This window comes from Malania oleifera, chromosome 10 (genome assembly GCF_029873635.1).
Source record: "Malania oleifera isolate guangnan ecotype guangnan chromosome 10, ASM2987363v1, whole genome shotgun sequence".
NCBI classification, from domain to species: Eukaryota; Viridiplantae; Streptophyta; class Magnoliopsida; order Santalales; family Ximeniaceae; genus Malania; species Malania oleifera.
Window position 1 is genome coordinate 26,313,839 of NC_080426.1, and position 72,089 is coordinate 26,385,927.

Sequence of the window (72,089 nt, forward strand, 5' to 3'; positions counted from 1 at the left end):
GAATATTTTTTAGGTCCTTCGGGTAGCCAAAACTAGCATCCTAGCGTTCAGAAGCGGGGGTGTCGGTTAGTTGCGTTTAGTACGTGTGTGTAATAACCCAGGGAAAAAATATTTAAAAAATTAATAAATTAAATTTATTAATCAATCAATTAGTTAAACATTATTAAATTAATGTATTAATATTAAATTAATGTATTAAATAAACAAATAAAAAGAAATAGTAGGAAAAAAATTAAAAGTAATTATTAATTAATTAATTAGTTAATTAAATATTATTAAATTGAATTGATTAAAGTAAGTAAAATGGTGATTATATATATGTAAGTTAAGTTAAGTAAGTAAAGAAAAAAAAAAGGAAAAAGAAAAAAAATGATGAAAGCATCTTCAGGAACTGAAGCTTCCTAAACAACAGACGCTCTCCTTCTCTCCTACGCTCGTCATCCACTCTCCGTCTCCGCCTCTCTCTCTCTCCCCCCATTTCTCGATGAATATTCAACCAATCGAGAAACGGAAGGTGCCATTGGATTCCTAACTCTGCCACCGATAATTCTATTTGAGCGGATTTGCTGTGGGAGCGGCGTAGACACCATTCCTGAGGTAAGGCAACTTTCCCTCAATTTTTCAATTTCTTATTAAATCTACTATTGAATCGACGATCAGGCACCACCATGGGGTCCTAGTCATGATCGTTGTCATTTTGATATAAGTAAAGTTCCGATTAGGGTTTTCTAGGCCCCACTCCAAAGTGAGAGTGAAATTTGAAAAATTTGGTAATTTGATTATATTTAAGGGTATATTTATTTATTTAGAATTCATAGGCCTAGAAAATATTAAAATAATATTTTATTTAAGGTTGATTTAATGGAATTAAGATTTTTGATTTAGGGTTTGGGTGAGCACTGCAGGTATTTTTCGGGGTCCTTGTTGGCGTAATTCAAGAATCCAGGTAAGGGAAAATTATATATTAAATCAGATTTTATGAAATTAAAGGTAATAATTTATGTTATATTATATGTATGTTTTGGTATGAATTATTAAAATACCAACCATGTAAAATTATGATTTCTGAGCCTAGGACCACTTATTTAGTTATGTATTTGTGGAAATGAACTGAAAAAAGTGAAAGGAATTTTCTAGATAATTATGCAAGAAATGGAAATTATATTTTTAGTAATTAAATGTTAAATGTGAGTTGACCTATTTTACAGGAATATGTATGAATTTTTACTGTTAAATTATGTGACATGAGATTCTGTGCAAATATATGTTAAATGTATGAGATGCAGGCTAAGTAAGTAAGACATTATGAATAAAATGTGATATGGACAATGTTGCCTGTGTATGTTAAATGCAACCATGTAAATATAAGACAGCTGAAAGACAACCATGTTAGCAGATCTAGCTCATTTCTATGTGAACTAACTGATGACAGTTAAAAGGAGTTGTGTTAGCAGATTCTAGTGCATTTCTATGTGAACTAACTGATGACGGCTAAAGACCAACTGTAGTACGAAAGAATGAAATGAAATAATTATGCACTGAAATGACAATGCAATGAAATGAAATATGAAGCGTGAATGATACAAATGGGAAAGAGTCACTTAAAATGAAATGCAATGCAATGTTAAGCTATGAATATGAACAAATGTGTATGATTGAATAATAATAGAAAGAATGGTGTATTATGATATTAGAAGTATGTATGTACGTAGAACATCTTACGATTAGGTGAGGCGTACCTTTCGCTTGAGGGCTTGCTAAGTAAGGCAAGTGCACTAGTAATTACACATATGACAGTAGCCGTATAACGTACTAGGGCAGAAGGAACCTACTTGTATGAGCGGGTAGATTTCCCTATCCTTATGGCCTTTGCCGGTAAACTACTGTTGAACTGTGTGAGTACGAGATTAATCTTACACTTGAGGGCTTACTGAGTAAGGTGAGTGCTTTGGTATGTTTTAATTGTGACCTTAGGGTTACCTAAGTATCAGAGCAGAGAGGTGCTACTTTTATGGGCGGGTAATCACCCCTATCCTTGTGTAATCTTGTGAGTAAATCTTTGCATGCGATTGTTTAGGTTCAGAAAATGGTTTTAATGTTATGATAATGATTTGCAAATGTATTTAAAATGATATCTATATACCTCATGTTAGCCACACGCTGTGTTTATTATATGGTTTCTTCCCTTACTGAGATGTGTCTCACCCGAATATGAATTTATCTTTTTCAGGATTTCCTTGAGATCGAGCTTTGAGAGCTTGAGGTTTTTATAGCATTATTGGGAAATAGAAAAGAAAATGGTATATTTCTATGTTAATTTTAAGGAATGTAAATGTTTATGTCTTATGTCTTTATGTTTTAAGTCAGTTATAAAAGGAATGATTGTGAAAATACAAGAATGTTTGGAGAGGTATGTATTTATGGTAATGCAGGTGATGGATGATTTATTATGGATTATAGTTAGAATTAGTAAACTCTGGTATTATTGATTATGGTTTTTACATTATATGAAGATTATGTTTATGTTTTCCGCTGCATATATCATGGATTATGGATTATTAGGGATTTTATCAGGTATAACGCGCCGGACCCGAGTTTAAGGGTTCGGGGGGTTACATTATGGTATCAAAGCAGTGTCGAAGTGTGATTAGATTCACATCGCCTGGATATGGAAATATTAGAGTATTATGTTAGGAATGATTTATACTAGAGTATAGGATTGAGTTGTGATAAGGACAGAGATGTGTAGATTAAGATATCGTTAGGAATTCTAAATTGTGTTTTGTAAGCTTGGGGGTAGAAATCCCTTAATGATCTTCTGTGTTTTTCTGAAGAAGTAGCCAACTTCAGAAAATCATGGTAAATCCATCAATGGTGATGTTTCCGAGCAGAGAAATTAAAACTCAGGATTTGAACTCGATCATTAGGTTAGTTGATTTCAGAGGTTAAGGAAATGATTGATTAGTTAGCAAAATTTTGAGGACGAAATTTCTTAAAGGAGTGAAGAATGTAATAACCCGGGGAAAAAAATTAAAAAAATTAATAAATTAAATTTATTAGTCAATTAATTAGTTAAACATGATTAAATTAATGTATTAAATAAACCAAAAAAAAAATAGTGGGAAAAAAATTAAGAGTAATTATTAATTAATTAATTAGTTAATTAAATATTATTAAATTGAATTAATTAAAGTAAGTAAAATGGTGATTATATATATATAAGTTAAGTTAAGTAAGTAAAGAAAAAAAAAAGGAAAAATAAAAAAAATGATGAAAGCATCTTCAAGAACTGAAGCTTTCTAAACAACAGACGCTATCCTTCTCTCCTATGCTCGCTGTCCACTCTCCGTCTCCGCCTCTCTCTCTCCCCTCATTTCTCGACGAATATTCGACCGATCGGGAAACGGAAGGTACCGTTGGATTCCTAACTTTGCCACCAACATTTCTATAGGAACGGATTTGTCGTGGGAGCGGTGTAGGCACCATTTCTGGATTAAGACAACTTTCCCCTAATTTCTCAATTTCTCGTTAAATCTGCTGTTGAATCAATGATCAAGCACCACCATGGGGTCCTAGTCGTGATCGTCGTTATTTTGACATTAGTAAAGTTTCGATTGGGGTTTTCTAGGCCCCACTCCAAAGCGAGAGTGAGATTTAAAAATTTTGATAATTTGACTATATTTAAGTGTATATTTATTTAGTTAGAATTTATGGACCTATAAAATATCAAAATAATAATTTATTAATGGTTGATTTAATGGAATTAGGATTTTTGATTCAGAGTCCGGGTGAGCGTTGCAGGTATTTTTCGGGGGTCCTTGTTGGCGTAGTTCAAGAAATTAGGTAAGGGGAAATTATATATTAAATCAGATTTTATGAAATTAAAGGTAATAATTTATGTTATATTATATGTATGTTTTGGTGTGAATTATTAAAATGCCAACTATGTAAAATTATGATTTCTAAGTCTAGGACCACTTATTTAGTTATGTATTTGTGGAAATGAACTCAAGAAAGTAGAAAGAATTTTCTAGATAATTATATAAGAAATGGAAATTCTATTTTCAATAATTAAATGTTAAATGTAAGTTGACCTATTTTACAATAATATGTATGAATTTTTATTGTTAAATTGTGTGGAATGAGATTTTGTGCAAATATATGTTAAATGTATGAGATGCAGGCTAAGTAAGGAAAACATTATGAATAAAATGTTATATGGACAATGTTGCCTGTGCATGTTAAATGCAACCATGTAAATGTAAGATAGCTGAAAGACAACCATGTTAGCAAATCTAGCTCAGTTTTATGTGAACTAACTGATGACAGTTAAAAGGAACTGTGTTAGCAGATTCTAGCGCATTTTCATGTGGACTAACTGATGACGGCTAAAGACCAACTGTAGTACGAAAGAATGAAATGAAAACGTTATGCAATGAAATGACAATGGAATGACATGAAATGTGAAACGTAAATGATACAAGTGGGAAAGAGTCATTTAAAGTGAAATGCAATGCAATGTTAAGTTATGAATATGAACAGATGTGTATGATTGAATAATGATAGAAAGAATAATGTATTATGATATTAAAAGTATGTATGTATGTAGAACATGTTACAATTGGGTAAGACGTGCCTTTCGCCTGAGGACTTGCTGAGTAAGGCAAGTGCACTCGTAGCTACAAGTGTGGCAGTAGCCATATAATGTACTAGTGCAGAGGAAACCTACTTGTATGGGCGGGTAGATTTCCCTATCCTTAGGGCCTTCGCCGATAAACTATTGTTGAACTGTGTGAGTACGAGATTAATCTTACACTTGAGGGTTTACTGAGTAAGGTGAGTACTTTGGTATGTTTTAATTGTGACCTTAGGGTTACCTGAGTATCAGAGCAGAGGGGTGCTACTTGTATGGACGGGTAATCACCCCTATCCTTGGGTAATCTCGTGGGTAAATCTCTGCATGTGATTGTTTAGGTTCAGAAAATGGTTTTAATGTTAAGATAATAATTTGCAAATATATTTAAAATGATATTTATATACCTCATGTTAGCCACACGCTGTGTTTATTATATGGTTTATTCCCTTACTAAGATGTGTCTTACCCGAATATGAATTTATCTTTTTCAGGATTTTCTTGAGATCAAGTTTTGAGAGCTCAAGGTTTTTATAGCATTATTGGGAAATAGAAAAAGAAAAGGGTATATTTCTATGTTAATTTTAAGGAATGTAAATGTTTATGTCTTATGTCTTTATGTTTTAAGTCAGTTATGGAAGGAATGATTGTAAAAATACTAAAATATTTTGAGATGTATGTATTTATGGTAATGCAGGTGATGAATGATTTATTATGGATTATAGTTAGAATTAGTAAACTCTAGTATTATTGATTATGGTTTTTACATTATATGGAGACTATGTTTATGTTTTTCGCTGCATATATCATGGATTATGGATTATCAGGGATTTTATCAAATATAACGTGCTAGAATCGGGTTTAAGGGTTCGGGGTGTTACACTGTGTAAGTACGAGTTTTGTAACCGGGTTGTCATTGTTGGGTTTTGTAGACACCCAAAGTATATACTGTAATTTTGGGGACGTATATTCTAGTTCTATATAGATTCTGGTATGGTATGATATATGTATAGAAAGAACAATTTTTGCTACGTATTTGATGAGTATGGATATGTATGTGAATGTGTATAGAGTGTACGTGTACGCCACGGGGTCGGACCCTCATTCAGTGTATGTTTTTAATTGATATAGGGACAGATTAAGTTACTATATTCACACCTAGGACCCATGTGCGGGTTCGAGGCGTGATAGCTACCATAGGTTTGGGACCTATTGTAACGACCCAAAAAATAATATGTAAGTGTGATCCTAAAAATAATAATAATAATAATAAATTAATTAATTAATAACTATTAATAATTAAATAATATAATATAATTAAATATTATTATATATATATATAATATATATATATCAAGAAGCTTCAGGAATCAAAATTTCTTGAGAGTTACTGAGACCCCCCAAGCGTTTTCTTCCTCCATCTCTCTCTCTCTCTCTCCTTCGCCTAACTCTCTCTCTGTAGATTTTTTAGCTCATTCTCGTCCGAATCGAAAAACGAACATCACTACGGGGTCCTAGCGACAATCCTTAACAAGTTAATCAGAATGGAATCGTTATTTAGGGATCCTAAGCATCACTCCAAGACTAAGGTAAGGGGAATAGATTCTATCAGTTATTTTCAGAAAAATTAACCGATTAAATTGTAGTATTTGATTATTAAATTGTAATATTTGATTAAATTGGATTTTTGGAAATATTTTGGAATTAAGTTAAACTGCAAGGAATTGATTATATCCAAAATTTTGAGATATAGTGGAATTATTTTAATAAGTGAATAAAATATGTTTTTCCCAAACAGTTGTATATTATAGTTTATTACTCAAACTGTGTGGCATGAGTATGATTATTTTTATTATATAAATCAACATGTTAAATTATTTTATGAATAAACAAAATGGGTACGATTTGATGATAATTTTTAGGAAATGTGGTAAAAATTATGGAATTATGATATGATTATATATATGACTGTGTGCCGATGATAAATGGTTGTGTGCCGATTATGATATAATGGTTTTATGAAAATTCTGAAATGATAGATTTTATACAAATTTATGAAAAATGTGATAAAGTTACAGTTTGAATATATGAAATATACTATATGTTATTAGAACCTTGATGGACTAGATATGATTCAGATTGAGAGCACGGTACCGTTGCTAGTATGATGCATCGGTGCAACTACACTGCTTAGATAGGGTGTTGGTATGGAATGGTCGATTGGACCCGAGTAAAGCTCCTCCTGAAGGGCATTCTAGGAGACCCCTGCCGAAGGATTTTCCGGGATTAGGGTAGGCAAATCATATTGATAGATAGAACTATATTGACTTAGCACTAGTCGGCTTGATTGATGCTAAGTCCCACATTCGGGCCGCACAACCCGGTCATGTGAGATGATCACATGACGAGATGTATGGAAGTCAGAGGGGAAATTCTTATGCATGTATATATACATATATCATAGATGACTTTTAGATACAGAGTAATTTATTATGATAAGCATGTTATGATGAAAGTATGTATTTTCCATATATATATATATATATATATATATATATATTTGTGCTACACTAGAACTCATGTTGCCACACACTAATGATAATCTACTTCGTCTTACTGAGAGGTGTCTCACCCCATCATTATATATTATTTTTTACATGCCCTGTGCAGTATGACAGTAATTAGAGTAGCGTAGTGGAAGCGTGGATGGGACTCGATAGAGTGGTTTAGATTAATTGTTAATCTTGTTATTATGGTTTATCTTGAAATTTTGCTATTTTAATTATCCAAGAAACAAAATAGAACTAAACAAAATTAAGAGAATCGACATCTGTTTTCTAATTCCTCTAATCTTTAAGTTTGCTGCTTTGAATCTCCAATGTCAATTTCTCACTGCTTCTACAATTCAAGCTTCTTGATCTTATATCTTCCTTCACCTTCTCAAATTCAAGCACTCGAACTCTTAACAATTTTTTATCAAATTTGCAATAAGCAATTCATTTATTTACGCTGTATCCTTGTCTCTCTCCGTCTCTCTAACTCACCCTCAGAGGGCCACTATTTAGGGCTACTATTTATAGGTTTGGAGATTCATTTAATACTGATTAGATCAATTAGCACCTAATTTGCTTAATCAAATTTATTTCAAATTTACTCACATGTTTTTAATTCACATTTCCCATTTGTCTAATTGCTAGGTTTCCTTTTGTACTTGCAGATTTGAAGCTGAACATACTGACCCACTTATTTTTTTGTTTTCAATGTAAAAATTTAATTTTCTCTGTATTTTCTCACTTTATTGCGTTAATAAATTTCATCCATTTGTGTTATATAAGTCCCAGATAAAATGAGGTGTCTACAATTAAAACTTACTCTATATTACAACATAAATTTTAATATAATTAATTTATTATAATAAGTTTATTTATAAGAATAAGCATTTTGCGAAAAGAACATGAAATCTAGTAATTTTCAATTGATCCAGTAAAAATTATAAGAGATCCAGTCGGCAATTATTAGAACTTAAAAGCAAGACTTCCTAATTATACATCGCAATAAATTTTACTTTTTATATTATTATTTTTCTCATTAATTAACATGTGAGAGTTAAATTAAATTAAATTTACCTTAATGTGATTTGGAATTTGCATTGATTTTAAAAAACATAACTTTATTTTTTAGTGTTCTGTTTGAAAATATTTCAAGATATTATAAATATTTAATTAAATAGTTATTTTTCTGATCTGAAATTAACCCGTTGCTTAAGCCAAGGATCCGGTTGGTCCAGTACCTCTTCGGGTTGAACGGCCGGGCGGTCCGAATGTTCGAATCCCGAACGAATCGGGTCGGCTATGGCTTGAACCCATGGTTCATTTCCCGGATTCTGTGTGATGTCCTGAGGAACGAAACACTCGACTCGAGGACTGCCCCATAAAGTCGAAATCGGCACTGTCTTCCTTATCGCCGTCATCCGTCCATCTCCGGTTGGTTCTCTCTCTCTCTCTCTCTCTCTCTCTCTCTCTCTCTCTATTCGGTTGGCTCTCCGTCCATCTTCAGTTGGCTGTGTGTGTTTTGTCTGTGTGAGTTCGTGTGAACTTTTAGGTTTCTGAGCTGAAACCGCTCCGTGGGTGCTTTGATTGCCTTCGGATTTCAAGTTAAGTTTCGTTTTCCCCTTGAACTTCTTTTGCATAGTTCAGGTTCTTATCAGAAGGATAGTTAGTCTAGGGTGCCTGAAAAGAGAATTTGAATTCTTTGAATTCTGCAAAACAAGTTATATGCTTCCTGTGATATGTTGATTTCTAGTACACATTAATAAAGATTTCTAACATGTTTGTTACTGTTCTCTCTATTGTGTTTTTGCTGCATTTGTTGCTCATGGCTGAATCATCTCCTCTTCTGACCTCAATCAGTGTCACTTTTAATAAGTTCTAAACCGTTCACAGATATCATAAAATAGGTTTATATAATCGCATTATGCTTGGAAAGTGTTTCTTTTTTTGTCCATCCCACTCTTATTCAGTGGTTTACATTTATCCCTCCAATAATTGCTACTTCTAATTTTCCTGAAGTTGCATTCCAAGTATTCTTTGGATCCCAATTACATTACAACCTTCAAATTGAATTATATTCCTGTAGTTTCAGATTTTGCCTTAAAATCTATTTTTGGTGTATTTACAAGCTAAAATACTTAGCTGCACCTGTGTATAACTTGCCAATGTCGGAGCTCTCATCTGGATTATATACAATAATTTCATGCAAAGGTCTTTCCTCTTTTTGCACTTGGCGAAGTATAGAAAGAAAAATGGTTGTTCTCATTGAAGCTTATATTTGACAAGATGAATGCTTTTGCCTTTTTATTTTGATTTAGGTGATTGATCATTATAAATTAATAACTTTTCAATCCTGCATCTGTTATATTTCCCTTTTGTTTTGCTCAAAAACTAATAAGAAATAGAAATAAGGATGTTAAATTGATGCTTGTGGGTGATGATTTGGAGGTGATTCTTTTTGAGGGAGGACACTAGTTAGAGATAGAAGTCGAGGGTCAAATGGGTTAGAGATGAGGATTGTAATTCTATTTTGTTTCATCAAGTGGATCTTGGAAGTAGGAGAAAAAATATTATTATGGAGCTCATGTTAAACTCTTTTTGCTTGGGGAGAGAGAACTAGCAAATAGGAGAGGCTATTGCGGAATTCTATAGAAATTTATATTTTGATGGATTTGATTGGAGTTCCATGGACGAGGAAAGAGATCTTTGCCTAGAGACACTTTGAGATGGAAGAGGTTAAGGGGCAGTGTTTCAGATGATCAAAGATTTGGCTCATGGTCTTACTGTAGTCTTTTTTTCCCAGGATAATTGAGAGGTGATTCAAGACGGTATTATGGCCTTTCATTTTTTCATGAGTTTTATGGCAATGGGGTGGTGTTTGAAATGTGAACTATACTTCTATTGCTCTTAAGAAGGAACATTCCAAGAGGGTGAGAGACTTTATGCCTATTAGTTTGGTCTCTACTTACTAGTTTATAAGATTTTAACTAAGGTGCTATTCAAGAAGCTTTTAGAGGTTTTAGGAGAGATCCAACAACTTTGGGGCAGAGTGCTTTCATGAAGGATTTACAGATTTTAGCTGCTGTTTTGGCTGTTGATGAGGTGGTTAAGGATAATAAGAGGAGGGGTGGTAATTTTAAATTGGATTTTGAGAAAGTTCTTGATAAGTTTAGTTGGGATGTTTTGAATATGGTGATGGAAAAATGAGGATTTGAGTCGGTGTGGAGGAGCATGTCTGTTGTTGTGGATGGGCAACATACGGGTTAGTTTAGGGTTTCTTGGGGGTTTTAGGAAGGGGGACCCTCTTTCTCCTTTTTGTTTACTTTGGAGGTTGATGGGCTGACTAGAATAATTTCTCATCCTCAAGGTCTTGGAGTGATTTAAGGTATTACGATAGGTAAGGATGAGGTTGAAGTGTTGTCTTTAGTTCATAGATTCCATGTTCTTTCTTGAAGATAATGAAGAGTTGTTCTGAATGGTTCTTCTTTTGTTGAAAATTTTTGAGATATATTTGGGATTGAAGATCAGCATGTCCAATAGTGGTGTAGTAGGCATTACTTTGGATCGCTGCAAGTTAAACGAGTTTACATCTTTAGTTGGGTGCGTTACTCTATCTTGGTCTCTACTTTATTTGGGTATTCCTTTAGGAATTAATCCTATAGTTCTGTGACTTTCTGGGGTTCAACAATGTTTGTTTATCTAATGTTGTCAAAGACTTTGGAGAGGATTATGAGATATTTCTTATGGTTGGTATGGGTGATAGTAAAAGGGGATCATCTTGTTTGCCAGGGTGGTGTTGTGAGACCTAATTTAGAAGGAAGTTTGGGACTTGGTAATTTGATGTCTAAAAGGTAAAAGAATCTCTCTCTAGTTGGTAAATGATTGTGGAGTGGCTTAGAGGTTGGTTCCTTATAGCACAAGGTTATAAGAAATATGATATTCAACGGAATGGGTGGGATGCTGGAGGTAGTAGTAATGTTTCTTATGTGAGCCTGGAAATTTGTTTCTCAAGTTGTTCATTTGTCCTTTCTCTTACCTGTTTTTAGGTGGGTAGCGGTAATAAGAGTTGGTTTTGGGAAGATTCTAGGAAGCACCAACACTCCTAGAAGGGTTGAGTGCCAGTACGTGTTGGAAACAGACACCTCTCCAGCATGTGCTGGAAATTTATACCTTCTGACTCTTTATGGACACTGTTGGACACAGCAGGACACCTACTGGATACGGCCAGATTGATTCTGCTGAGATACGGCTGGGACACTTTTGGGACCAAGACGTTGTGTTTTTGTCCCCTTTAATTCTATCCTTGAATAGAACGTAACCAAAGATTTGAGAGATGCAGAGATGATGCAAGCCCTACCAACCTGTGAGGCTGTGACTGTGCCGTGATGCATACTCCAACTTGGACCCTTACACCGGCACTGCTGGACCTATGAAAATCAGAGGACTGAGAGGAGTCACTGGAACAGCGGCAGATCAGAGGGAGTGAGTCATCAGAGGAAGGCTTCTTTTCTTCTGGCTCTGGCACTTCTTAGACAGTGGTATCTCTTTTGTTCTCTCCCTCCCTGCCTCCCTCAAACCCCCTTCACACCTCCACCTCCAGCTCTCTGCCTGACTGCACTCTGCCTCCGTTTAATTATTATTATTTTTTTACTTTTTAAAGAACATTTGACAGGTGAACCTAATGGCCGATGCCTGGCAAGTGATACCTCACTTCCAGTCTGCCTCCAGGCTCTCTTAGTTTCATTATTGTGAAAAACTGACTATATTAAATTATTTTATGTTCCTTGTGTGTGTGTTTTTTTTTTAAAATTTTGGCCAATGTTTTTTTACGTTGATTATTCTCTTATACAAATGTGTCTACTGAATGCATAATTGTGCGTGGAATTTATTTGTAGAATGTGCATGAATGATGCCTATATTCCATTTAAAATTAAATTACCTCAATATTTATCATCTAGAAGGTAAAAAATGTCTAATTATATAATGAATTTTATATTAATTAACATGTTCTTGCAGTGTTATATTTTATTTTTTTCAAAATTACTGGATCATCCTTTCAGTATTATGTCATATCTGCATCACACGTTAGTGTGCATGCTTCTTAGATGAGATTTCTTTGGAAGTTTTGGTACCTCACCTTTTTAAGCTCTTCTTTGTTCATAATGCTCCAGTCACATCCTTTTATTCCTTGGAGGGGAGGGGGGGTGTTCTTTCTTGATATTCCACTTTTTCATAATATTAATGAAAGAGAGTTTGATGAGCGATCTATTTTGTTGAGAATCCTATGGATTTGGTTGGATATTTTTTTCATCTAAATCAATCTATCCTTATTGAAACTTTCAATTTCATGCCCTTTTGGTTTGAATAAGGTTATTTGAAAGGCTAAGGTTCCTTTTAATATTGAGGCATTTGCTTAAACTTTGATTCGTAACAGGATTAATATGAATGACTTAATGTAATAAAGGAGACCATAAGACTATTAGTCTAGATATTTGCACGATATTTTTAGAGTTTAATGAGATTAATGCATGTCTTTTTCTATACTTTTGGGGTGGCTAGACAGCTTTGGGCATTTCTTTTCCTTATTGGGGAAATGTAAGTGACACATGGTAAAACCACAAGATGCTGATGACTTCATATGTCATATAGGTGCAATTTTGGGGCTTCAGGAGGAGTAAAAGAGTCATAATTTTTTGGTGCTGCACCGTGTCTGCTACCTTGGACTTTGTGGCTTGAGAGAAACACAAGGATTTAAGACAACATCTTTTGATTTGTTGCAGTATAGGGTTGTTTTTCTCACTTCTTTCTTAGGTGCTTGCTTCAGGCGATTTTGGAAGATCGAAGGATTTCATGCACTTTTGTCGATTTGCTTTCACATTTTCATTTTGACTAGGCAATTGATCTTTATAAATTATTAGCTTTTGTTGATTACTTCTTTAATGCTATTTAGGATCTTACTGCTGGTCTACAATAGGAAAGTGCTGCTAGAGTGTGGCTTGTGGTATCCTTTGGTTCAAAAGGTTTGCCAATGAGAAGATCCAAAGCTCATAATTTGGCGGATGACAGCTTGATGGATAAGGAGGATACATCATATAAACAGGGTAGACGGAAAAAGGGCATTAGAAGGAATCAAATTGAGGAAAATCTTGGTTCTGATGGGGATCATTCTGCAAAATGTTCATCTGGGCATGTGTCTGACAAGGCTGTGAAAGCCCAAAAATCCTTAAAGCATCAAAATAAATCTGTGCCACAGATACTAGTGCGCAGGTTAGTTGACTTTAATATTCATATCCACTGTATAAAAAAATCCTTCTCTTGCACATCCATATATGTTGGATTGCAGTAGTTTTTATTCCCTTACAATTTCTTTGCTTCTGCATGCTTTTGTGTGCTCATTTCATGCGCTTTCAGTTATGGCTATTAACAATTTTCAATGATGACCAATATGAGCATGTTCTTGCTGTTTACATTGTAGGAAACAGGTTGACCCAGAAACTGCTAAATACTTCTTGGAGATTGCTAATGTTCTTGAAGGCGGGGAGGTTGAGTTAGAGGAACGATCAGTTATCTGTGGTAATGCTTTGGAAGAAACTAGAGGAAAAGAATTAGAACTTGCAACTGATTATATTATAAGCCACACTCTGCAAAGCCTCCTTGAGGGCTGCGACGCAGATCACCTTTGTGGTTTCCTGCTAAGCTGTGCAAATGATTTCCCCCGTATTGCAATGGATAGATCTGGTTCTCATGTTGCTGAGACAGCTCTCAAGTCGTTAGTAGTGCATCCTCAGGATGAAGATGCCCACTCTTTTATTGAAGAGACATTAACAACAATATGCAAGGTATTAGTTGTATAACCGTTTTAACAGATATTGGAGTTTTGAGTTCCATTAATCTGATAGTTTACTGTTGTTCTAATGGTAAATATGATAAGGTGGATTGGCATTTTTAAGGTCACTTTTATTTGTGGATTTTGCTGGTCTGTATAATCCTTTGCTAAACACTGGATGTTATTGAGCAGATAAAAAGGACAAAACAACTGCTGTAGTTCTGAGAATTTTTTTTTTAATATGACTTTTGTAATATGATTAATCAGTGTTATTTTATTTTCCTTTGCCAGGTGATTGCAGTCAATCCTGTTGATGTTATATGTAATTGCTATGGGTCACATGTTGTTCGAAGTCTTCTTTGTCTGTGTAAAGGAGCACCAGTAGACTCTACAGAGTTTCATTTCACAAACTCATCTACAGTTTTAGCACAGCGGTTGAATCTCAAGGCTTCTCAATTGGATGGGAACGAGTCATCTCATCTTCAGCTGGGATTTCCTGACCTACTTAAATTCCTTGTATTGGAGATGTTAAAACATGCTAGAAAGGACATTAGAACCTTGCAAGTTAATCAGTTCAGCAGTTTGGTACTGCAGGTAAATTTCATACAGTTTTATTATACCAATAAGATTGCTTTCTGTATTTTGGATGACTTCTTCATGACAAATGTCGTACTTGACTGACATGTGCCATGGTTGGATGAGGCTTTAGATATAAGGCTAGCCCAGTTCACATGGTTCCTGCTTGTTGAATTGTCTGGGGAATATTTGGATGGTTGGCAGCCTTACATCATTCCTGGAGAGGATGACTCCCTAAAACCATGGTTATGCATTGGGTGGGCAAGCACTTGCCATCAAGCCAAGTCCAACCTTGTGATTGACCCTTTAGGTGTGTTAATTATGAACGTAACATGTCAATTTCTCATTATGATAAGAAAATAAATCCAATTTATTGATGATGTTGAAGGGCGAAGCATCTGTTTGTTGGCAGCTGAATTCTTGAGGTTTAGAAGTTTTATGTTATGCTTGGGGTCCTTTTAGCTGTGTCTTCTTATAGATCTCAAGTGCTTGTCATATTTTTTGGATGTTTCATGGCAAGAGGTGGTTGTCAGTTATGGGATGGGTTGGTCATAAGGTCCTTTGATTTTTTGGTTCAGTCCCGTAAAACTCATTAGCATTTAGCAATTCATGATTTAGTTAGAGTTGGTGAAATATTAATTATTGAATCAAAATCATGCTGACATGTTTATTGTTTTTTAATTTTAATGTAATTGCAGACTGCTTTGAAGGTACTAGTGGGAGATGATGAGTTGTTGCAAATAATTCCTGTCCTTCTTGGCTGCAGCAAGGATTATTTTGCAGAAGGGAGCTCGATAGAAAATTCTGTAGTGCAAGACACTATTGATTTGATGAAAGAAACTGCATTTAGCCATTTAATGGAGGTGCATGACCTAGTCATTTGGTTGAATGCTTGTTCAATCCTTTAACAGTTAAAACAAACTTGATCTAATAAAATAACTATGAGCTTGGGAACTTGTCACTTTTATATGACAAATTCATTTGGAAAGCCAATTGATTCCTGGTCCTCATTCCTGCAATGACTCACGGAGCAGGCATAGAATAATATTAGCTGGACATTTATACCGCCAGGGTAAATGTTCAGATGATGGATCATATGATCATATGACAAGTTGCCATATGCTGATGCATTCTTAATAAATCACATCATCTGGATGGCGTTCTGCTAGTTTACTTTCTACTGGCTGTTTTCTGTTCAATATTTATTCGTTCGAAGTTTACTCAAAATTGCAGGTTATTTTGGAGGTGGCTCCAGAAACCTTGTATGATGAAATGTTCAGAAAGATTTTCAGGAATTCATTATTTGAGATTTCATCTCATCCTCGTGGTAACTTTGTTGTCCAAGCATTAGTTTCTCATGCAAAATGTCAAGGTCAGGTATGTGTTGTAACACTTCATTGTTTCTGAGCATTTTTCTTCCGTGTAATGTTTTACTACAACTATTTGCCAACTTGCATTTCATATTATTTCTTGTAATATAAATGAAATCTACTTAGATGAGTGCTGAAATTTATATTTGTGTAAATAGAGGTCAATAATGATTCCTTTTTGATGTTCCACTTTTTTCTGTAACCTTGCAGCCTTCAGCTCACTGTAGATATATGTGCTTAATTTATTCTTACAAATTATGGTGATTTGATATTTAAAAAAATTCTTCCTTTCATTTTGCCCATCAGATGGAGTTAATCTGGGAGGAACTTGGTACAAAATTTATGGATCTTCTTGAGATGGGAAGGTCTGGAGTTATTGCCTCTCTCATTGCAGCAAGTCAGAGGCTTCATACACATGAACATAAGGTTCACAAATTAAGCAGTATTCCTTTCTTATATTTTTATGTAGATATAAAAGCTGTATATCCCTCAAGATGGTACAGTGTCACAATGCTTTGTGCTTCAGTGAAGTTGTGTTCTTATGGTGGTTGTTTATAAATTTATGTAAATTAAAGTATCTGCTCCCATCTACCTAGGTTATTTATATTCTAATTATGGTTATTTTCCATTATTTTTTGGCAGTGTTGTCAAGCCCTTGCTGCTGCAGTTCAATCAGTGAATGAGTCTCCCAGATGCATAGTTCCTCGGATACTATTTCTTGAGAGCTACTTTGGCTGCGAAGATAAGTCCGATTGGAACTGGCCAAATGGTACTAAGATGCATGTCATGGGTTCTCTAATTTTGCAGGCAATTTTTAGATTTCGAAGTGTATGTAGCCTCTTCTATTGCCTTCATATTGCTTGTGTATTCCTTTATATGTATATACTCACCTGTTCCTCTTATCACAGTTAGTAGCTAGGATGAAATGATATGGCATATTTATTTTTGAGCATTATGAATTCAGAGGATTCTATACCTTGATGGTTCTGTTTGGAGTTCCATAATTTTCAATTTGTTGCTATAGCACAACTTTTTTATGTTTGCTCTTTTTTAGAGAGTCTTCTATCTTTTGCACTATAAATATTTGTTCTCCCTGTTGAAAATCATCTTTAGCTTCCAGTGCTGTTATTAGCGATGATTTGATCTTGGAAGAGTTGACAGTAGAAAAAATTTTCTTAAAAGTGAAAAGGCTATATTTTTTTTGGATAAGAGAAAAATATATTAATAAAAACAGAACCAGACAGAGACAGCCCATGAAGATGCCGAAAACACCACTCTATCCCAAACAAGCTAGTAGAGGTTGAAGTTCTTGCATTCCTCTTGAGCCAAAGGGTCCACAGGATTACAAAAACCACAAAGCACCGAAGAGCTCTTCCATCCCTGCTCTCTCCAAAACCTTAAAACCACTAGCAAGACATCCCCACAATCCTGAGTGCCACTGAGGCTTCATGATCAGCTAATTTTATTGACTTCCAAGCTCAGAAGCTGTCAAAGTAATATACAAGGGTGAGTCCCAGGATCGAATTCATGGGGACAATGGGAAATATGCAAGCATTAACGTTGCAATTATAACCCAAGAAATCAAATTATTATTTATGGTGACAGGGAATTCTAAACTAAATGGTTAGCTAACGGGTTAAAACAATAATCAGGAAAACGAAAGATAAAAATAATTAGGTTCACACACAAGTATGATTTGAAGATGATGATGAATCTAAGGATCTAAAATTACTAATAACTAAACAATTCAAAGGGAATGCGTAGAAATTAAATTGCACTTATAAAAGACAATTAATTAAACACCTAAGACGCAAGTTTCGCCCGTTTCCGATTTGGTAATGGATATTCCTCTAATTTCATCTTCTCTCAATCACTTGCCCATTCATGGAGATTATGACCGGATAATATAACATTCAAGCCCGCAATTTCAATATAATCCAAAATACTCAACAGATTGTATAACAATCTCAAACAATACTAGTTCAAGCATCTTTTGTGCCTTCACGTCTACAATTGATCAAAATCTAGAACAGAGAATTTGTAGGGAACTATTAAAATCTTGTTACCAGTTCAAGCATCATTTGTGCCTTTACGTCTACAATTGATCAAAACCCAGAACAGAGAATTTTAATATTTCCTAAATATAAAGCGAAATACAATCCATTAAGTTAAACATTAAAGTTCCAGGGAAAAGGAGAAAATCCAACCCAAAACATCCACGGGTTACTCCTTGAATCTCAAGATAAAATCTAGCCTAATATGTTTGCAATCCGAAATTTTGGGAACAAATTAAACCAACAATAAATCATTGCAACAAATAAATAAATGAACATTAAAAATAATGGAATAAAGGAAGAGAGGAAGAAAAGTGGGAAAAAATTCAGCTTGGCCGCAGCAAGTTGCTGTCCTGCTTGTGTGGCACTTGGCCGAAACTCTTTGTGGCCAAACCACACACTGCTGCGCTGCCTCCTGCCCCTCCTTTTATTCCAACCCTATTTTCCTCCTTTTATTTTGCAGCTAAAAGACCTTAATGCCCACCTTTTTGTTCAATTGCACGGCTGCCTTGCCACTTTATTTCAATCTGCTGCGCAAGGGCCTTATTTGCATGGCCCATACATTATTGAAAGCTTTCACGTGCTGCTGTCTTCCACAAAAAAGAAACCTATCCAATTCCTCACAAAGCTGGACGCATGCCTCTTTTATTCACGCTGCGCATGGCCCCTTTTGTTTTGCATGGGCCATGCATTTTCTTTAATTTCTGCGCATGGATTCCTTTGGCTGAACCAGCCCATCCTGCTCCTCACGGCCACTTTTAATTAAAACTCTATTCTCCTCAAAATTATCCATGCACGGCTGCTGTATTATTTGTGATGCTGCGCATGGGCCTTAATTGCATGGCCCATGCAATCTTTTGGGTTGCTCCCTAGCCTCACGCACAGTAAATTATCTCCTATTCAATTCCGCGTGTATGGCCCACGCAATTTTGCATTTTTATTTCACCTTTAATTCCCGAAAATTACCTGCAATAATTAAACACAAGTGTTTGTAAATTTACAGACAAAAATTGAATAAAGGTCCAAAATGTTATCAGTTGAGCTCAATTTAAAATAATGTGCATAACTAGGCATTTAATTCATTTTGCATTACCCAATTAACGCAATTTAAACACCTAATTATGCAACTTTGACACTTTATCACTTCACTAAAGCAAGAGAAAAGAGCATTCACATTCAAAAATAGTTCATTGTCTGACAGCGAAGGAAAAGGTGGGCGCGATAGTTTCATTGGACTTGCGTCGCATTGGCAGATAGTCAGACTGAGAGACTTATAAGGTCTCCTGATCCGTAACATATCGTGTGTGTTAATCCTATTGGGAGTCACAGTTCAGATGAAAGCCTGAATCTTGAAGGGAACATTTGCTTTCCAAATGATGTGGCTTCAAGTAAAAAAATGCAGGAGGAGTTTCTAAGAGGTGAAGGAAAAGAAATTTGGAAAAAAAGAGTCCTAAGGGAAGAGAGCTTGAAAAAAATGAGGTACTATTAGCTTCAACGAGCTCTCACCCACCCAAGCATCCTCCCAAAACTGAGCCATGAAATGGGTAAGAGGAAAGAAAAGACAAGCAACCTGGGAAGTGAACTTCTAGGGACTCGCATGAGAAATTATGCCATTTTCCCTTAGTACCCCATCTATTCCAATGAAGCCCATTCTTACTTCTTATCTCCTTGTGCCGTAGGTAGTTAACCTCCATGGAGAACCTCTGCAGCCATTTATCAATTAAAGAGGTGTTTTTAGAAATCACATTACCAATCTCACTCCCACTTTAGATTTAGATCGTCTACCTACCTCCTAGCTAACAAAGTGATCTCTCTTATTCTCCTGCAGCCTGACCAAAGAAAGTTGGCCTTTTGGAAAGAGTTGGGTGCTGAATTATCCTGCGGTTTCATCTTGTCGTTTTAGTTCCAATAATAAGAATTTCGGGTTTAACTCATACCAGCACCAGACATTGAAACATCTGTTGTTAGTCATTGTCATGCTGTGTTGAAAAATGAGTGTACTTTTCATGTGATTATAATTTAAGGCTCTAATGCTTGTTTATTTATGTTTGCTGATTTCAAAATTTAATGAATTAAGATTTAAATCCTGTTTTTGATGGTATGCCAAATAATGCATTTCTGCTTTGCAGGAGTTTGTTCATCCTTATATCACAAGTATTACATCCCTAGAAGTGGACCATGTACTTGAAACAGCACAAGATGCGAGTGGAGCGCGTGTTCTTGAAGCTTTTCTTAGCTCACATGCTTCTGAAAAGCAGAAGCACAAATTAGTTTCAAGGTGCATATCTGTCACTTATATTTTTCTTGGATACTGTTATTTGTATCAAGGTCCTTTGATTAGAACCTAACTACTGATTAGAATTAACATTTACAAGAAGGATCTATGATTATAATAGAAATGCTGGACTAGATGCTCTTTTTGCAATCTTAGGCCTGTGTCTGACATGTCTTAATTATGTTCAAGACATTCAATTTGAATATTTCGGTAACTGAATAATGTAGGACAAAAGAGATAGACAAGAGAGAGAGAGGTAAGAAAAGGAAACAGGATAAGAAATAGCATCCTTTTTGCAAACAAAGAAAACTTACTTGATTCAATTTCATAATTGGATTCTACCAATCAATTACATAAACCCGTTATAGAGCTAATATGCTTGTAGAACGGGAAAAGATAGACTGAATAATGTTGGGTACAAGTTCCCTAATTAGTAAAGTCCTAGAATTTTATAATTCAAGGCCTAATAAAATGCTACGAGAAAAATCTATACAATAGAAATTTCTGGAAAGAATTGAAATTACAGTAATGTCCTGAAATTGAGCCAATGATCCCAAATTCCTTAATATTTCTTGTGTGGGGCCTTTTCATGTTCTCCACAATATGAGGTACATGCCTTGCATGTGATGGTCGCAAAGGATCATAACAATTTTGTTTAAAGGATGGAGACATGCTACAAGTGTAAGAAAAAAAAGAAGCAAAATAAAGATTGAAAGGAATTGTATAATCCCTGCTCATGTGCACAGATGTTTGTGTCTCTACGCATATACTTGTGATTGTATATGTATATGCATGTGTATATTACATGTGTGAGTGTATTTCCATGCACAAGTGGTTTTGAAGTTTCACTTATGCTGCAGAGATTCATTTATTTTTAGTTTTCTTTAAAGGATATTTCATTAATAAAACAATGAAGTACAATGATGCAGAGCCATCATGCTCAAATGGTCTTGCATAAAGATAAAGCACAGGAGGATGAAAGACCATAATTAATAATCAATAACTAATGAAAGAATGTCCATCTTAACCAACTTATCTGCAACTGTACATGCTTCTCTGAAAACAAGTCAACACATACAAAATAAAATTGGAACAGAAGATTAATGATATCCTCAAGCCACGTCCAGAGCCTCCAAGGTGCCTTTTTTCCCCAAGCAAGCAGTCTATCACCAGCTTTGAATCACCTTCCACTTCCACAAGTAAATCCCCTTTTAGTTACATTTGAGCTGCTGAAGTAACAGCCTCTTTTCCAGACCCTGCTTGATAGCTTTGTGTTAATAGCAGTTGAGCAATAGAAGATTGAATGGAGTCATCAAAACTATACCTGATGCATAGTCTTTGTGGAGAGCATACAATGGAGAGCATAAAATGATGTTTCAAACTACAGAACATTGAACGGAGCCATCAAAATTATACCTGATGCATAGTCTCTGCGGAGAACATACAATGGCCTAGCTTTAAAAAAAAAATGATGTTTCAAACTGTTGCAATCTCTTGTTAAGAGAATCTTTTTCTCTGCTTTTTGTTTAAGACTATGGGGAGGCTGTTACATTCTGGAACTTAAGACTGTACTTTATCAGCTTTTGTCATCTCCCTTCTCCACGCTTTCTAGATTTTGGATTGACGGTGACCAATTTGTTTTGTTATTATTTACAAAGATTACAGAAGTAAATTTATTATTTGTTGTGAGCCGTGTTCCTTGCGCAATCCCAAAAGACTCTTGTTCATCAAAACAAATTTTAAAATGTCTGTTGTGTCTTAATTGCTCTACTTATTCTAAAATTTTCATTTCTTGTTGATTATTTTTAAGGTTACGAGGACGTTTTGGGGGGCTTTCAATGCGCTCATCAGGTTCGTTTACAGTTGAGAAGTGCTTCAGTGTCAGTAACATGTCACTGAGAGAGGTCATCGTAACTGAGTTGCTAGCTGTGCAAAATGAGCTTTCCAAGACAAAGCAGGGCCCTTATCTCTTGAGGAGACTAGATGTTGACGGGTAAGTTGTTGGCTGGCTGTTTTTATATTTTTATAGTGTATACTGTGGTTTCGTTGTGTCCTCTGTTGTGTGCTTTCTGCGCAATTAATTTAGGATCACATGACTCTTGCCGTGTTTGAATACTTGGTCATGTTGTTGATAAGTCTGCTGTCTCTTTATTGTAATTTCTGGTGCTGCTAAGGCAGGGATGTGGGGGAGGGTATCTGGGTGCGGAAGGCCTATTACCACTGTGACTACTGCCAAGAAAATCAGCCCCTGATTACTGTCTCTAATCTTTCTTGCGGCACAATGCATGCTCTTGTCACCATATCATTAGGGGCTCTGCCTCCTGCGAGGCTACTCCCCCCCCCCCCCCCCCAACTCCCCCCTCTGCCTCCCTCCCCTCTTCTGCAATAATCCACATCTAAACCTGAACCTGCCTGCCAAGTACAAAAAAAGTACAGAAAAAGACATACACAACACATTTTCTGTAGCAGAGAATTTGTAAACCATTTTGTAATTCATAGTAAAACAGAAGATCTTGGTTTTGATGCTGTAATTTCACAAAATAATGATTGAAACATTTTTTACATTACAAAGAGTTTCTGCCAATACAATTAAAACTATGTCACCGATTAGAAATTGATAAAACAGAAAAATGATTTCGAAAGAATCATATGAACTATTAGTCCTAACTCCCTGGTTTTAATGTTTTCAGATAACCCCCTCTTTTATTTTTGTTTTTAAATTCTAAAATCAGACAATCATATGGACTGTGTCTCAGGTGTTTTTCTTGAACAATAAAGGACATCATTTATGCGAAAATCAATGTCCCTTACTTCCTCACTTATAATATATTATCCCATTCACTGACATTGTGGTGTCACAATCCTTAGCTAAGGATGGTAAGAGAGAGAGACGGGGGTGCAGGGGTTAAGGTTACTTAGCTGTTAAAAGGCAGGAGAGGCAGACAAAAGCTACCCAGCTGCTGGGACAGGACATTGCTGGTGAGGGCCATGGCAGTAAACACCATAGCGTGGCTGGTGCAGCGGAACTTCAAGCTAGAAGAGGCACAGAACAGTCAACACCATAGATTTTGCAATTTGAACATGGAAGAATGCCACTGGCCACTTGGTAGGATTGAGCGTCTGACCATTAGGGAGCAGGAGAGGACTTGGCTCATGGTTGTTCAGAGTTGAGACTCGAGTAAATGTTCGGATTAGGTTCTTTTACCATAAAGGAAAAAGGGCTTTTGGTTCAAGTGGAAACTGTGTAGTGATTCATAAAAATCATGTTAAGTTATATTGTCTAGTGCAGATTGTGAAATGGTGTAGTATGCAGTGTGGGGCAGATATGGGGGAAAATGCAGTTCACACTTAATTGTCCTGAATGCACTTTGGAGTACAAAATTTATCCCACTTACCATCTCAAATCCGTTTAGGGGCTACCATTTCAATGCAATTGGCACTTATTGTCCTGAATCCACTTTGGAGTACAAAATTTATCCCACTTACTATCTCAAATCCATTTAGGGGCTACCGAAATTACTTCATAGGGGTGGATTGGAGCTGGATATCTACTGCCCACCACTAGTTTGCTCAAGTAGGCAACAAGTTAATAAGATCTTAAGGATTTATTGAGTTGAGTTGGTTTGGTAGTGTATTAGGTCATCTGTGTTATTGCAAAATTGGATCAATTGGCTGACAAAAAGTTCCCTTATACTAACAGGAGCTATAGGATTAAGATCTTGCCTTAGTGCCCAAGTGGACCAAGGGCTTACATTCTAGATCAACTCTTAAGATAATTAGTGGCTCATAAGTAGGATGCATTCTTCATTCCGTGCTGTCACACTTGGGGAGCTGTCACATGGGTGGAGACTGGAGAGAGAAAAAAAAAAAAAAATAAGGCTCATGAAAGAAGGAAAGGGATGGCCATCCACTCTCCAGCGCCGTATGGAGCAATGAACATCCTGAGTGCCTTGACACCACATGAGTGGGCACTATTCTTTGCTCCTGGCGGACCATTACGTGTGCTGTCTACTCTGCTCTTTATGGAAGAGCCGACTCAATGGGATAAGGCTTCCGCTAGGGGATATGAGGCTTTTGGGGTTTTGAGTCTGCCTTAAATTTGTGAGTTGGCCCAAATTTCTTTGTTTTTGAGACAGGGAGGTGTAATTTTGCTCAAATCTTGCCAATTTTCCTCTATTTTGGTCCCCAAAAATTTCTATCATATGATTAAATTAATCTCAAATGAGTTTTTATAACTAACAAAAGCGGCTCCTCATGGGTTCAAGTGTAACTGAGCCATTGCTTATGCGGACTGGGTATGGTCGTACAGGCTTTAATTCGAAGGATTGAAATGAATAATGAGCTTCAAAATGATGGGCCAAAATGGGGTGTCTTTATTATTAACTTAATTAAATCACCAGATGCTTTACTATTGTTTAAATGTAACAACCATTGTTTAAAGATAAAAGGACCTTATTTTTATTAAAAGTTGTTTATTGAGTTATAAAACCTTTTCTCTGTAAATGAGCAGAGGGTCAGTTGAGCACCCTTTGATGTGGACCGGTTAATTTATTTTGGGTGGGGAGAACTGCTTTGTTGAATGGTTGATGACTTTCTACCTGAGCAATCACAATCAATTAGATGCAGTAAAAGTATCTGCAACTACTCTGGCTAGTATAATGCTTAGAGTAGGTCAGATTCAATCATATATTTAAAACATTTGTATGCATACTCTAGTCCTGTGTTGGAATGCACACATTTAGCGACGCACAATATAGTTTGCCATTGGCTTGCGATTATAGCTCAACTATTTGGCAGATGCAGTATTGGCCCACAATAGGTTCACTTTTCAGCCAATACCACACATGCCCATGCATGGAAATGAGGAGTGGTTGATTTTTATGATAAAAAATTTCAGTATTGTTGGTTTAAAATTATTTGGCAGTTCGTTGATCTTTGCATTGCCTTACTCTGTTACAACAGGTTTGCTGCACGGCCTGATCAGTGGAGGTCAAAACAAGTATCCAAACAATCTGTTTACAAAAAATTTTGTGCTGCATTTGGGTCTAACGAGAGGAAATCATCCAAAAATGACAAATTTCTTGCTTATACTTCGAACCACATAGCACAAGCAGATACGATAAAGAAAATGAGGAAAGAGATTGACCAATGCCTGGCTTCTGGTACCCCTCTTTTGGGTTCCCAATCTGCAGTTCATGAGGTTTCACTGTCTAAGTTGGGCAAATCAGGCTTCAAGCGTCATCAAGAAAGAATGGAAAAGGGCAGTATAAAATTAGCAAAACATGCTGTTGATGATGACGTCTTGAGAAGTAAAGCGAAGAAAAGGAAGAACAAAAAGAAAGAATGATGGGAATGATGACATGGCCTGTAGCAAGTATGTCGACAGAAACTGTTCACAAGTGGAAATCATCACAATCTGTCTCTGGAGAAGAAATGGCATTGCAAGGATGGCCTATCTGAACCTCATAAGAAGAAATTTGAGGGAGAAGGTGCGATCATCTAGCTTTTGTTTTAATTTCTACCTTTGTTTTTAGGTTTGTATTGTGCTATTGTAGCAGTAAAAGCCAAATTGTAGGACAATTTTGTTTCTCGGTGGCGAAAGAAAATTCTGCCTGTTTTGTTTTGTTTTGTTTGTTTTTTTCCCCCCATAATGTTCAGTTGGGAATCAGAATGCATCTTTTATTCTGTTGATTTTGGAAGGAAGCAATGTGGCCTTGCTAACACAAACAACTAATTCTCCATATCCTAAAACTATGAATTTACAACTTCCTGGTGCAATGGTTGTTAGGTGCTACAAAATTGTGAATGCATTAAAGATTTCAGTACAAAACTAGAAATGGAAATGGTCCTAGCAGGAAACCAGAGAAATAAAAACTACTCTAACGCAGTATTGAAGTTCATTCAACTATTAAACATGTAGATATCTTCTTCTGTTGATTAGGCCTTTCTCTTGCCATCTGATGGAGGCTTGGACCTGGCAAAGAGAACCAAAAAAACAAAAAAACAAAAGAAAGACATCCAAGTCACCCCCAGGGAAGCTGCCAGTGATGGAAAGGCTTGAAAGTAAACTGTTGGTATTTAGAAGTGTTACTTGTTCTGGATGGGATTTGAGGTACTTGGAGGTATTCTTCGGACGCTGGTGCCGAGCTGCTTGAAAACATTCTTTGTGGCTGCCTGCACATCTTTGAGAGCTTGAGAGGATGGGACTTGTGCCAGCAATGGACGAAGACCTGTTACTCGGGTCTTCACGGGCCTCAAAGCTGGTAGAACTAGCAGAAGAAGAGAAAGCACAGTTAATGCTCTGAGGCAAGCTTTCATGGCTGTCTTGTGTGGGAGAGCTCCTCTGGTTGCTGAGTGGGAAGTGGTGGAGTGAAGATGGGGTTTCAATTCTAGTTCTAAAATGTGAAGGAGATCTGAAGCAGGTGGGATCATGTGATGCATCTTTGACTGTTCCATGCTTCTAACTGTGACCTGCGGATTTTGGTGGTATAGATATATTATCAGAGGGTCATGTGATGGGGGCACGTGATTATAATTTTAATTCCCTTTTCAGGGTTGGCTTAGCATGTACTTGGTCCACCTGGCTCTTGTCTGTCATCATGTCATGGTAATTAATTTTAAAATAGATCCAATTCGTCTGTTCCTGTTCTACTTCTTCACTGAAAGGGAAAAGGGGGCTCTGTTTAAAGGGCGCCCTTCAGCCTTTAACAGGTGACACCACGTATAGATTTGCCATTGCCAGGCTATGGCCAACCCATTTGTAAAACAGATGACGAGGAGTACAAATTTGCTATAGCTCAGTCCAATTTCATGGAATACAAAATATTGTCAATGTCTAATCTATATTTCACAACGTCAATACTATACCAGCACTTTGTTTTGTTTCTTAATTAGAATCAATGGGCGGTGAATTGATAGGACTTGCTAAATTTGATTAGTGTCGTATTGGATAAGTACTAAAAGCTATCAGTACATTGTGCTATAAAATAAATACTGAACACAAGAACAGTAAAATGAATAGTATTTAACTATATGTGTTATAGTAAGTTGTGAATATCTATATAAATTTTCACATATTTTATCCTTTAATTAACTATGACAGTCTCATAAATAATTGAAATTGCAAGATACTACAATTAATTGCAGATTGTCTTAATTCATAAATTATTTATATTAAAAAAATTATTAATAATATGAATTGTATTTAAATCATTAAAATACGACTAATGATTCTTATGATTTAGTAAATATATTTATCTATAATTTTTAATTATATAATTTGTAAAACTAAATATTAGATATAATTATACACCAACATTATTATTAAATTATACTGTACAGTTATTTGAATATTTTATAATTTCTATAAAACAAAACATATGCAATTTATTAAAATAATTTTATATATTCTAATAATATTTGAATCACAATAAATTAATTGTAAAATTTATAAATTATATTTACACTACTTAACATTGCTAGCAAAAATTACACCTTTGCTGCTTCTACATGCAGTAACAATAGCAATGAGCGCAGAATAGGTAGCTTAGTGTTAGAGCAGAATCTCAAGGCCAAATGAAGACCCTTAATCTGCCAAGTGCATGATGGAGTCACATATGTACAATGGCAAGACTACACCATATCTCATCCCGTCATAGTCATGCAAATGTATGAGAACACTCTATCCTTTTGGTGGTTAAGTATCATTGGCATGAGAGCCTTTGTCCTAACGAAGATTTTTTCTGAGGGAACATGACTTGAACCATGAGGGTGTTGTACTAACATCCCATTAAAATTGACTGGAACTCTTTTCACCATAGACACTATATCAGTGTAAGTGTATATATAATTAAGCATCCATAAGCCATAGCCAAGAGAACTGATATCCTACATATACTTGAGACAGACATACAAAATTGTCAATATCCCTTGATAGTATAGTTTTAGTTGGTATATGATAACAACACTAAAGGGTTTACTCAATGATCAATGCAGATGTTGATCCCAACCTTGGGTTAAGAGTAATGCTCTCACCATTCTCTAATGGTCATCCATAGGGCTTCCTAGCTCATATGGAAACCCATTCCTCTTGAGGATATCAAAAGCCACACAAAATGCTCATTGATTTGTTTATTGCCCCAAAGGGCATTGGGAGCTTTCTATACTATCTTCACTTTAGCATATGTAACCATTTGCAGGTTCAGGTTTGAAGAATCATAATCTTCTTACTTGAGAATGCCACTTTGATAACTATTCGAATATAGCATGAAGTCATAATAATACTTGAAGTATATCTATGATATCTCCATAATTGAATCTATGTTTACAATAATTACTTCTAAGACACAATCATAGGCTCCTTATCCGGGTGCGATCATACCAGCACTAATGCACTAGATCCCATCAGAACTTCGCAATCAAGCGTGCATGGGCGAGAGTAATATTAGGATATGGGTGATCTCCTGGGAAGTCCTCCTATTGCACCACTCTTTAATTTTTTATTTTTTTTATTTTTATAAAAAAAATAGGCTCCTTATCCCCCTCCAAGATTGACCATACAACACTTTTGCACATGTTAGGTATGCAAGAACATGAGATTGTGCATTTTCCCCCACTCCATTTTATCAACATCCTCACTAATTAAAATAAACATTTGCCCTTTGCTACAACTTAAAACAAACCCAAAGTGAACATCACCCAAACAATAGGACTCTCCAAGCCAATTCCCACCATCTATAATCTATCGCCCAAAATCTACATTACCATTTCTGAAGTAGACCCAAAATTGACTTTCTACAAGACCTTATAGAAAATATTTTCTAACAGAAAATCATCTTCAAAACAAGTCCCAAATTGATATTCAATTCCCTTTGAAAATAATGAGTAGATCTCCAATCCCTTAATATATTTGCTTTTCTACACTCCCAAACACTTATCCAACTAGTTCATCATCAACAATCTTTAATACAGATATGTATTTCCTCATATCTTAGTAGCAAAACTCACAATTGTTGGTAATTGAACAAACCTTTCCACAAAGCAAACACCTTCCCAAAGTTGTCCTTGAGTTAAAGCAACCAAGATTCAAAATTTCTACAAATGAAACTTAATTTTGCATATCATTTGAGTAATGTCTCCCTTCTTATAATCTCTATGATACCCATACATGACATAATTACTTGGAGGTTGCCAACAAATCTTTTCATCTGCAAAGAAATCCATTTTGGATCCTCTCATTGCTTCATTCCACACTTTTGTCTTTGGTAGATGAAGCTTCCACACTAGGTAAAAATCAAGGCTAGTCCATAATGTTTAACCCCCAATGGTGAATTTAACATCCCCAAATTTCCCTAAGTGTAACTAGTCCTCTTTTGAATCTCAATTCAAAAGTTAATCACCCATTCTACAAATCCACCATTTTGTTAATGAAACATATCACTGGCAAGATCTTTGCTTAAATTACAAATTCGTACTCTAAGGATCATTGTTTAATTCCAATCTCAAGTACAAGCAGTCACTATTGATTCATGCTTTAATTGCCCTTTGACGTTTCAACCTCAAGCCCAATCCTATGTGAATGGCTTTTAATTTGATCGTCCTCTAGCTTTCAAGTCTCAAACTCTTTCTCTAAACTCTGATGGTCTACCTTTTGGTTGAGTTGCATGAGTTACCTGTATAAATCATGTTAGGCAACATAGATGCCATTTGGTTGCATTGATCATATGCCCTCTTACAAAGGTGTGCAATTAAAAGGCCCTCATGACCGCCAAGCACACAAGCACTACATCGTCAATTCCTCAATGTTATAGCCTTACAATTGTATGACCACAAGAACTCAAATGATAAGGACCTTTTAGGGTTCCAACGAAGTCCTTTGAGAAATATTAATGATCTCCTTTAAGACCACACTTATTAAGGTTTCTGTCAAGAAAGTGACAAGCTCAAGCTTGCACTCAAGTGGCTTAGGAATTTGATACATAGAAGCTTTCATCATTTTTTTTCCATCCAAGAATCTTATTGTTTGTGGAATATAGATGTTCTAAGTTTAGTGAAAGAGGTCTTTGGCAAAAGCTCTCACAAATGTCCATTTCCATAGATCCAAGAATATCGTCTCTAACTTAGAGTCAAGACACCATATGAATATATGTTGATCACAATCCAAACTCAAGTGCCAACAGAATAGGAGAAATCCTATAGTGTGGCATCAATACACACCTTAAAGGTGTAAGGTATTCTTAACCATCTTAATTCCCATAAAATAACCCTTATTCTCAAACTAGGCAAATTTGAAACTCAAGCATCATGATTTTCACAAGATAGAATATTGAAGGCCAACCTCATTCGATCTACATGTGTAAAACAATAGAAGTAGATAGAGTTACCAATATATGCCCAGTGGTATATTGATTGTTCCCCACTCAATGTCATATCTTGAGTTCTGACAAAAGAATTGATGCCAACAATGTTAATTTGATTCCACTCCACAAAGGATTGACCCACTTTACTACTTGTCATGGGGCGGCATAATCCCAAGACTAGAATAATCACATTTGCATTGATTTGTTGAATATGTGACTGAATCATGCCTCTGCAGTGTCAAGACTATGCCAAATCCCTATTGTTGTACTTATCCAAATGTATGAAAAAACTCTTGAATTCATTCAGTTCTTAAGTATCATTGTCATAACTCATAAATGAGATGGTCTTAGAGGAACCATGACTTGAATGGCAATGATATTGTATTCACATCCCACAAGCAACATAACTCTCATCTTAAAAGCACCATCCTTGTGTAAGCATACATGCAACTAAAAACACAAGCTGAAGCAAGGGGAAGTGACATCCTACACTAGTCGATAATCATATTGGTGTAAGACTTCTATGCTCAATGGCGACTTCAAATGCCCATCTTAACCTTTAGGCCGAGAGTGGTGCGTGACACCATTTTTTAGTAGGTTGTCCTTGGAGCTTTCCAATCCCACATGGAAGCCCAAGATTTCCCTAAAGGATGTAAATAGTCCATCCTCAAGTGCTTTTTGAGGTGTTCACTTAGTATCTGAAAGGACGTTTGTGTTAGGACACTTATCTAGTGTTTTTTCCTAAAGAATTCTACTTTAGCATTTTCACTCTATAATAAGTAATGATATGTGAGCCTAAAAAATCATACTGTTTAACCTAGAGCTCTACTTCAACAACTATTCGGATATGCTATAAGACCATAGCAACACTCAAAGTACATGTGTGACATCTCTATAATCAAATCCACATTTACAATAGTTACTTCCAAGACACAACCACATGCTCTCGCGGCCATCCAATGCTACTCATACAACCCTCTTACATGCTACATGTTGTCCCCTGCATTTGTGCATATCTCTTTGTTAATCGTCCCTCGTGGGAGTATATAGAGTCAAAGGAGGGGTCAATGGACTCTTTTCGTATATTTTGATTTTCTATACAAAATAAAATACTTGGCAAGATTTAAACAATTATATCACAATATAGGTAAAGTAAATCAAGCACAAGACAAATAATAAAGAGTAGGGAGAGAGAAGCTTAACACTGGTATTTAACGTGGTTCGACACCAAGCCTACATCCACGCCTTAGTACCAAACCAAGGATTCCATAATCCACTAAGATTTTCCTTCACCAGCGGAGAAACCTTACAACTCGAGAACAAATCCCTATCGCACTCACCAAGAGCCTTCACTTTGGTTCACAAAGAATCTGTTGGGAATAAAGAACAAATTCTCGAAACGTGTGAGAAACAAAAAAGAAGAAAAATAACGCCAAAGAAAAATCAATCACACGCACAAGACAATATTTACGTGGTTCGGCAATTTTGCCTACGTCCACGGAGTTGTAGGGATTTCAATATTATCAGGAAGAAAACACAGAGAGTGCGGTGATACAATGCCCTCCCTCTTGCTCTCTCGCAGGTACAACCACACCAACCCCAATCACCCGAAAGCAATCCTTTTTATATGTTGCACCTAGGGTTCTGTTCCGAATGGGCTCCAAAATTTTTCCCAGGGGCGTTGCCCCCAGACCCCCACGAGTACAGCTTGTGCCTTACAGCCCAAGCCTTCGCTCCATGGACTAAGCCTTAGAATAAAAATCTCTAATTAAATAGAGGTCGAATCATCATCCAAATTAAAACACAACTAGGCTCCACAAAAACCCAATAGAACCTTCACCAAATGGTTCACAAAGAACCTTATAACAAGAAGATGATTACAATAAAATGCTCCTTATAGAGCTAATGTCAAATACAATGTGTAGCAACCCGAAAAATAATGGTATTTAAATAATAAAGAGAGAGGGAAATAAAAACAAAAACAAAAGGAGACAATAGACTTCGTCGACGAACAGAAGCGTTTGTCGATGACATTACACTTCGGAGATAATAGCCCAAAATTATTACATAGGGTCTCGTTGACGAACACATGGAATTTGTCGACAAGCACATAAGGGGACCTTATTGACAAAGCCACGCCTCGTCGACGAGAAGATACTGAGAAGAGTTTTTGGACAGTCTAAAATTCGTCGACGAGAGGGGGGGGGGGAATTCATCGACAAAATTATTAAATGACTCATCAACAAATTCGACTCTATAAATAGTGAAAACCCGAATTTTCCAGCATTATTTGGCGCAAATCCTTTCTTCTTTCTCTCTCTACGCCCCTTCCTCCTTCTCTCTTCAATCCCGGCCCCATTTTACGCCGGATTGACGATCTGAAGCCACCACGACGCTCTTGGCGAAGTTCTCTGCAAGTTTGCTGGAGCTGATTGTTGGTAAAGTTGGTTTGAATTTCGTCCCAATCTCAGGGCAAGACATTTTATTCAGTATTTGTCTTTCCCTTAGTTATAAGAAATACAATACACGAAAAAATACTGATGTTTTGTTCTGAGGGATTTGATTTTCAGGGTGTTGAGTGGAGAACCCTGCAGATATAGGGCTAAAGTACAGTAGGGACTTTTTAAAGATAAGGTAAGGGAAATATGTTATGCTAGGAGATTTACTTACATTATCAGGAATTTTATATATGTATGCATGTATACCATATATTATATAGGATATGAATTTTTAAAGCATGTGCGGCCTGAGTATATGATATTGATATGGAGTTTTATGTAGTTTTTCAGTATTTCTAGTTATACAGATATAGTAAGATAATTGCAGATTTTCTACAGACAAAATTTGTATACATATACAGTTTATTTCAGATGATTATATAGACAATTATATATATACATATATATATACATATACATATGTATATATATATATGTATATATATATATATATATATATATATTATATATCAGTATACAAATATTTATTCACAACAGTATATAAAGTGTATATAGAAAATTATGTTTTCCTAAATGCCATAACACTTAGATTATACAGAAAGGAAGTACAGACAGATTATATAGAAAGAAAGTACAAACAAATTACACAGTTATAGCATCAAGATGCTACAGATATTACAGTATTTACAGTACAGTAATATAGTGTTATGGTTATTTTGGAAATATAATGAAAATAATATAAAGAGTATAGTATGTATATATATAGTATCAGATCCCTGTGGAAAGATTACAGACAGATACAGTATTGATATAGAATATAGAGTACGGTACCGTTGCTAGATATAGATAGAGTGCAACCACATATCTCAAATAGTGTGTGGGTATCGTCGACTGTACTCGGAGAGTATGTAGCTCCCCAGTTCGCTGGGTGGAGGAGGTCGGTTTGACGAGGTAGCAGCCAATCCCGAGCTTAGGAGTGTATGCAGTTTGGCCGGATTGGAGTAGTGTAGAGTATAGTGACTTACCTGAAGGGCCGACCAGGTTAAGTCCCGCCTACGGGCCGCACAACCCTATCATGAGGGGTCAAACCATGACATATAGAGTTCCAGGGAAAGAGCACAATTACTTATATGTATACAGTTTTACAACTTTTGTTGTATATAGTATGATATAGTAATATGAATGATAGAAAGTTTAGAGGATATAAATGTTTTAAGCTATTATACATGTGTTTTATAGAATTGCTAGATCATGCAGTTATATATATATATATATATATATATATATATATATATATATATATATATATTAATGTTATAGTTTTATGACTCGGTTGCCATACACTAGTAATAACATATTTCCACTTACTGAACGTCAACTCACCCCATTACTTTAACATTTTTCAGGTGAGCCAGCTAAGCGAGCAGATCAGGCTTGCAGATAGAGATCACTTGGTTACCCTAGTTATAGGGTAAGTTTTTGTGTAGGATTTTGTATTTTTGGGGTAGTTGACACTGGAGAGAGACATGTATTATGTAGCTATGGTTGCAAATACTGAATTTTGGTATTGTATATACATGTATATGTGGTTCTGTGATTTATATTTTCCGCTGCTTAGGGGTGCCCATTATATTCAAATATTGAAGTAATCTGTTATTATTAAAAAAAAAATGATGAGAATTTTGAGGATGTTACACAATGCAAACCTCATACTACTTTCTCGAGCAATATTGATTCAAACAAAATAAATGAGCAAGAGAGATTGAGCACTAGCGAATGAATAACAAAGATGCAAAGTGTCTAGGCTTTATATAAAATGAAAATTTTCACTATGAACTTGTATAAATCACCAAAACCATAATAAACAAGTCTAAGGACTTGTATTTATAGCCAAAAACCCTTGCTAGCCTTTATTAGACCATTGGGAGCAATTCTTAAAAGAAACTAGCTGTTTTTTAGCTGTTGGTGCACTGTTCACGATGCGCATCGTCGACTATTGACCCCCACTCATTGACTAGTGGCCCCCATTCGTCGACTAGTAGCACTCTGCCAGCAATCGTTAACATCCTGCTTGGAATCGTCGACGAATTGCACCCAATCGTCGATGAGTGCCTGAATTAGATAAAATCATCAATATGAAAGTTGTGAGATTTGTCTTAATTTTCCATAGACACCAAGATCGTTCTTTTTGGACTTTTTTAGTAAAAGGAGTGCCCCAAATATCGAAGGCTATTTAGGAAATTTGATAGGTGCATAATTGAGGTTTTAAACCCAACTAAGACCAAGTTTGTAAAAGATTATAATACTAATATAATTTAAAATTTGTCCTTATGAAATTTCTTTTGAATATAAGATATCTTATTTATGAAAACACATTTGAAAGTTCATTTTGATATCTTATATGCTAGTAAGTCCTTTATAAAAATATACTTGACTTTCTTGAAACTGTAAGACATAAAACATGTTTTGTCAAAGTGGAGACCAAGTATGAAAAAGTTTATAAAATCAAGATATTGAAATTTTGTCCCTTTGGAAAATATATTTTGAGTTTAGGATTCTTTTGACAAACTCCTTAATTTAACTTTGAAAACAATGTATGTTAAGTTTGTGACTTAGGTGAAATCTTATAAACTCACGTGTTCTAATATACATGTGCAATTGCTCAACTCTTGCTAAGGATTCATGCAAGAAACAAAACCACAAGAGTTACAACATGTTTCTATCTCACACAACCCTTATTACAAATAATACAATCATTAAGCTTTGGTTGTGATTGAGTCCTTCCGAGTGAGTGCTCATATAATCTTTCCTTCTTGACGTCTACTCGGTTCGATCTTTGCTTTTGATCTAATACTTCATGTATTTGTCACTTGTGTCTGTACTAAACATGATCTACAAAAATAGGAAAACACTACGAACCATAAATAAGTTAATATCATCAAAACATATTAATTTTGATTATGTAGCCCCCAAGGCTAACACTCTTTTTCCATTTCATTTCTTTCTTCATGATTTTTTCCTTATTCCTTTTTCCTCTTTATATTCCTCACTTGACAAGTTCTTCTTCTTCTTCTTCTTCTTCTTCTTCTTCTTCTTCTCCTCCATTTCTCTTTGTTATTGTTGCATTTAAAGTGGGTGACTTGAGTCTTAGTTCCTAATTTTAATTTTCAAATTCAAAATACCCCTCACTATCCATAATCACTAGCTGTCGACTCTGCATTTTTTTTTTCTATATTTTTCTAGTTTTAGGAGATAATGAGAAGGTAACATTATTTTTTCAAATTTCTTATTTAATCATGATTTATAAATTTTGCAACTAAAAAATAATTTCTGAGATTGAGGATATTTTTAGAACAAGAAGAGAAAAAAAGAAGATTAAAAATTATTCTATTCTCTTAATTAATAGTAGGAGTCACGAGCATGAGTCCACAAGCAATGCACATGTTTCTCAACTTAGCTACAAATAATTTATATGGTGTGCACAAAAAATTAAGAGAGCCATGTTGATTATTTGTAATCACGTATTATATTTAGTTTTACTAAATTGCTTGATAAATAAAATATATATTTTTAACAAAATTTATAAAATAAGAGAACATTTTTGAAATATTAAAAATAATCATGCTTTCTTTAGCTAATAGTAAAGATAAATAAAAAAACCCCTCATAAATAGCTGATAATGTAACCCCCCTTTTTTCTCCTATGTTTCCTTAGAGGGTAGTGTATATTCTAAGTGTATTTGTGAAGATAAAGTTTATAATTTGAATTTTAAATTACATAAAGTTAAGCCCTTATTTGGAGTTGCACAGATTTGAATAAAATGTTTATATAAAATTGTATTAAAAAATTTTCAAATTCACCCAAATTCAAATCCAAATCCAAATCCAAATCCAACGTTCGAAATTCACACTTCCAAATACAACAAAAATCTAATTGAATACCCCCAGGGCTGAGCTCAGTTGGCAGAGCGGACTTCGGGCGTTTCCTTTCACGAGGTGAGCCTAATCCTGGCACCCCGGGTTCGAGTCTGCTGCTGGGCGCCTGAAATTTGCATCTCTGTGGTGTGTGGGGCTGCACTGCAGGGCGTGGGATTAGTCGCTGGCCGGTGCGACGGACCGTAAAACGGACGTCGTTGACGGTAGGTGGATACCCGGGACGAACCCAAAAAAAAAATCTAATTGAATAAATATGATATTTATCAATTATCACAAGCCCCCAAAATGATTTATATATTTAGATGTGCTTTGGATTTTATTCACGAGGTTAAAAACTTGACAGGTGGAACTTGGAAAAACGAGTTTCTTTTAGGTCCCGCTTTGAAACTCAGAAAATATTAAAAAAGGGGAAGAAAAATATCAAAAAATCCTTATTTTCATGCTTTGTTATAATAAAAAAGAAAAAAAAGGAAAATATATTAAATTTATAAACAAAATTTTAATTTCACACATCAGTAATATTTATTTTTTAATAAATTTTAATTATATTAAAATAAATTTTTATTTTTAATAATATCTCCTAAAGAAGAAAAATATAAAAAAAAAATAAATTTCTCCTTTAATTTTCTTTCCTTTTCTTTTCCTCCCTAAAATCTTTAATCCAAACCCTAAGAAACGTAACGTAAGTAGCGGAGTCGATTCGAGTCCGAAATTCCGGGTACGGGTTAGACCATTACGTGGCACAGTGGGTGTGGCCCGGAGGACCCGACTAAAACACATCGGAGAAGGCGTGGGGCGCTCCTCTCTGCCTGCCGGTCTCTTGAGAACTCTAGACGCACCAGTGGGAAGTGTCTATCGAGGCGCGCTTAATCGCCAGAGCTCATTTGCCTCGGTCGAAGGCCTCAAATCTAAAGCCCAAATCTCGAATTCAAACCCATCTTTTGAATTTGTGCTCTTGTTGGAATCGTTTCCTCGATCAATTCATCTCTTCTTTGGTCAACAGTTGAAGATCATCGTCGCTGAGAACGGAAAAGCGATCTCAGGTGACTCTGTTTTGTGAAAAATTCATTTTATTTTGCCCTTCGTTTTTGTATTTTCGTGGTTTTAATTGTGAGAAATTTGATTTCTTTCCTCCATTTTTGGAGCTTATGTGGATGTATTTTTGTTTGGCTTGGTGGGCTTTTCGTTTGTGTTGTTGGTGATTGATCTGGGGTCGTCTGATGAGTTCTCTTGTGGACCTTCCCGTTTGATATTTATCTGTCTGAGTCGTGCTTGAATACCCTGTAATTTTGGTTACGGTAATCGTGAGATTGGAACAAAATTTTTTTGGTTGGGGGGGGGGGGTGGGTGGTGGTGCAATGAAAATCAACTCTATATGTTGGGATCGTCTTGGTGTGATTTGGAAACAATGTTACTTTGCTGGACATAGCCCTAGGTTTTGATGTTCCTAATTGGATTGCTTGCGGATCCAGTGAATGTAGGGCTTGTTCCTCCAGTAAAGTTGACGTCCTATTTCGTGCTTCTCAGTCCCAATTCATACCTGGATTGGTTGGAAAGACCTTCATGGGTTTGATTAAAGGAGTTAGCCCACCTGCAGTAGCCTTCTTCATTTATTCATACCTAATTGTGATGTAATGGGCTGTGCTCTGTGCTTCGGCTGAGGGGCTGTTGGAAATTTTTTTTCTAGTTGACATATTTGTCTGGTGGTGTCATTGGACGTAATCATGTGTTTCCTCTTTTTTTTTTAAGAAAACATTGAAGATATTGTATTTTACAGGATTTTTTTTGCCCGGGGGGGGGGGGGGGGGGTTTAAAATTCTGACGATAACATATGAAGTTCTCAGCCTGGGGAAGAGGCAGGTTGACAAGATTCCACCACTTGTCCAAAAGCAAGCTAATCGGTGGTTGCGGCATGAGGCAAATGATGGTCCATATTGTGACATAAAATTTGGGGAAAAATAAACAATGTTAATTCACACCGACAAACTATTTCACTGATTACGTCTGTGGGGCAGCAAATTTGTAAATTTTTATGAGTGATTTAGTAGAACCAATTTTTGATTTATGGTATTTATTTGCTATGGATAGATATAAATAATTGATGAACTTTATGTGTATATACAAGTGATGAACTTTATATGTCAAGTAGAAGATTGGAAATCAAAATCTAAATGATGGTTTCTAGGTTTTCATCCAACATTTGTTCGTGACTATTGTATTGATTTGAGAGGAAAGCCAATTCTTTTGTTTCTATTTTGTTGGCTGCAAAGTCATTCTTGTTAGTTGTTAGCTAAAAAATGCTTGGGCAGGTAAGAGTATGAGGCAAGGGTGGATTTGATATCTTTGCAATAGAGTTCCTCATGCCATCATGGGGGCCTATTTGGTGAGAGAGGTATTGGAGAACTTTTTGAAGGGTTAAGAGCCTTCAATTGAGAAATTTAAAAGAAGGGTGTTCTTTTTTGTTTGCAACGGGGCCCCCCCCCCCCCCCCCCCCCCCTGCGCGATGGAAGGGAAATATGCTTTCTTACTTGAGTGTGTGTTTTTTTTTAAAAAAATAATTTTTAAAATTTTTCAATTTTTAAATTTTTTGATTTATGATTTTTGACTTTTGATTTTTGATTTTTTTTTCATATTTTGGATACTTTGCCTCTGTTAGGCTGTTGTTGTTTTTGATATTTCTTTTCTCTGTAGTTTTATTTGTGTACAATTGATTGTACCTCTTGATGCTTTTAATGGCATACACTTGCGTATCAAAAGATTTATTTCTTTTCTTGTTATTGTGCCAATTGAAGTCCCTAATATGTTGTGGGAGCTTTCTGTACTGCATATTTCATTTTTTTAATCACTTAAACTGCTGGGGCTTTAATGGGGATAATGGATCATTGATAAAGGGGACCTTTTCTCTTTGATTAGAATCATATAAAATTTATAATATGCATGAACCTTAAGACATATTTGACCATAATTTTACCATGTCCCGCTCAAAATTTGTTCAAATATTCCAACTTAGGCTTCCGAATTGAGGTCTGCATCTTCTCTTTCATTAAGGTTTATGTCTGTTGGGTGGATCTTCACCCTGATTTTCTTTCTTGTTTCCCTTTTCTGGGTTTGCCAGGTCGATGTTAATTGTTAATTGGAAGCTCTGTGCCAATGACTTGTTACAAGCATGTGCATGTCTTCTCTGAGTCCAGTCTTTATCAAATTGATATGGAGCTATTTGACTAAGACACTGATTTTTAAAAAATAATTCCTGTCTACTTGTGTGATTGGATGGCTTCGTTGCCTTAATTTTTTGATTGTGTTTTGTTTTTGTTTTTTTTTTCTCTGTTCTTTTTTTTGTTATTCTGGCCCTGTTCAATTCTACTTTTATCTCTGTAAAGGTTTTTCTGTAAAGATTTTTTTTTCCCATCTCTCTCTCTCTTCTCCCCAACAGACGGCAAAACATATGCATATGAATTTGGCCTTTGCACAAATTTTGTTCTCTTTTGAAATCAGTTTTCTTGTATCCATGTCATAATAAAAGGTTTTCATATATATAGTTGTCAAGTTGGATACTTGATATAATGTCTGTTATGTGATGCATTTTATAAGCAAAACTATTTGCACTGCCAGGTGCCAATGCATATTGCATATTAATTGTGTAGTATGATAAACGTGCTATAAATGATGTGGAACATTTAGTGTATGGTCAATATGAGGGGTAAGTACAGTATGCATGTTTGTTTGTGTTTTGCAATTTTAGAGTGAAGTTAATGTTATTGTTTGAAAGATTTTCAAAATTTTTTTCTTTTGCTTCTTTCGCCTCGTGTAAAAAAATATTTTTATACTATTATAATCTAATGCCATTGACTCATTTATCTAAGTAATCCTAACCGTTTGCCTTTTTTCTTTTTTTTAAATATGAAAATTTTTAAAGGGCACATCGAGGATATCTCATCTAAGGCAAAACTTTGGAACTTGGATCTTTGTGTGTTGGAAGTTGGAACTTAACCATACATGATGTGATCCATAATTATAAGACAAGTAAATAACTGATGTTATTCTGTGTCTTTTCATTCCTCAAATAAAGGATTTCCAATCCATGATATATGGGATATGGCCAACTTCATAAAAATGTCGATTAGCTTTTCATCATTCTTCTACCTGCTAAATTTTCCTCACGAAAAAAGCTTTTGTTTCTTTTTTGCAACAGATGGGCAAGATTAGTTTTCATATTGTCAAGTATTCTTTTGAATAGAGGGTGGGCCTTGGATCCACGGTAAGGTTGCTGCTTTGTTACTGGTTGGTCTTGGGTTTGAGTCCAAGGAAACAGCCTTTCTGCATAAAGGCTGGGGTAGGGCTGCGCACAGTGTGATGACCCCCCCACCTCTTGGCAGAGCAGGGAGCTTTGTGGCCTGACGGCACCCCGTTTTTAAGTATTATTTTGAATGATAAATGTTATGACACTGAAATTTTATTTGTTGAACAGTTTCTAACCTAATTTATAGTCATCTTACCATTTCTTTTGTTTATCAGCCTAAAAAATCGTAGTTTTGGTGGTCAAAGAAATAAAAAGGCATATTCTCAACTTTGTTTTAGTTCCATTTGGACGCTGTGAGATGGCGGACAAATCCTGTATTAAGCGCCTTCAGAAGGAATACAGAGCACTTTGTAAAGTATATTTTCTACTTAACTGTTTCCTTTATTGCGTCAAAAGCAATAAGTTCATAATATTGTATGATATATTTCCTTAATGTTCACAGTAAATATCTTCCTATTTTATCTATTTACCATTGTCTTGCTAATTATACTGGAGTTTTTGCAATATTTTGATGCTGCTTGAGATTTTTAAATATTTTTTGGTTTTGTTTTTTCTTATGCTGGATCTTCTTTCCTCTTGTGTTACCAGTGACATTAACTCTGCCTTTTGTAATCTTGTAGGAACCAGTTCCACATGTAGTTGCCCGCCCTTCCCCGAATGACATTCTAGAGTGGCGTAAGTTGCATTTCTATATTCATTTCTTCAATGAATTTCTTGCTTACAATGTCTACTCTAGAATCTAGATGTGTAGCATGAGAAAGGGAAGAAAAGACCTCTTTGTTCTTGTAAGATTTCACGTTGTTGAACAAATGTATAATGTCTAGTATATCATGTTTGTCTATCAAATAAGTGGTATTTAGACTTTAAATCTAATGATTAACAGGTGGGGACTGTAGAATATTGTATATTGCTTATCTTTTCGTTTTTAACTTCCGGCAGAGAAGCAGGAATTTTGGGATGATCATCGGAATGGTAGGACCTTAAATAATATATTTTTGGTTTATGCATAATCGTGAATTCCAAAGCAAGCTATCAAATTAAATCTTTTGGCATCATGCAAACAATGTTGTGGGATGGATCATGTGAACTCGTAAAGACTGGCAAAAGGACACCCTTGATGTGTACAAATTTTAATTCATCATGTTAATAAAAATATTCATGCATAAAAAGAAACAGTTTGTATGGTAGAAATATAATTTGTGCATCATGAGATTAATGAACATACTTCTAAAGTCATTTGTAGAACTTTTGCATATTTACAAACATTAGGTTTGTTTGGTATAATTGTAAAAAAATTATGGAAATGAAAACAAACAAAAATTGAAAGCCAAAAACTAAAACTAAAAACTGAAGCTAGCAGCCTATTTGCGTATTATTTTCAAAACTAAAAAAAATTGAAATGATTTATGTTTATTTATCCTTTAACCATTTAAAAATTAAAAATTTGATTAAAAAAATAAAAATGCAAAAGTATACAATTTAGAATAGATTATAAAAAGAATAGAATGAATTGCAATTATTTTTATTTAATTATTATATTTATAAACTCACTTTTCAGTGCTCCAAGAACAATCCTTACACACGACAATTGAACATTGGTTAAAATGATTTTTGGAATGATTTTCCCCAAATTTGTAGTAATTTTATGGATACTTTTATTTAATAATGTTTAAAATTTACATGGTCATTTTGTTTTATTTTTAATTAAAAATTATGTATAGAATGAATGATTTAATCACAAAATTCAATTTTGGATATTAAAACACTAGCAACAGGTTGCCACAATAACTGGGTTCGGTTTTTGTGAAGACTGACAATAAAAAAAGAAAACTAAAAACATAAACAAAAGCTCATAACCTGTTTCTTTGCTTTAGAAGAAAGAAAACAAAAACAGAAAACAGAAATGATACCAAACAGCCCCTAAACTCTTACTTTTTTTTTTTAAATACATAAAATAGTGAAAAAGAAAGAAAGAACAATTGTAAGATATCTGGGGGCAGTGCTCCATTGTTTTGAAAATTGTAATATAATTATTTGTATAGGTTTCTAGCAGATACTTTTGGAAATATTGAAGGGAACATCAAAAAAGGGTTTCCCATTATATATTACTATAAATTTTAACTTGTTAGTTGCCACTTAATTGCTGGCTTATTTGATCAGTTCACATTCATGGTTTTGTCATTGTGGGCTGATTGATTGACTGTTGCTTGGTTGGGGATGTTTCTTGGGATGGCCTCAAATGGAATGAAAAAATGGTATATTCTCATCCCTTTTATTCTAAAAGACTAAAACGTGATGTATGCAGTAGGGCGTGCTATAGTTATCTTATGAATTGAACCAATGTTAGCTAGAGTTTGGTGCATTCCTAGTGTGCAGCATGGGTATGGATACATAAAGAACTTTGCAGCCAATTATATTTGTCTATATCTTTAAAATTAATGCAATCAAACATTTGGCCATTTCATTTTTTGATTTAGGCAGGAGGAAAAATAGGTCAGCCTTTTGGAGATGTGGGTTATATGATGTGTTGGTATTTGGATGGATGGGAACACTCGCATTTTGAAGAGGAAGATTTCTTGGTTTTGGTTTGGGATAAGATTCAGTATTTGGCTTCTTTTTTGTTGCTGCAGGTTGTTCGAAGGAATGTGTTTTGAGGATATCTAATGTGATTGGTTGGCTGTTTTGTATTGACTGTTATTTACCTGTTATTTTCTATTTTAGTTCTCTCCATATTTTTAGGAGGATTCCTTATTCTCCTTTTTTTTTGTACATCCTTACTTAGCGATACTTCTGTTTTTCGGTCAAAAGATGTTTTTTGTTATTTAATTAAATCAGTGATGGTAATTGACTGAATTTTTAAATTTGGTATACCTTTTAGAAATAAAAATCAAATTTGGAAAGTGAAGGATCACAAGGGATTAATATCCAAGTTAAATATAGAAATTAAAGCAGTTATATTGATGTTTCACACCATAAGGCACTTAAAAATATTTTATCTTGCAAGCTTGATTTGAGATGTCTTTTATCTATTGCTTTCAAGGCCTGTAAAGAGAGTGCCTAATCATTATTCAATGTATAAGATCACAACAAAACAACCTCCATAAATGATCCTGAAGGCGAAGCTACATGCCTCTTTTTCTGTCCTCACCTCTTTCCAATTTCTCTCTTGCACTCACTTTCTCTTTGGGCTATGGCACTGTTGATTGCATGATTAGGTGAAGTCTCGTAGATGAAGGTGATATTAATGACCGAATGAGTCTCTATCTCATTTTATTTGATATCTTTGCTGTCAATTGGTCTTGATAAACTCTGTGGTCTTCAGAATTGGAAATCCTGGTTGCAAAGACACCTTGAATGGAGTTGCATGATCTGGATGAGTGTTTTAAGGGTATGGAGGCCTTAGAAACATTTGAGTCAAACAACCTGCCGTTATCTGAAGAAAATATTTATATTGCAAGGAAGCTGCAGTGTTTCTGAATGAGCTAGTTACTATTTGCAGATTTGTATCAGCGTATTTGAATGATTTTCTATATTGACGAAATGGTCCCATCTGCTACTTACATCTTTTTGAAGCACGAGCTAAGGAAAGGATATTTGTGCTGTTGTTGATCTTATACTTGTAGAGTTTCTGACTAACACAAAATTCCAATTTCTACCTAAGGGAGTCTTGTTTTGATAACATAGCTTCATTTATTTTTGCTGCAAAATATATGATGAGTAAATATCCTATTTGGTCTAGTTTAACTATAGCTAACTTGGGGTGATCATTGCAGTGGAGTTATTTTTATCCTTGTTAATTATGGCATCCAATAATCATATTTTCACTTGCTAATCAACTTATTGTTATGTCATTTATATGATCGTTCCTAACCTTTGTTTATACACCTAATTTGATGTTCTAGATTATGTGTTGGAGGGCAGTGAAGGAACTCCTTTTGCAGGTTTTTTCAATTTGTGTTTTCATTTGCTGGTTCATTCCCATCATTGATTCCGAATTTTTTTTTTTTTTAAACTGTGTTCATAAAAAATTCTTTTATTCATTATGATAAGGTGGATATTACTATGGAAAGATCAAGTTTCCTCCAGAGTATCCATTTAAACCTCCTGGGATCAGGTAGTGTGCATTTTGGCTACTTAATATTTTAGGATAAACTTCTCTTGTACTTTCAGTGGCAGTTGCTCCTAACTTCTGATTGTTTTATGCTTCCTTGTAGCATGACTACTCCCAATGGACGATTTATGACACAAAAGAAAATATGCCTTTCTATGAGCGATTGTAAGTTTTTTGGAGTTTCATCAGTAGACGGGGGTGAAGCCACTAAGCCAGGGCTAGGGTGCAATATAATCTGAATTGAAAGATAAGAGGATCACACCATCAAATAGGAAGACAATTTTTATTTTAAAATTTTTTTGTAGTCTTCCATATATATATATATATATATATATATATATATATATATATTTTTAACTATATTCTCCTTAAAAAAATTGAAAATAAAGGTTAAAATTGCTCCCCGTATACTGTATGTGGCTTCACCCATGTCGGTAGAAAATCTGTCCTATCTTTGATAGATGATGTTATTTTTGCCTCGTCTCTTTTCTCCAGTTCATCCAGAAAGTTGGAACCCAATGTGGTCAGTTTCAAGGTGAAGCAAATCTAAACTAATAGTCATTGCTATTGATAAAAAGTGTAGAATTGCCATTCCTTGCAAAGTTTTTTGTGTCCTGCACTAACTTGTTCGTTGCATAAATGCAGCATTCTAACTGGGCTTCTGTCATTCATGGTGAGTTCTTCTTGGTGTTATGTGTGCGTGCCTATATATATAAATATGTATTATATTATATAATTCATGAGACTATACATTGCCTATTTTGTTTTTTTTTCTTCCCTCCTTTTTGAGTTTTCCTATTTTTTATTGTTAGATAACACGCAATTCTTGAATTTGTAGCTGAACATGTTGTTTTGTGGACTTCTTGATATTGTTATATGGCTTGTTAGCATGTTAAAATCTGGACTTTCAAGCACTGGGACCAGACATCCAATTACATTATTGCATTTGGGTCATGGAACAGAATGAGCTGGGAATGGAATAGAATTTGATGACTTACAGATCTTCTTTTGGATTGAAAAAGAAGACAATTTTATTAAACCTGAGAAATGGATTACATGATTGGAGGGCTGAGTCCTCCTCAACCTACTAGAAAAGCTGAAAAGAAACCAAAAAGCGGTGCGGAAAAAACCAAAGAAGGAAAAAGCAGAATACAATCCAGAACTCCACTGGGGGAGTGCTGCCTTCCAATCTCTAGTAAGGCCTGACAGTGGAAGAACCTTAAAGAAACCCAAAGAGTGCACCCACAAGGAGGCTAGGAAAGTTGCCCTATCCTGCAAAAGCCGTGAGCAGGTAGATCAACTTCTGAAAATCCTGTATTCCTTTTAATCCACACGGTCCAAAGGATAGAAAAAATAGCCGCCCGCCTTTGAGCTCTGCCATTTATCTTCTTTCCAAAACCCCTGAAATTAACCAAAAGCAAATCTTTCACCTTTCTGGAGCCACCTGCTCTTTCCCTGCCAAACAGAAAGGGCATTCCAAAGCTGTGATGCGACCTTACAATGCACAAAGAGATGAACAATTGACTCACTATTTTCATAACACATGAAGCACATATTAGGACTAAGAGCCATATAGGGTCTTCTCCTTTGAAGCATATAATGCGTGTTGATCTTTTCCAAGATCATGGTCCAAACAAAAGCCCGAATCGTCCCTGACACTTTAGCCCACCAAAGCAAGCAGTTCCAAGGAAAAGGGTTAGGGCTATGGGTTTTCAAAAGGTGAAATAAAAAAGATTCACTAGTAAATATGCTTGAGGAATCCCCCTCCCACACTCTCTCATCCTCACTAGAAGAATGAATGTGTTGGTCCAACAAGGAAATAAGGTTAGTGAGGTCAACAACCTCTCTTTCATTAAGATTCCTAGAAAAATGGAAATCTCAAGAAGAAAGTCCCTCAGAAGAAAGTGAAAGAACTAATAGAAGCATTATGAAGAGAACCAGATTAGAAAGACGAGGAACTTTAACATCGACGAAGTCTCCCCCTCCCATGCATTTCCCCAGAAACGGACTCTTTTGCCATTACCCACTTTGAACCGAATAAGAGGAAAGAATTGATTAGCTACTTGAGAGAAAAATTTCCAAGGACAAGTGTGAGGAGTAATGCTGCTGCTTCTCGTCTCGCACTCATTCTGTTTGATCCTATACTGACTCTTTATCACCTTATGCCAAAGGGAATGTAGTTTCTAGAGGGAGCCAAGCTATTTATCTATAGGATAGATGTTCTTAGATACCACATTCCCGAAATTACGCATCAGTCTCTCTAAGGACTTGGCAACTCTAGAGGGAACTCTAAACAAAGAAAAATGATTAACTAAAATATTTGAGAGAGAAGCACTTATGAGAGTGGCACAAACCCCTAGGGGAAAAAAAGCCCATAAGCCCTCTTCCAACCCTCCAACCTCCGCCATTTTTCCAGTATGGATCTCAAAAGCTTTTGGAGTTCAGATTACCTCCAAGGGTAAGGCCGAGATAATTAAGGGGCCATTGAATGGATTCACAGCTAGCACTCAATTTGAAATTCTGAAGAAGTCCTCTCACCCATGTTAATGCCAGCTACACCAAAAATGTTGGACAAGTTGATATTAAGACCCGAGATCTTTCCAAAGATTTTGAGCAACAGAATAGCTTTCCTGAACTTTACTAAATTGTCCTCGAGGAGTAGCAGGGAGTCATTAGCAAACTTGAGATGCGAAATCTCCACATTCTCCCTCCCCACACAAAGGCCTCTGATCAGCCCTCAAGCTTGAGCATGAAAGAACAACTTACTAAGTGTATCAACAGCTAAGGTGAACAAGAAAGGGGATAGTGGGTCCCTTGTCTAAGACCCCTAGAGGCCTTGAACCAATCTCTTGGTTGACCTTTGACAATAACAGACAAATAAGACAAAGTCAAACAACCCTTGATCCACTTTCTCCGCAGATCCACAAAGCCTTTTTTGTCCGTCATCTTATCTAAAAAGCCCTAGTTGACACTATCATAGGCTCTCTCGAAATATACTTTTGAAACAATACCCTTTCTGCCCCTCCTCAATCACGTCGTTGGCCACCAACACTGCATCTAAGATATGTCTGTCATGGATAAAGGTGGATTGAGCCAAGATGATAGTTTCCCCTAAGACAATTTTGAGTCTATTAGCAAGGACTTTAAATAGGATTTTTTTAAAGACTAGTGACAAGGCTAATTGGTCTAAAGTGGCCAACTCTTTGAGCTCCCTCCTTCTTAGGGACAAGGGTGATAAAAATTGAATTAGTGCTAATATTCACCACACCCTTATGATGAAACTCTTCAAAAAAACTTCAGGATATTTGCTTCCAACACATCCCAATTTTCTTTAAAGAAAGCCATTGAAAAACCATCTGCGCCAGGGGCCTTGTCTCCACTCTTTTCAAAAGCTGTTCTTTTAATTTCCTCAACCTCAAAAGGCTTTTCCAACCACCGAGCAGAGTTCTCCTTGATGGGATTCCAATCAAGGCCTTCCACCATCGGCCTATTTGGGATTTCCTCCGAAAAAGGGATTTATAGAAATTAGTGATCTCCCATTTGGTTTTACCCCTCACCACTTGACACAGTTCAAACTCAACTACTTGATGTAACTTTTTCTCCTCCCATTTGCAACCTTATGGAAAAAACCTGAATTGCAACCCCCCTCCTTCACCCATTTCACCCTAGAATTTTGAAACCAACTCATGTCTTCTCTCAAGAGGAGGATCCCTTACTCATTTCTAAGCTTGACCTTCCTTTCCTGCACCTACCCTCTTCCTCAAGAAGACCACACTCATCTAACCTATCTGAAGCTGCAATCTCGGAGGGAAACCCATTTTTTGCGGTTGTGACATTCCCAAAAGTCTCTGTATTCCTAGCTTTTAGCTTCAATTTTAGGAATTTCAGTTTCTTCAAGAAATTAAAACCCTCTCAACCCTCCACCAGATACTCAATACACCAACTTCTAACATTTTCATGGAGGGAAGGATGAGTTAACCGCATGTTCTTAAAATTGGAAAGAGTGGGCCCCTACTGCATAGGATTGGATTTTAAAAGTATAGGAAAGTGATCAAAGGTATGCTTGGAGAGGATTTTTTGGACAAGATGAGGGAATGCATCCTCCCATTCATTGTTGAGCAAAAGTCTGTCAATACGGGAGCAGGTCCCGCTTTTCCCAGAAGTTTCCTTGGTGAAACAACCATTATCAATAGGGATATCTCGAAGCCCGCACTCCTGAATGGAACAATCTGACTTCCTCATGGACGAAGAAGTCCTAAAACTCCCTAGGACTTCTTTAGCATTGCGAACCACATTGAAATCCTCACCTACCACCCAATGAGGGTTGCACAGACAAAAAATGTCCCTCAAATCCTCAAAGAAATGGGCCCTCAAAGAAGCAACATTCAGCCCATACACCGAAGTAAACCACAACTCCCGTACACCTCTAATATTAAGGAGAACAGAGAAGGAAAAGGACTCATCAAGGGCTTCTTACGGACGTTACTCTAGAATCCCAGTATCCCACATAATAATCTGACCCCCAGATGCCCCAACGAAGGAAGACATGCCCAGCCTCTATTTCTAATGTCTCGAAGACTTCTGATCAGGAATGAATCTACATTCTTCAGTTGAGTTTCTCGAAGGAAAAACTTCAGGACTGGATTTTGAGATGAGTTCCTTAACCACTCTTCTTTTACCCCTTCTATCTAGACCTTTCACATTCCAAGAAAGGATCTTCATTTTGTATGTAAGAAAGCCCTGGCTGGAATTCTGCCTTTATCATACTCAACTGGGGATGCCAACCTACCCAGCTCCCTCAGTTTCTTAAGCTTCATTCTATCCCCCAAATACCCTTCCCTAAGCCTAATTCTTTCTCCCTTCAAATTAACCAAAGCTCGGTACATCTCATCCTGGAGATCCTGGGGGTCAAGGTTATCCTTCTCATCCTCTAATAGGTCCAAAGAAAAAAACCCTCTTCTAGATAATTCCTAGTGCACTGAGGTGCATTTAAATTATTTTGGGATACAAAGGGAATGGGTGGACTAACCTAAATAGAGGTAATTCTATCTTGCTTGTCCTCCACAACTTTGTGACTCAGACTGCACAAGCTCAAGTTAGGAAAAATATTTGGTTCGGCTCAGGACTCCAAATTTTAAACAGAAAGAACATGGTTTAAGGGCGCCCTTGGGCTATGGTTCTCAGGGTTGAGGGCTCTGTCTGGACTCGCCCGCAAGATGGGATCTCTAATGTGAGACTCTCCTGTCCATTGCACCTATCAAGAACTCTGAGCTCGCTGTTCCTGCAGGGACGGTCAATAAGGAGCCCTTCATTGCCTAAAATAAAAATCTCTGACAGCATTTGTTTCGTCCTCTGAAGCTTCACCCCTGATGAGACTATATGTTTGCCCTTAATACTTATGCAAAAGTTTGAGTTACTCCATCCAACACAGAATTGAATGAATAGGCACATTTGGGATCATTCCTTTTTATTCATGTTATGGATTACTAAAAAAATTGTGTGGTCATTTTCTTTATGGTGATTACTACACATTTTTTTTTTTTTCAGCTAACACATCCCTATATTAAGATCATTCCGTTCGTAGTTTACTCCATTCTGCAAACCAAACATAACCTTTGACTGGGAACAAAGAAGTTATACTTTCCTCTGAATTTCTCTGATTAGTTTTTTCCGACTTTGAAACATGAATTGCTTGTGTTGAAACTGTATTCAAATACTGAAAAACAGTGGCTGTGTCCTGATGGACTTTGCAGCTGAGGTTAAATTAGAATATTTATGAAGTTAGATATGTTATTTTTTCCCAGCGCATGCGGAGTGTTAGATAAGAATGAGATGCTCGGTTGTTTTTCTTTAAAAGAAAATATTGATTCTGGAATGTTCTCCCTTTATATCTCTGGCACACAAACACACATTCACTCGCTCACTCACACACATGCGCACACACAAATCCTTGCCTTCTGCCAAGTATTTGTGATGGATGTTAATGCTTAAGATGTATCTGAATACAATTGTAAAATTTTCTCTGCCTTTTTCTCCTATTATCTTGCATAAGTGCACAAGTTGCGTGGACTTCTTAACTCAATGTGCCTGTATCCATGTATGCATTTTAAGATCCTATAATTTTTCTTGTTTCATTGTAAAATATTGTTGAAATTTTTTTTCTATTAATGTGGGGTTTACCAATAAAGTGTAGTATTTGTCAGTTATTCTGATACAATAAAAAAAAAAACCTCCAGACATGACGCTAATAGATATGCACAGGTTACAGGAAATTAAATGAAAGTTTTTGGTAAACTCACTTCAGTTTATTTTGAAATTCGGTCTGGTTTTTGTTAAGATTTTCGAAATTGTGGTTGTATTTGGTTCGTTTTAAATTTTTTAACTTACTTATCTGAACTTCCATTTTTATTTATTATTTTTATATAATATGTAAAAGAATTGGAGTTTTGCTCTCGCTATGTCTTTCCTCTCTTGTGCGAAACGATTCCAGGCAAGAGATGTCAAAGTTCATGATTCAGATCGAAGGGAAGACCTTTGATTTGAGATTGGACAAGGTGAGATATCCATTTTCTGTTTGTGCTTGAGAAAAGTCCTGCTTGGAATAGATGGATTAAACTTCTAAAAAAGAGGCAGTTCTTTGGTCTGTCAATGGTCTTCCAGATTTTGTTCGGTTGGTTAGGGGTTCTTGAAAGGTCCGAATGGGGAAGATGCTGTATTGAGTGTCGATTAAGCTCATGTTTGGAACGTCTTTAAAAATAAGCTTTTTTTCAGAAAAATACTTTTTTGAAAGTACTTGTGTCAATAAGTAGTGTTTAGTTTAGAAAAATACTTTTTTGGAAGTACTTGTGTCAATAAGTAGTGTTTTGTTACACTTAAATAAGTACTTATTTCAAAAAGCACTTTTTCAAATTACTTTTTTTAGAAAAATAATATATTCTGAAAAAATATTTTTCTAAGTACTTATAATAAGTAATCCCATACAACTTTTAGATAAGTACTTTTTTCAGAAAAGTACCTTTCAATAAGTGGTTCCAAATGATCCTAAGTAGACTTGGGCGGGGAAGTTTTTGGAGTTAGGGCTGGGATGGAATGGTAAGGTTTTCTCTGTGTTTGTTCTTGGTCGAGCAAAAGGGGTTGGCTGGTCCAACTTTGTGAGCCGCTTTGGGGAGCCCTTCTTTGCCCAGATTGTGGATTCAAGTGTTGTTGAAAGGGAAGGTAGGTGAAGAAGAAGGCAGTGAAAGCAAGTTCCAACAAGGAAAGCAGGTTACTGCGAATGGGTTAGATAAGATGTGCTATCCGGTGTGGAGCTGAGCTCATGTCGATGATACTAGGGAGCCGATGTTGGAAGATCTCCAGCAAAAGATGCACGTTCGTATTGCCCAGGCAGTTGGGTTTGCTGAAACTGCAATGGCAGCTAGGGTTTTGGATGATGGTGTAACTCAGTTGAGGCGGCTAGGGTTACGGCAGGGGAAGAGGAGGATAAAAATTCTGGGCTGGTCCCTCTAGATATTGTACTGGATATGGGCAAGTTAATGGAAAAAGGAGGAGCCTCATTTTTATATAAAATGGGCTTATTAATTGAACAGGCCCATAGTTTTTAGGGCCCTATTTTTTATGGCCAGCCCAAGGGAAAGGGTGATTGGGTCAATCATAATGGGCAGGCCCAAGATGCAGAAATGAAAAAATTGTCCGAAGAAAAGAGAAAGCACTGTAGTGAGATAGTGCCAATGATTTTAAAGAAGAATTTAGAAGGAGAGCAAGTTATTGTGAAAGACATAAATGCTAAAAGGACGGGCAATTCTTGTGATGGGGTTAGCAAAGGAAAGGAGCTAATGAAATGGGGGGAATTTGTCAGATGGTGAAAGCAATGGCCTTAAGTGAGTTTGATTGTGTGGAAGTCCGCTCATTATTGTTGGATAAAATTAAGGAACAATATGCATATGTTTCTAATTATATTGACGTTCTAGGGGACTTATCATATGTATATCCATCTCTTTTGGAATGATTGAAGGGGGTCTGTATATTTGAAAATGAGGATTTGGTTAATGAGCTGCTGCGCGAGGATGGTATTTTACCAACATCAATGGAGGAGATTTCAAGGAAGGATTTAGAAGTTCAAGATCTCATGGATAAATTGGATTTAAAGTTTTGTGATCCTAGGGGAAACTAAGTTTGTTTTTGATGGGTGTAAAAATAGAGATAAAAAAGGTCGAAGGAAGTTAGCTAACTTGAAGAGTTCAGTAAATTATGAAGGAAACGATTGAAGAGGGGGTTCCTTGTTTATTTGTTAATTTTGAATTTAAAATTTTTCATTTTATTTTATTTACGGTGTGGACTTCTTGTCCTTTTTCATTGTGACTTGTCTTTCTCTATCTAATATACTTTCTTTTATTATAAAAAAAAAAAACTTACGTAACATGTTATAGTATAATTCTTTAATAAATATTTTTTATGTCAAATTTAATATTTTAAATTTAAAAATAAGTTTAATTAATTTTTGCAGCCAGATTTTAACAGAATTCACCAACTGAACCAATTATATACGTGTTGGTTAATTCTGTTTGGTGTGATTTTTGTTGGTGATATTTTCATTAGGCTAAAATGAAATTTTGACCAATTTAGATGAAACTGCAAATGCACACCCTAGGTGCAGCATCTCTTTGATATCCACATTTCTTTTTATTGTTAGGGTGTGTGTTAAGACTCATTTTGTGTGTATATAACTGCATATTGGTAGGGGTAGAGACTGATTTGTTCTTGCCAAGTGTTTTGAGTGTCTTCCTCTACTTGGTTTTTTCCATTGCTTTAAATGTTGTGACTTTGCTGTTTGTGAACCTACAGCTGGAGATGCCCCATTGGTATTTCTTAGCCATATGTGGAAAATGTACCACAATTAATTTTTTTTTTAAATTGTGAAATAAAAAATTCTTTAATTCTTCCTCCTGCAAAACAGAATCTTAGCTGACTTTATTATGGATCTTTTGCTCAAGCCTTTTCAAATAGATCGAAAAAGTTCAACCATCCAATTTCTTTGAGATTCTGAAATTGACCCCGATAACTTTATTTATACCTAAAGATTTTGAAATTGACCTTGATAACTTTATTTATACCTTAATGTTGCATTTGGATTTTGGAAGTATGAAGTTCGGGCCTTGATTTGGATTTGGGTGGATTTGGACAAATTCAGCATATGTTTGTGTAATATTTTGTCTAAGTTCACATCAATCCAAATCCAGGCCTCTTCCAAACATAGGGTAAAAGAATATTTTAGCATTTCCAGAGTCCCTTTACCTGATTACACCTTTTGTCTTGCAGATGGACAACAGTCCTACCACTGGTAGTGTTACAACTACTGTTGCCGAGAAGCAACGCCTGGCCAAAACCTCTCTTGCTTTCAATTGTAAGAAGTACGTCCGCTACAGTGGCTTTACAGTGTTGCTAGAATTTTTGTATGCACTGGTCTATGCTTTCTGATTGTCACGAGGTTCTTTGTGAGCAGGATTCGTGACACTTTTTATGTGCATCTGACATGGGTTTCTATGCACAGCACTACATTCAGGAAAATGTTCCCGGAGTATGTAGAGAAGTACAACCAGCAGCAGCAGCAGCAGCTGATTTCTGAGCAGCTCGCCTCGGAGCAGGTATCTCCAGCACCACGCCAGGAAGGTTCCCAGCCCTTGTTGGAGAAGCTTGGAAAATCTATGCAAGAGGAACACCCAAAAAGAGTAGAAACTGTGAGGGACAAAGTAAACAAGAGGCAGCCAATCCCAACCTGGATGCTGTTGCTGCTGTTATCTATCTTTGGCGTTGTGATGGCACTCCCCCTGCTTCAACTTTGATATCTGGATCACAAAAGTGGAGAACCTCACAAAGTACTATAGGAAATACAGGCCTTTGCAATGTGGGAGAGTTTTATTTTATCTTAAAAATGGTGTTTTAGGGTTTTTCATGTATCTAACAGAACTTTGTATAGCAGGCGACACAGGAGGGTCAATTGGATAATCAACTGTTTCTTTTTTATTTGATGTTTGCAGTCAGTTTGGCAACTTTCAGACATGACATGCATGTTATGTCCATCTTTAGTCGCTGAGGGTTTCTATTTGGTAAAATGTCAGATGGTTTTCTTTGCAGAAATTCCAGGTTGCAGGCCGTGCTGGCCCAGCCCGGCCAGGCCATCGGCCATGCTAGCACTGGCCCTTGAATCAACTTATGAGCAATCGGCTTAAGAGCGTGTGAAATATCAGTTTGAACTTGTATGATGGCTTCTTGTGAACTTAACCTCACCATGAACAATGCTGTTTTGAGCAAGGGATATTTGCAAATCCAGTCATGGTTTTTGTGTAATGGACCAACTTTCTTGGACATTGTTTTATTCTGCTTATTCTAACCCAAGGAGTGAGCCTTCGGCTCATTTAAAATACCGACAAGCCCTATTTATCATGGGTGCGATGCCATCTCCTATGACAAAGCCCACAACTTCCCCAGATGAGTAGTGAGGCTCTTCAAGGATAATTTGGTTTGCGAGATATTTTAGCATTTTCAAGAACATGATTTTCACAGTTTTCGCTCCTATGCTACTTGATGTTTTTATTAGAAATTTCATTCTCATGGATATCTTCTCCAAGATTAAATTCTTTCCCATATGGTTCGTTGGATATTCATGTTCCAGAGTATTACTGACCCATTATTATGTTTATTAGAACAATATTTTATATTGTTAAACACAAGAGAGAAGGCAGTAAAAAGTTAAATAGCAATATATGTATGTTGGGGTTTTTCTTTTCCCTCATGGTTGAATTTTAAGGTTGTGAACTTAGTAAGGTACATATTGTAAGTAATTCTTTGCACTGAAAAAATATGGTTATTCTTCGTATAGTATTTTATGGTATGATACTTTTTGAATTACTCATCAAGATTTTATGTTGATCTGAAAAAAAAAAAAAACTTCCAAGGTGAGAGTATCTCATTTTTTAAGAAGTAAATGTTAGGCTTGTCTAATCAAAACATATTTTTGATAGCTATTCATATACTTGAATTCTGTGTAATTTTGAGGAAATTTGACTTGAACTAATAATCTTAAGCTGCAAATCATAAGTAATTATATAAAATATTGTATAGTTGGACAATTTAATCTAATAAAAATGAACTTTAAAAGCTATTATTTAAAAAATATATTTTTATATTGCAAATCAAATCATTCCATAAACTTTCAAGCTGCTCAATAAATCATTAATGTTCAATTTTTTATTCTTCAAAGTTCATATTTACCTTGCTTATATATATATATATATATATATATATATATATATATATATGTAACAAAAATATTAAAGAATAAATATTATTAAAAGAATGATGAAGCATTTTTTTTTTAGAGAAATGAGATGGGTAATTAATTGCATCTTTTTAAGAAAAATAGAGGCGACCAACCCAAAGAAAGTGCTGGAGAAAGAGAGTTGGATCACGTGAGAACTTTATCATATGCCAACAAAAGTCATACCACATTAAAAGCATAAACTTAAGATGCCCCTATGGCCTTGCCACGTGCTGTCCTTAGTTCTTTGTTAATATCTATCTTCGCAAATAATTATGAGAAAATAAAATAAATTCCATTGTTTTTTTTAAACTATTTTTAAGATTTAAATTTAAAGCATTAAAATAGGAGCTCAACTTCGATTATTAAGATGTTCCTCAAAAAAATTATGATAATAGATCGTAACAATAAAGTATTTTTTTTTCTAACAAACTAGCTATGAAAAAATTGAACTCTACTCATTTGTGATACTAATGTGTTGGAATGAGTTCTAAGTTGGATTAATCTTTGATTATTGGAAGCATACATAACACACATGTATAAAGGTAAATAATCTTTTATATTTCGATAATTTAATTAACAATATTTATGTGATTATCGTTTACTCTCTAAATCATTATAAATTATTATAAGTCATTTTTATGTGATCCTATAACAGTAATTGATGAGCATAAAATAGTTTCTAGAGCTAAGGAGGCAAAAAAAAAACACTTGGTATTAAAAATGTAACCTAAGATCTAACTAAGGGACAAAAGGATATAACCCTTTAAGGCTCCTACTATTGAGTACCCTCCTAGATGTCTTCCATTAGAACTCCAAGGGGAAGGTATGGGAGGGCACAAAAACTTATGTTGCATTGTTATCGTATTACTTACTCCCTCCTTCTGTCTTGACTTAAACATAAAAAAGAATGTAAGAATTAAATAGAGAAAATGTTATAGAACAGAATATACTTTAAGGTACGTTACAATGTCGTTTTCCTTAAAACATTATTTGTCTCCACTAGATTGGTGTGTATTGAGTCAACAAATACGTTTTCAGGATACAGTGAAGTCCAAAATATAATTCTCATATAAGTTTGCGTTATACACAAACGAAATCTAATTACAAACACACTTAAAAGAATTTGAAATAAATTTATGGTATTCTATTTCTGCAGAAAACAGAACCCATATTTGAAGAAGATATAAGTTGTGGAAATTTGATGTGAGAAAGGGAAGGAGAGAATGATGAAATTTCTATTAAATTCTTAGAGTGAATTCCATCTTTAAATAGACATAATTATACCTTTTCCGAAAGGTTACATCTGTTCATTTGCGAAGTAAATTTCTGAAATCGCACCAGGCATCGATCTGGTCGCGCCCTAGTCGAACCTTGGCCAACACATTCTAGAAAACTAATTTTTGTTCACGGTCAGAAGACCTTGTCACACTTCCAAGGTCTCGTGGTTGCGTCTTGGTCAAGATATTCTCGAAAGTCATTTATTCTGACTATTAGATTATTTATACGGTTCAAATCACACCACTTGATGTTATAAGATTAATTTTAAGTCATCTGATCATGATCAACGATCACGATCTTGCAACAATAAAAGCATGCAAAGTGCTAAGTGCTTGTGTGCCATCAAATTGTGCCACTAGCGCTCTACAGCCCACGCTGCGCGTGTGCTTGCGTGTGCGGGTACACACTAGCATTATCTCTTCATCAATTTTAAAAGAATATTCCACTTTTATAATTTATTAATGACTTTTCCTTTTTCACTCTTTCCAATGTGGGACAAACCCACATAACTTTAAATATATTTTAGAAAATATTTCAATATTCCCCCACTATTGATGTAGTAACCCGACCCCGAAAAAAAAAAAAAAAATATTTTGGAGAAGATATTTTGAAAAGAGATATTTTAAGATATTTATATATAAATATCTTGGAGGAGATATTTATTTAGATTACTTAAGGGCTAAGTAAGGACTTATTCTATAAATTCTCTTATCCTCTCTCATTCTCTCATTCTCTCTCTCTCTCTCTCTCTCTCTCTCTCTCTCTCTCTCATTTTCTCCCTCTCAAGGATTTATTCTATAAATTCTCTTATCCTCTCTCTCTCTCTCTCTCTCTCTCTCTCTCTCATTTTCTCTCTCTCTTTAAGATCCTTCGCCGTTCATCATCCGTTTCCAAAAACGGAGGGTACTGCGTGGATCAGAAGAGGAAACTCTACACTTTTAGTGGATCGGATCGTCGTTTCGGAGAGTTTCGAGTTTTCCCAAGAATCGAGGTAGGAATCTGATCCTAATTTTGATTGGATATTTGGATAGCAGTAGAAAACATAGTAAGGTTATGTTCTGTGGTTTTAGGTTTTCAGGATCTCGAGTTGTCATTTTGGACCGTTTTCGTACGAAATTTCATTTCGAATATAAGGTAAGGGGAATTTGATTACAACAGCATTTTTGGAAAACTAAACCGCTAAAAAGTTAGTTTATGTTATTATCTATGATTTAACTACTTATTTGTGAAATTCTACCGAGTAGAAATGCCGGTTTGACGATTTTATGGTTTTTGATAAAAACGAGGATTTCGACGTATGATCTCCAAATTTTACAAACATCTTTATTTGTGTTTATACTATAGTAGGAGAGACTCGATTCCTTTATTTATTTAGTTAAACTATGTATATTGAATTTCTATCATTTAGCGGGTTTTTGTATTAAACTTGTGTGATATATGTTGAAATGAAAATGAATGTATTTTCTATACTACTGATATAGAATATGGGAATGAAATTTCAATTTGTTATACTGACAATGTGATAAACAGAGGCTGGTGATACACCGAGCCGCATCAGTAAACAAAGAGGGGTAAACCAGGTGCAAAGACGCCGATTTGAACCCGCTGGAATTATTTCTATACTATTGATATAGATTATGGGAGATAAAATCATATTTGTATAAATTGAATTTATGATACACGAAACCACAGCTTGAGAGTCCCGGGAGGGTTGAAAAATACTTTCTTTGCAGAGTTGAAATAAACTACTGTTATATGATACGGCACGATATCGTAGCTAGATGTACACGTGCAACCACACGTACTAAACGATGTGGGTACCAAGATGGTCGGCTAGCAGGGTGAAACCATTGGCTGATATTGGGCCAATGGAGGCAGTCGGATCGTATGTAGGTACTCGGCAGTGTCTGCACGAACAGGGCATTGGACGAGTACCAGTGCACAACCCGAGCCACGGGGTAACACTGGTTATAGGGATTTTTTGCTGTTGGTCATCTGATAAATCATTAAATGGTCGAAAGACAGATGTGGGAATTTTGTAATATGAATAATGATATACCTGATGCATTACTGTATTGAAAATATTTGATTTATATTCCAGATGTTGAATGAAAATATGCATGTATGCAGTCACACACTGTTGTAACTCCTTCTTCCTTACTGAGAGGTGTCTCACCCTATCTTACAACCTTTGTTTTCAGGTCCATCCGTGCGTCGGTCCTAGTAGATAAAAGGACTAGGGAGGTTATTTTGGTTAGCTTACGTAAGCATCTAAATTTTTGTACTAAACTTGATGAAAGTCCTTTTTGGAGGGTTGTAATATGACGATTACTCTAAGTCCGAATGTATGTAAATTATGGATGTATTAGTGAACTCTGGTATAAGGCTAGTAGTAATCCCAATGGATGTTTATGTTTTTCTGCGACATTTACATCATGATTATGTATGTTTTACACCTGTATGTCCCTGTTTAGGGCGGGTTGTTTCCATATCTTGAACAGGTATAAGTATTTGATGTATGTGAGTGACACCTGAGTCCGTGTAAAGGGCCGGGTCGTTACAATTGACCTTATAGGTCATTCCCGATTTTGATAATGACAAATACTCTTTGTATTTGATGACTTTCAAGTTTGTGTGCAGGATCATACTAACTGGATCACATTGATAATATGCAGTAACTTGAAGAATTATGAAGACCCGACACACACACACACACACACACACACACACACACACACACACACACACACACACACACACACACACATATATATATATATATATATATATCATTTGTGACAACCCGAATAAAAATGGAATTTAAATAATAAATAGGAAGGAAAATGGAAAACAATAACAGAAGGGGGAAGTCGACTTCGTCGACGACATTGCACTTTGGAAGAATAACCGAGGGGAATCAGCAGCAGGGCTTCGTCGACGAATACAGGGAATTTGTCGATAAGGGCTTAAGAAAATTCGTTGACGAAGATAGGATTTGTTGATGAAGAAATACCGAGAGAGGTTTTGAGCCGACTGAATTTCATCGACGAAGACTGAATTTCGTCGACGAAATTATTAAAGGATTCGTCGACGAATGACGTGGCTCGTCGACGAATCCCCTGCTCTATAAATATCAAAATCCATATTTTTGACTTCCTAAAGAAGCTAACACTCTCCTCTCTCTCCCCCTTCGGTTTTCTCTCTCTCTCTCTCTCTCTTCGATTTCGGGCTAAATTTACGCTGGATCAACAATTTGAAGCCACCACGACGTTCTTGGGGAAGTTCTCTCCAAATCTGGCGGAGCGGATTGTTGGTAAAAGCTAGTTGGAAATCATCCTAGAGTTGAGGTAAGGCTTTTTAAGACAAATTTGGTCTCGTGATAGTTATAAGAAATGATATACACATGGAAATATTGAAGTTTAATACTAGAGGTTTTCATTTTCTGGGTATTGGTCAGGAAATCCTACAGGAGTTAAACTAGATTGTTTTGGGGGCTTTCTCAGTAGCCAAGTAAGGGGATAAATTAAGCTAGTTCTTTTGAGGAAATGTTTATATATATATATATATATATATATATATATATATATATAAACATATATAACATTTAATTTCAAGAAAGTAAATATATTTACATATATATGATTTATATTTGGGAAAATACTGTTGAAAATGATGCTATGTTGAATATGTAAAAATCTGTTAGTGTGGCATGAGTATAAAATGTTACGAAATACTATTTTATGAAATGGGATTATGATACGGATTTTTATAATGTGTAAAACTGGCATACGGGTTGAGATTTTTGTATATGGTTGTTGGCATACGGGCCGTGCTATGATGTGATTTGCCAGCGTACGGGTTGTGTTATGATTTGCTGGCGTACGAGCCGAGCTATGATAAAATGTGTAATACCGGCGTACGGGCTGATGATTTTCATGATATACGTATATATGCAAAATAACATGATTGATTTGATAATTAATGATAGGAGATATCCATGTATCACAGTTTCATTATATGTATATGATATAAGAACCTAGTTAGCTTGGTCTAGGCTAGCACTTGCATGGTACCGTTGCTATGTATCCATGGTCTTCGTGATCATGATATCTGTGTTAACGCCATTGTACGGAGTGGTGTGAGATTGAATGGTCGATGTGGTTTTTAAGAAGTGTGTGATCGCCCCTAGTGTACGGGCTAGGTTAGGCAGACCCATCGGACTTATAGACTGTATTATTGACTTGGCAATGGTTGGCCAACCATTGTTAGGTCCCGCCTTCAGGCCACGCAACCCAGTCATGTGGGGGCAATACATGACAACTGTAACGACCCGAATTTAAAATGAAATTTAAATAATAAGGAAAGGGAAATGGAAATCGGAAACAGAAGGAAGCCGTAGACTTCGTTGACGACATTGCATTTCGGAAGAGAAAAATAAAAGGGGCAGTTCTAGGGCTTCGTCAACGAATCCCTTGTATTCGTCGACGAAGGCTTAAGAGAATTCGTCGACGAACACATGGCTTCGTCAATGAAAAAATACCGAGAGAGGTTCTGAGGCAGCCTGAATTTCGACGATGAATACAGGGTCTCGTCGACGAAATTTGTGAAGGACTCATCGACGAAGGTTGGGCTTGTCAACGAAATCCTGTTTTATACATATACGAAAATTTGGAAATTATTTCATTTTTAAGAAAACTCTCTCTCTCCCCTTCGGCTCACTCTCTCTCTTTCTTCGTTTTTGGGTTATTTTTTCGTCAGATCAACAATCCGAAGTCACCACGACGCTCCTGGCGGAGTTCTCTCCAAATCTGCTGGAGCGGATCGTGGGAGAAAACTAGTTGGAAATCATCCCATAGTTGAGGTAAGGCTTTTTAAGTCATATTTGGTCTTGTGCTAGTTATAAGAAATGTTGTACACATGAAAATACTGAAGTTTAATACTGGGGGTTTTCAGTTTCAGAGTATTGGTCTAGAAACCCCTTAGGTGTTAAACTTGAATGCTTTTGGGTGAAAATTTTATACTCAATATGTGGGTTTTTGACAGTTGAGGAAAATATTGTATGCTTAGAAATACTGAACTTTAATTCTGTGATTTTTTATTTTCAGGGTGTTGAGTTAGGAACCCTGCGGGTGCGGGGCAGTTTTATTAGGGGCTTTCTAGGGATCAGGTAAGGGGATAAACTAAGCTAGTACTGTTTTGGAAAATGCTTATATATAGTTATCATTTGATTTATGGAAAATATATATGTTTATATACGTATGTTTTACATTTGCAAAATACTGTGAAAATGATTGTATGTTGAGTATGTGGAAAATCTATTGTGTGGCATGAGTAAAAATATTGTGTAATGTTGTTTTCTGGGAATGTGGATGATGTGGATTTTATGATGGAAAACCGGCGTACGGGCAGAGATGTTTTTGTGTATATATATATATATATATGTGAATATGTTTGTCGGCGTACGGGCCGTGCTATGTGATTTTCCGGCGTACAGGCCGTGCTATGTGGTTTGCCAACGTACAGTCTGTGTTATGTGATTTGCTGGCGTATGGGCTGTGTTATGTGATTTGTCGGCGTACGGGCCGTGCTATGTGGTTTTCCATCGTATGGGCTATGCTATGTGATTTTCCGGCGTACGGGCCGTGCTATGTTAAAATGTGAAATACCGGCGTACGGGCTGATGATTTTTATGATACATGTATATATGTGAAATGATAGCATTGATGTGAAAATAAATGAAATCAGCTATTTATGTATCACGGTTTCAGTATATGTATATGATATCAGAACCTAGTTGGCTTGGTTTAGGCTAGCACTTGCACGGTACCGTTGCTATGTGTCCATGGTCCTCGTGATCATGATATATGTGTTAACGCCGCTGTACAGAGTGATGTGAGATTGGATGGTCGATGTGGTTATGTGCGAGAAGTGTGTTGTTATCACCCTTGGTGTGCGGACCAGTCTGGGTAGACCCATCGGACCTACAGACTAGACTATCGACTTGACAATGGTCGGCTAACCATTGTCAAGTCCCGCCTTCGGGCCACACAACCCAGTCATGTGGGGGTAATACATGACAACAGCCAGCTAACCCACAAGGATGATTTTTATATTATTATTATGACATGAGTTGAGATATGTTATGAAAATGTAATATGTTCTGCGTTGTTGATTTATATATATATATATATATGTTTTCCCATATTTGATGAAATAGTACTAAATGTGTTATATATGATATATATTGAACACGAATTACTCATGTTGCCGCACACTAGTATTAGTTTATTTCCCTTACTGAGAGGTGTCTCACCCCTAAATTTCATTAACTTTTCAGGAGCCCTAGATAGGAGAGCGAGAAAAGCCCTGCAGAATTAGTTTTGTTTTATCTGCCCTCTGCGAAGGGTAAGTTTTAGTAGGGACAGTTAGATTTTGAGGGAATTGTCCCTAGATTTATTTTTGGGTTGTATATACTGAGAGTTAGTGGTTGTAGTACTCTGATATGATGTATTGCACCTTATGACGAGATATATATGATTTTATACTTTCTGCTGCGTCGGCTTCTGCTGTATATTCTGATGTATCCCTGAACCCACAGGTCCAGGTGGTTTGTGACCTGCTGAGTTGTGATGTTTGATGTTGATATTATTATATAAAAAATATATATATGTGAAAAATGAGCGGGTTGTGACAACAACAGCCAACTAACCTACCACGAATGTTTTTATGTTATTATTATTATATGAGATGAAATATGCTTATGAAAATGCAATATGTTCTGCCATGATTGGATATATATATATATATATATATATATATATATGTTTTCCCAAATTTGACAAAATAGTTATTGAATATGTTCTGTATGATATATGTATAACATGGAATACTCATGTTGCCACACAATAGTATTAGTTTATTTCCCTTATTGAGATGTGTCTCACCCCTAAATTTTATTAACATTTTAGGAGCCCCTGATAGGAGAGTGGGTAAAGCCCCGTTGATCTAGTATGATAGATCTGCCCCTTTTGGAGGGTAAGTTTTGTAGGGATAATTAGATTTTGTGGGAAATGTTCCTAGATCTCATTTTTGGGTTGTATATATGGAAATACAGTGGTTATAGTGACTGTGGTAGTTATGGTAATGTGCTGGATGTTTCTGTATTTATTTTATTGTGGTTGTATATTTCCAGTTGCTTAGGCTTCTGTTTGTGTTCTGATGTATCCCTGGTACCTAAGGGTCCAAGTGGATTATGATCTGTTGAGCTGGGATATGAGATTTGTGATATTGATTTTATAAAAAAAAAATGTGGAAATTAAGCAGGTCGTCACATCATTTGTTGTAATATTATTGGGTCTGTAATAATTTAAGTTCAAGTGTCTGTAATAATTAATGTCTTACCTACATGGTAGGGTAGATACTGCTAATGATATGCAGAAACAACCTCGGTACCCCTGTTTCTAGGCCGCAAGATCGAACCCTAAATTTTCACCTCATTCTCAAACAACCACTAACTCACATTTCAATCTACCCATCACCTATTTTCCTAAAAATCCACTCCTATACTTTGGTATTGTATTCCGATGTCTACTAAAGTCTACAGAACCTAGCAAACTAGGCTCTGATACCATTTGTAACACTCCATCCTGGGTCTGCCAGGGAGCTCTGCATCTCTCCTCCTCCACCTGGACTAGACCACCAGTGAGTTGGGGGTCTTATCGAACTAATGACTGGCTCCACAAACCAACACGTGTTCTTTTCAGTGTGTTTTGTCCTCACTCATACACTTCCTGAGAAAAACTTCCAAGTGGTCACCCATCCCAAGATTGCTCCAAGCCAAGCACGCTTAACTATGGAATTCTTATAGGAAAGCTCCCGAAAAGATAGGTGCATCTTGTTGATATGGGTAGTAACATCTAATATTTTTAAGTCTTTCATCCATGGGGTATCACATTCTCCCCCACTTAAAGAACGCAACGTCCTCGTTGCGAACCCACATTTCCAAACTTAGGCAATGTGAATCTTATCACACTTTCAGGTGTTGGCTCTGATACCAAACTGTGACGCCTCGATTTTCGTACAATTTTTTTTCCAATAATAAATAAATAATCACATGTCATCCATAACACCCACAAATCGGTCTCATCAACAATCCTACTATCATTCATACGACCCGACCCACATTAGGTACCAGGTAAAAAATTATTTTATAATACAACCTAACAGCGGAAGACAGTATATACATATCAGTCAGAATACAATACCCAGAGTATCAACATATATAAATACACAATACTATCTCATACCTAAAAATAATACAACCCTAGGGAATCACACCTCCCTAGTCCAAACTCACCCTGTATATCAGGGTTCCACCTCCCTACTATCATGGAGCTCTATCACCCGGTCGGTCTCTGTTCTCTAAAAAATTTAGATAAATTGGGTGAGACACATCTCAGTAAGAATGAATAATTATAGTGTGTGGCCATATAAGTTCAATTATAATACACTTTACTTTTCAAATCATCATTTCATCTGAGAAAATACACTGATATACACATTTTCATAATCATATAGATATACAACACAAGCTTTTATAAGTTTTAAAATCATTTCTCAAATTCAATAGTTTCCAACACATGTTTACCGCAAAGTTCCTGAGAATAGGGAAGATTACCTGCCCATACAGGTAGCTTTCCTTTGCCCTAACACGTTATGCAACCACGTATGGCCACATCTGATATGTAACGACCTAGAAAATATTGATATTCGAATATTAAAGAGAAGGGAAAATGGAAACAAAAAAAAGAAGGAGGCAGTAGGCTTTATCGACGAACGCGACATCGCATTTTGGAAGATAATAATAATTTCAATGAACTTCCAGAACTCTTCAACGAGTGCATAAGGAAACTCATCGACGAATACAGGGCTTCGTCGACGAGTTCATAAGGAAATTCATCGACGAATACAGGGCATCGTCGACGAGAAAATACCGAGAGGGGGTATGGAGCAGCTTGAATTTCGTCGACGAATACAGGGACTCGTCGACGAATTTAATGAAGGACTAGTTGACGAGGTGACGTGTCTTGTCGACAAATCTGGTAGTATAAATATTTGAAAACCGGGATTTTTATCCATTTTTCAGCTTTCCACTCTCTCTTCTCTCTCTCTATGAATCCTCTCCCTTCTCTCTTCGATTCCGGCCCCACTAGTCGCCGAATCGACGATCCGAAGCTACCACGACGCTCCTGGCGGAGTTCTCTACAAGTTTGCTGGAGTGGATCGTCGGGAAAACAAAGTTGAATTTCATCCCAAATTCAAGGTAAGGTCTTTTATCTAGATTTTGGCCTTATGACAGTTATAAGAAATGATGTAGGCGGAAAAATACTAATATTTTGTTCTGGGATATTGTGTTTTCAGGATATTGAATTAGGAATCCTGCGAGTATAGAGCCAGCATTATATAGGGGCTTTTCAGAGTTAAGGTAAAGGAAATATGCTATGTTAGGAGTTTTTATAATGTTAACAGAGATTTCATAGACGTATATTTATTCCAGTTTATTATACAATATTTATAGAATATGAATTTAAATGTTGTGTGGCCTGAGTGATTTTCATGTGATGAAGAAAATTTATATAACTTTTATAATGTATCATGCTATGCTGAATACACAGTTATTGACAGTATATACAGTTTATATAGCTTTTCCAGTATATGAGATTATGCAGAATACACAGATATAGATATATATATATTCACAGAGATTATATAGAGAATGTACATGCATATACAATTTTTATATGTATAATTTCATGAAACAGATATGTACATATATACATACACATGTATACAGTTACTCAAATCAGTATTTATATTACAGCTTTACACAGAACAGTAATACAGAGTTTTAGCATGTCATGTTTCCTATTACCATAATGTACAGAGTATACAGACAGAGTATATAGACAGAGATACAGACAAATATATATATAGAGGTAGCATCAAGATGCTACGGATGCAGTATACAAAAATTACAGAATATACAGTACAGAAAGATAGAGTTATGGTAATTTTGGAAACATGACGGAAACAGTAAAAGAGTATATGTGTATATATATGTATATAGTATCAGACCCCTGTGGAAAGATTACAGACAGATATAGATTACAGAGCACGGTACCGTTGCTATATACAGATAGAGTGCAACCACATATCTCAGATAGTATGTGGGTACCGTCTAACCGAGCTCGAAGAGGATGTAGCTCCCCAGTACACTGGGTAGAGGGGGCCGGTTAGATGAGGTAGCAGCCAGTCCCACGCCTAGGAGAGGATGCAGTTTGGCCGGGCTGAGGTAGTGTAGAGTATATTGACTTATCTGGAGGGTCGACCAGATAGAGTCCCGCCTACGGGCCGCACAACCTTGTCATGAGGGGTCAGTTCATGACGTACAGAGTCCCAGGGAATAAGCATAGATATGTATATGTATACAAATTTTCAGTATATGATGAGTATAGTATGATATTATCAGTATGAAAAGTAGAAAATACATACGATACAGTATATTTTAAATTGAGAAAGATAGATATGCTTAAAAGATATGTTTTGCAGATTGTTGCATTACAGTTCAGTTGCTATATTTTAAAGTACTTTTAACTTAGTTGCCATACACTAGTAATAGCATATTTCCACTTACTGAGCGTCGACTCACCCCATTACTCTACCATTTTTCAGGCGAACCAGCTAGGCGAGCAGATCAGGCTCGCGGATAGGAAGTAGATAGATCACCCTGGTTATAGGGTGAGTTTTTGTCAGAGCTGTATATTTTTGAGTAAATGATACTGGATGGGTATTTTTGTATGACTATAGCTTGTATATACTGAACTCTGGTGTTGTTTGGTATATATGTGAATGACTATATGATTTGTGTTTCCCCTGCTTAGGTATGAATGTTGATACACAGATATAAATAAATAAATAAAAAATGGTATGAATTTTGAGGTCGTTACATGATACCTATCAAGGCACTCACCTTACTCAGCAAACCCTCAAGCGGAGAGTTTCACTTCGTCTCAAATATGTATATTATCAACTCACATGATTCCATTTCTCAATTTTATCATTCTTTATTTCTCAATTTTCATTCTTTTTTTTCATTTTTCATTTTAACCAATTTTATCATTCTTTTACTTTTGGTTTCCATTTTACTTTCCAGCTTATGAGTATCTTCAGTATCAAATACCAACATCGCGTCTGTAACTCATGGCCACCCTAAGGATCTTTTTATCCATGCCATGCTTTCCCCCATGGTCAAGGTTGTGCGGCCCAAAGGCTGGATCTTACCATGGTTGGCCGACCTGATTAGATTAAATATCATATCACATATGGTGTCTGTAGTACGACTGACCGACCTATAACCCTGATCCGAACTCAGGGGACCTAACAATCCTACACAATGGCACAGTTGACTGTCACGCCACACGCTCCAAGAGTCCGTGTGGTTGCACTAACACCACTAGCAACGGTACCGTGCTCAATATCATAACCATTCAATAGGGTTTACCACCACATACCCGCAATCATTATGCGGTATTGACATTTTATCATTTATATTTCACGTATTTCCACATTTCTCATTTTCATATTGTAGAATTAACATTGCAATATTTTCATTTCACATATTCACATTTCAATATCAGTATTCTCAACACATTTCATCATTTAAATGATATTTTCTCAGTTCATAATTCATCTCATCTCATACTATCATATACATATCTTATTTCACAATTACTCAATATTTCTCAAAACACATTTCCATATTTCACCTTTCTTCATTTGCTTAGAGAATACATTTCTTGCACATTTCACTTTCATCATTTTCCTACATTTCAATTCTCATATTAAAACACATTTCAGTATCACATATTTCACAGGGTAAATCATCTAACTTAGTTGAAACATTTCTCAATATAAATCATATGCCACACAAATTTTATCTGATATTTATATCATAATAAATTTAAGGTAAAATAACATACGCCATTTTCACATATTTCTCTACCCATAATTTTCATAAAAAGACTGTTATAATTTATTCCCCTTACCTGGTTTACTGAGAGTCTCGCTAGAATCCCAAATCCTACGCCCTTGGCGCCTGAAATTCAACTCCTACAATTTACATTTTCCCTAGATTAATTAATCTATTTCTCCAAAATAATACTCATCTAGCCTTCCTTAGGCTCCATATACCTCAAATTAATATTTAAACTATTATTTAACACCCCCACTTAATATTCTAAATTTTGCCTGCGGATTCCAAAATTACACTCGCGGCGCTCACCCGAGCCCTAAATTTCAGAAATCCTACTTCAACTCGAGATGCTCAATATTTTAGCATTTCTAGATTAATGCTAATTAATTAAAAATAAGCCCCTTAATAACCCCATACCCCAAATTTGGGGTTTTGGTCCGACACCCCCACGAGAATTTCGTCCCTCTAGACTTGTAGAGAATCATCCCTAGATTCTTATAGTGGTGTCCGTTCTTCAATTGGACTTATAATTTGCAAGAAATTAAAGAAAAATGGGAAATTGGCTTATCCCAGGGTATACGCCTATGCTACTCCTACCACCGATTCGCTCAGGTAGAAATGACGGTAGCGGAGAATGGAGTCCAGTGCCATCTTCCGATTTTCGATCGAGCGAAAATCCATCATGAAATCAAGGAGAGAGGGAGAGGGAATGAGAGGAGAGAGAGAGGACCTGCGCTGCAGGAAAAGAAGAAAAGAAAAAGTAAAGAAGAAGAAGAAGAAGAAATGTATATCCTGAAGCTTAAAGAAGCTTCAAGATGAATAATAATAATAATAATAATAATAATAATAATAATAATAATAATAATAATAATAATAATAATAAAAATAATAATAAAATTAATTAATATTAATAATAATATATTTTATTACTAAAAATAAAAATAAATTTTAATAATTTTTTTCCCTTTTTTTAATTAATTAATATATATATTTTTTTGGGAATCATTCCACTAATCTTCTATATCCCTTTTTGAGGTTATTACAACTCACTTGCTACACCCTAGTAATAACATGTTTTTTCTTACTGAGCGTCGCCTCATCCCATTTAACTTATATTTTTCAAGTGATCTAGCGAGACGAGCAGATCAAGCTCGCAAATAGAGGGGTTTCAGTGCTGCCTGTTGTTAGAGTGAGTATTTTGGGGAAGGTTTTCCTTGTATAGTTCTAGTCTCAGATGAGGTATATTTTGAAAGATACAGCTGTGTATTTATACTATAGGAGTATGTTAGCACTCTGGTATTGTACGTTATTGTATTATATTCATATACGATTGTAATTATATGATTTTAGCTTCTCGCTGTTTAGGTTGATGATTTTATATTAATTAGAAAATAACAGAGCAGTGGAATTTCATAGTATTTATTAGTAAAAAAAAAATTATGTTTTGATTTTGGTTGTATTTATGTTCTTATCTTCTTTGTTAGTTATGTTTAGTTTTGTTGACCTAGTTTGGTTGGTTGCTGGTGTTGGTTTTTTTGGGAGGGTTTTTTTATACTCTCCCTTTTGTTTTATCTTGTAACCACGGTGTTCCTCTGCCAAAAGTGAGGATATATTAATAAATAAATGGAGGTGCCGCCCTTTTTTCTAAAAAAAAAAAAAAAAATTAGGTCGTCACACCATGTCTCCTCCAAATCCAACCAATGGGGTGAAAATAAATTTTAGGCGTTCTCTATCGATTTTCATCTTTTGTGGCACCGACCAGAATATTATATTGGTCGAACTCCCTTTATCTATCAACACTCGTCTTACCTTGTAGTTGGCTACCAGTAGCGACACCACTAGGGCATCATCATGAGGCTGTTGCACCCCCTCCTCGTCTTCGTTGTTGAAGGTGATAATATCTTTTTGCTTCTGTTTCTTGCCATTCAACTCATTCCCCTGTGCTAAGAGCACCTGTTTGGCATACCTTTTCCGAGCACTTCCAATGTCTTTGTCGCTTGCAAGTTCGCCGAAGATT

General features: G+C 35.9%; 3 protein-coding genes and 1 pseudogene across 15 annotated transcripts; 3 read left to right on the forward strand and 1 right to left on the reverse strand.

Annotated features, from left to right (window-relative positions):
• The first annotated feature begins 8,497 nt into the window (after positions 1–8,497).
• LOC131166401 (pumilio homolog 23) lies at positions 8,498–26,010 on the forward strand. 6 transcript variants are annotated; one of them, XM_058124919.1, is made up of 12 exons: positions 8,519–8,616; positions 12,832–12,993; positions 13,133–13,449; positions 13,658–14,021; positions 14,300–14,602; positions 15,283–15,447; positions 15,818–15,961; positions 16,261–16,380; positions 16,597–16,782; positions 20,138–20,286; positions 22,094–22,276; positions 25,246–26,010. In XM_058124919.1, exons 3-12 carry the CDS (start codon positions 13,211–13,213, stop codon positions 25,628–25,630), a joined length of 2,238 nt encoding a protein of 745 aa, XP_057980902.1. In that variant the 5' UTR covers positions 8,519–8,616; positions 12,832–12,993; positions 13,133–13,210; the 3' UTR covers positions 25,631–26,010. The 6 variants fall into 6 exon arrangements, with proteins under 6 accessions (XP_057980901.1, XP_057980902.1, XP_057980905.1 ...); XM_058124922.1 differs by having other exon boundaries at positions 8,521–8,786; XM_058124918.1 differs by lacking the exon at positions 12,832–12,993 and having other exon boundaries at positions 8,498–8,616.
• A 64-nt stretch (positions 26,011–26,074) lies between these two features.
• On the reverse strand, positions 26,075–26,718 carry LOC131166402 (uncharacterized). The gene is made up of 2 exons (XM_058124925.1): positions 26,375–26,718; positions 26,075–26,257 (listed from the first exon to the last, which is right to left on the reverse strand). Exons 1-2 carry the CDS (start codon positions 26,713–26,715, stop codon positions 26,221–26,223), a joined length of 378 nt encoding a protein of 125 aa, XP_057980908.1. The 5' UTR covers positions 26,716–26,718; the 3' UTR covers positions 26,075–26,220.
• A 1,931-nt stretch (positions 26,719–28,649) lies between these two features.
• On the forward strand, positions 28,650–28,770 carry LOC131167227 (5S ribosomal RNA; annotated as a pseudogene).
• An 8,937-nt stretch (positions 28,771–37,707) lies between these two features.
• On the forward strand, positions 37,708–55,580 carry LOC131165495 (probable ubiquitin-conjugating enzyme E2 33). Of its 8 annotated transcripts, none has more exons than XM_058123367.1 (12): positions 37,779–38,078; positions 40,952–41,058; positions 41,228–41,293; positions 41,614–41,690; positions 41,956–42,010; positions 45,238–45,276; positions 45,386–45,449; positions 45,550–45,611; positions 45,942–45,981; positions 46,092–46,119; positions 54,762–54,853; positions 54,994–55,580. In XM_058123367.1, exons 4-12 carry the CDS (start codon positions 41,634–41,636, stop codon positions 55,283–55,285), a joined length of 729 nt encoding a protein of 242 aa, XP_057979350.1. In that variant the 5' UTR covers positions 37,779–38,078; positions 40,952–41,058; positions 41,228–41,293; positions 41,614–41,633; the 3' UTR covers positions 55,286–55,580. The 8 variants fall into 8 exon arrangements, with proteins under 8 accessions (XP_057979351.1, XP_057979342.1, XP_057979344.1 ...); XM_058123363.1 differs by having other exon boundaries at positions 37,783–38,078; positions 41,228–41,450; positions 41,551–41,690; XM_058123362.1 differs by having other exon boundaries at positions 37,783–38,078; positions 41,551–41,690.
• The last annotated feature ends 16,509 nt before the right edge of the window (positions 55,581–72,089 follow it).

What these genes read in the sequence shown, in the direction of transcription:
- LOC131166402 (XM_058124925.1), bottom strand. Translation starts at nt 26,715, where the DNA reads ATGATCCCACCTGCTTCAGATCTCCTTCACATTTTAGAACTAGAATTG. An exon ending in TCAAATCCCATCCAGAACAA is followed by an intron (nt 26,258 to 26,374) that starts GTAACACTTCTA and finishes TCTCTTTGCCAG; the next exon opens with GTCCAAGCCTCCATCAGATG.
- LOC131166401 (XM_058124918.1), top strand. Translation starts at nt 13,211, where the DNA reads ATGAGAAGATCCAAAGCTCATAATTTGGCGGATGACAGCTTGATGGAT. An exon ending in CATTTAGCCATTTAATGGAG is followed by an intron (nt 15,448 to 15,817) that starts GTGCATGACCTA and finishes TCAAAATTGCAG; the next exon opens with GTTATTTTGGAGGTGGCTCC. An exon ending in TTCATACACATGAACATAAG is followed by an intron (nt 16,381 to 16,596) that starts GTTCACAAATTA and finishes ATTTTTTGGCAG; the next exon opens with TGTTGTCAAGCCCTTGCTGC.
- LOC131165495 (XM_058123368.1), top strand. Translation starts at nt 41,634, where the DNA reads ATGGCGGACAAATCCTGTATTAAGCGCCTTCAGAAGGAATACAGAGCA. An exon ending in AATACAGAGCACTTTGTAAA is followed by an intron (nt 41,691 to 41,955) that starts GTATATTTTCTA and finishes GTAATCTTGTAG; the next exon opens with GAACCAGTTCCACATGTAGT. An exon ending in CTGGGCTTCTGTCATTCATG is followed by an intron (nt 46,120 to 54,761) that starts GTGAGTTCTTCT and finishes TTTGTCTTGCAG; the next exon opens with ATGGACAACAGTCCTACCAC.